This window comes from Lytechinus variegatus, chromosome 7 (genome assembly GCF_018143015.1).
Source record: "Lytechinus variegatus isolate NC3 chromosome 7, Lvar_3.0, whole genome shotgun sequence".
NCBI lineage: Eukaryota > Metazoa > Echinodermata > Echinoidea > Temnopleuroida > Toxopneustidae > Lytechinus > Lytechinus variegatus.
Window position 1 is genome coordinate 3,496,492 of NC_054746.1, and position 72,040 is coordinate 3,568,531.

The 72,040-nt window shown below is 36.3% G+C and overlaps 2 protein-coding genes across 2 annotated transcripts; both read left to right on the forward strand.

Moving 5' to 3' along the window:
• The first annotated feature begins 31,296 nt into the window (after window positions 1-31,296).
• Window positions 31,297-58,046, forward strand: LOC121418233 (CAAX prenyl protease 2-like). The gene is made up of 9 exons (XM_041611981.1): window positions 31,297-31,473; window positions 39,348-39,453; window positions 41,514-41,594; window positions 43,862-43,928; window positions 45,389-45,456; window positions 46,475-46,583; window positions 50,213-50,284; window positions 53,749-53,811; window positions 54,965-58,046. The coding sequence occupies exons 1-9, from the start codon at window positions 31,346-31,348 to the stop codon at window positions 55,195-55,197; spliced, it is 927 nt and encodes a 308-aa protein (XP_041467915.1). The 5' UTR covers window positions 31,297-31,345; the 3' UTR covers window positions 55,198-58,046.
• Window positions 58,047-66,979: 8,933 nt separating this feature from the next.
• LOC121418234 lies at window positions 66,980-69,908 on the forward strand. The gene is made up of 2 exons (XM_041611982.1): window positions 66,980-68,617; window positions 69,669-69,908. The coding sequence occupies exon 1, from the start codon at window positions 67,397-67,399 to the stop codon at window positions 68,612-68,614; it is 1,218 nt and encodes a 405-aa protein (XP_041467916.1). The 5' UTR covers window positions 66,980-67,396; the 3' UTR covers window positions 68,615-68,617; window positions 69,669-69,908.
• The last annotated feature ends 2,132 nt before the right edge of the window (window positions 69,909-72,040 follow it).

The window sequence follows — 72,040 nt, forward strand, 5'->3', positions numbered from 1 at the left end:
TCCATGGTTTCTCTCATTTATTATTATTTTTTTCTAATTTTTCCACGGTCGTGAAGGGATCCAGTGCCCCCAAAGCCCCCCTCCCATCCACTCTCGATGCCATCTCCATCGAACCAGTAATAACACAGTATGTTTTCATCACTTTTAAATTTATTCAGGTTTATGATATCAAAATAATGATCATTACCCCCCTTTGGAATTTCTAGAATTCATTTTTACGAACCTGATGTCCAACGAACAATCGCTGGCGAAAGTATAAGAGATGCTGTGTAAAGAGACTGGAATTACTGCTATAAAAGGATATGATTCAATAAAGGATCCATACATCTCTGACGATCCCACCTTCACACCGAAGAAACCGGCCGATGAAACACCATTGGAAATAGTGGAATAGTCGCGATCGGTTTGCAGCCACGTTCGTTTGGTGAAACAGCAGCCTTTAACCCCCTTGCAAGCAGTAGCGCGACGAACGCGCGAAAAGGTATGTCACACATTTTAATCACGCCCCCCTTCCCAGCTGGGAGCATGGGCCAATTTTTCTCCACTGTTACATTTCCCGGGCATGTGCTGCAATAAAGAAAAATATGACGGCTACAAAGTTGGCATAATTAAAGAGAAAATTGACATTGATTCCTCCGTCAAACTGGAATGACAGGGACTGGTGCTGCGGTGTCAGAGAGTTAGGGGCTAATAAACCTGATGACCTTGTTGTTGGAGTTAACTAGTATACCCCCCATGAGGACTCATACTGTGTCATTTCAATAATTGTACCAGAGTTCTGTCTATGAGGATTGATTAGTAACAACAGACATTATTAATATTAAAAAAAATCAAACGGAAAACTTGACAACTTTACATGCATGCGCCTCAGATTGTTACATATCCACACTAAATGGGGTTGTTTTGGTAAATATTTTGCATACTTTTTTTTATTAGACATATACAAATTGAAATGGTATTAAATAAAATATAAAAGCCCTTTATGGTATCGGGCTTAATTCTCCCTGATGAGTTCTGCACTTAACTGTGGAAGAATATTTTCCTTGAAATGCAAAACATGCAACAGCTGTTGTACTTAAATCGGTATTCCTGGCTGAAAATAACTATATCTAAAAAAATAATAATTAACTAATCTGTGCAAAATGCTGAAAAAATTCATCAAAATCTGACGACAAATAAGAAAGTTTAATTTTATCAATATTTAATTTAGCAAACGTTCATCATGAATATTCATTAGGTGGGACGATGATGTTGCACCCCTACTTTAATTTTTCCTTATTACATTATAATCATAATTATTTCATATTATCATACATGTGTGAATGATATGTCTCCCTTATATTAAAAATTGGCAGAAATGAATATTTAATGCAATATTTTTAATTCTTGGAGGAAAACATTTGAAAAAAAAGGGGCAAGTGTGGAGATGACATCATCATTTTGCACACTGAATATTCATGAGGACATGCAAAGAAGTGTTTTACCAGAATAATGCAAATCTTTACAATATCTTTACAATATTTTGAAGAAATTTTCATTGTTTTGTATCTCTAATTTCTCTTTATCTGTTTAAATCATATTATTTTCAGCCTGGAGTACCTGCTTAAGTCATCCTCATTATGCTGCGTTATTGTTAAGTATTCATATACTTTAAAAAGTTTAAGATGATAAACAAACTCTCTGACAACGGGGGAAAAGAGTTATTGGGTGATTTTGTACACAATTATTAAAACAATTGATATAATTTAAACCATTTTAAATAATTTATATCGTGATGTATAGAATTCGTGTAAATTGAGTCTTGTTTCGTTTGATATTGTTTTTTTATGTGAATGATTGTAAAGGGTAATGCAATTCGACTTAGACACCCTTGTTGAAATAAATCGTTTTAAATAAATAAATAAAAATCATAGTGCTTATCTTATAAAGCTCATGTATGTAACTGAAGATGTGCTCTGGATAACTTATCATTCGGCCTGTCAATGTTACCATTACTGCTCTCACCATATTGAATTAATATTTCAAGGAAATGTTTGCAAGTTGGCATTATTATTATCATGAAACACTACACAGTGTCATCATTGTCATGATCGTCACCCCCATCACCGCCGTCGTCGTCAGCAACATCGTCATAATGTTTACATCAAAACCATGATACCACATCTACCTACGACAGGAGGTCAGCTCACAAACATGACACGTCGTTTAGTAGCTTCATCTTCACGAGTCAAAATGGCTTCCTTTTAAACTAAGTGTTAATTACAGGCCATGGGGTAGCTCTCCGACTCACGTAATCGCCCCAGTACCCCACCGCTCTGCCAAACAGGTGGATCCACGTTTGAACCGAGTAAGAAAGGGAGATGAACTTTCCATGGAGTGTTTTTAGACAGGGGCATCCCATGAATTTTGATGGTATTAGCACGTCTTGTATTCCTCTGGTTCGATTTGGCCTTGTGATACGATGATGAACAAACACGCCCCTTTATACCTGGCGCTCCGGATTGAAATAAACGGCAAGAAATGCTTCAGGTTGCGGTCAGACAGCGGGCAGAACACAGCGAGAGGACGGCTTGACGCACGGACCAAGAATTAATGAGAAGGGATGCGGAGCGACGCTATTGTAATACATATTAAAAGTCAGGACTCTCCTATTATCTGTATGCATGTTTGTCGAGTTATTTTTTGTTCTTAAATAATGATGACTTTACTATTCGCAGGGAATCATCCTTTCGACTTTGATTCAGCAATTAAAGAAAAACTGGGTATATGTTGTTGTTTTAAGACTTAATGTTTGTGATGCTAGTGGAATTACATACACTATATTAATTTTCGATTTCCCTTCTTTTATACTCCTGTACTTTTGAACCAAATTTAATAATTATGATAATTCATGTGATTAAAGGCGAAGTTCATCCTGTCGAAAAGTTAGTTGCAAAAATGCCAGAATAAATAAAAAAAACGTATTGGTGAAGGTTTGAAGAATATTCATTAAAGGTTACGAAAGATATTTTAATTTGTGGCGTCATATGCCAGCAACTTATGCAATATAAATTTCATATTTTTTATGGTTCAGGATTAATATTTTTTTTTTCAGGAGCAGGTGTGAAATAATTTGTTTATTGATAGACTGAATACTAAAAACAATTCTTTTTTTTTTGGGGGGGTTGACAAAATTTCTTTGACTCTTGTTCTACATGATATATGGGGAAGCTGCTCGCATGTGAAGTCACAAATAAACCTTGAGCCAAAGAAATGTTCAATCCATGATATGACGAGGTTCGTCTTCTGAAGATATGAAGTTAGACAAGATGCGGATTTGATATACTGGAATGAAAGAGGGATGAATGGAATATATAACTTTCTGAAAATTCGAGGGAAGGGGTTCGTGGGAGAAAGATGTACACTGCAAAATCTCTGGTGTTGATTTAACACCAGCCCGGAATCTATATGTCCACACCAGAGAAGTGTTAAACAACACCAGTTTCGTTTTGGTCTAACACCAGATCTATAGGTGTTTATACAACACCAATTGTTATTAAAACAGCATCGGTTTGATTCCAAACTGGTGTTGTTTCAATACTTCTCTGGTGTGGACATAGATTCCGGGCTGGTTTTAGATCAACACCGGAGTTTTTGCAGGATACGATGTAGGCCTTTTATATTAGATCACGTTGAAATTTATGGTAAGTATAATGAAAAATGGTATTTGCGAGCTATGTGCTGTATTATCGAAGGCCTGTGACCCCTTTTGTTCCCATCCTGTCCTTTCTTTCAATATTGTGATGAATACATATTGATGATTAAAGGTCTAGGAGAGGAGTGGCTCTTCCTAGTCTGGCCATATGCAGTCGTTAATCTCAGTCGGCCTTCATCAGTCATAGACGTTTGAACATTAAATATCAGCAAGAGAAATCCATTACACCATCAAACTCGATCAAGAAGACCATTTTTGGTGGCTAAAGTCCTCTCATCGCTCATTTTGTTTAATGGTGTATGATGTTGTGTTAAAATAAGATCTGAATTAAGAGGTTTATTGCCATTTCGTCCACTGCCATTTTGTCCACTACCCACATGGTCTAATATCATTTCGTCTACCATCAGTTGGTCCACTATCCACATGGTCCAATTACCATTTCGTCCAATCACCATTTCGTCTAATAGCCATTTCGTCTAATAGCCATTTCGTCTATTATCATTTGGTCTAATAGCCATTTGGTCTAATGGTATTTTTTTGCCAATTGGTCCAATAGCCACTTTGTCCACTATCATTACGTCTATTCCCATTTGGTCTAATAGCCAAATGGTCTAAAGGCAAATGGTCTAATAACCACTTGGTCTACTTTCATTTCGTCCATGTTCCATTTGGTCTACTATCACTTGGTCTAAACTCATTTCGGCTAACAATCATTTGGTCTAATTGCCATTTGGTCTAATAACCAATATGTCCAATTGCCATTTTGGCTAATCACCATTTCGTCTAATATTCATTTCGTCTAATACGCATACTGGTCTACTATGCTGCACTAGCGCCCTCTACGACCCGAGTCGACTCTATTCGCGATTGTGGGCCTAATTAATTACCAATTCTCTTCAACTTCTTGATTTATTTTATCACTGTTGACTAGTGTTGTTCGTCATTGATTACTTTGCATTATGGAAGTGTTTTCCACCCAAAGGGGGAAGCAATGTGTGTCTTATCGAGGTTATACATACACGATACGGGCGAGGAAAAACGGAATAATAATAATAATAATAATAATAATCCGCTTTTATATAGCGCTTAATCCATCGGAACGACGTTTCTAAGCGCTTTACAGATATATTATTACCCCGGTCATCGGATTCAATCAGTCATTCCCGCACACAATGTGTGCACATCCTCCACTCCCTAGGAATGGTATACTGGCGATGTCATTTCAATACCCGGCCCCCCCCCCTTCCTGTAAACTCCTGGATCCGCGCCTACGTAGTAGTAATTATTTTAATTATGTATATTATTTCTATTATGATTATCCTTATTATTATCATTTCTGTTAATATTAGTAATATGTTCATCATAATCATTATTATTAGTAGTATTATTGTGAATTTTATTATTACTATTATTATTATTATTTATTAGTATCATTATGATGATTATCATTCTTATTATTATATCCATTAATTGCTACAGCATGAGTATATCACAAACATTATACTCATCGTTATTGTCAATACTACTAGGCCTACATTTATTTTAGGCGCAGGCGGGCTTCTAGCGACGGGAAACGAACAAAAAGGGAGAGGATAGTACAAGGAAAGAAGATAGGACAGATCGGGAAGAGCTCTTTTTTGGGGGTGGGGGGTATATTGATCAATAATATTTCTTTAAAAGGCTATATTGTCTTTCATCTGTTTATCGTATTTTGATATCGGAATACAATATTCTCCTTTCTTTTTTTTAAATAAAAATTGAGCGACAAATTAAAATAAAAGGACCCTTTTCCATTTTCCCCATCTTAGTTCCCCCTTTTATATGTGTGTGTGTGTGTGTGTGTTTTAGGGGGGGTGCCTGAATTGCTGTACCCACTGAATCGACCCTTGCGATAGTAGTTATCATCATAGTTTTTAGGGTTTTTTTTAAACTAATATCATCAATAATTTCAAGGTATTAAAGTCATTTCGCTCCCCTCCTCGGATAACGCAAATTATTTGTATTAGACGAAATGGCTATTGGACCGAATGGCTATTAGACTAAATGGCTATTGGACGATTTGGGAATTGGACGAAATGGTTAGTAGACGATTTGGTTGGTAGACGAACTGATTATTGGACCTAATGGTTGATGGACGAAATGACTATTAGACGAAATGGCAATTGGACGAGTTGATAAGTAGACGATGTGGATATTGGACCAACTGAAATTAGACGAAATGGCTATTGGACCAAATGAACGGTGGACGAACTGGTTAATGGACGATTTGGCATTAGACCAAATGGATTTAGACGAAATGGTTGGTAGACGAAATGGTTGTAGACGAATTGGCTATAGACTAACTGGCTATTAGACTAAATGGCTATTAGACGAAATGGTGATTGGACGAAATGGGTGGTAAACGAAATGTTGATGGACGAAATGGCATTAGACGAAATGAATGTAGACCATGTGGTGAGTGGACGGGATGGCAGTAGACGAATTGGCAATTTACCAATTAAGATCATCGCCTTATGTTAATGCTTATTGAAATAAGAAAGATTAAGAATAAATTAAAATTTCAGACGAATGATTTTATTCAAATCTGACCAGTAAAAAATACAGTCTATATTTTACCTTTTTTCAAAATATCCCCTTATGAATTAAGAGAAATTCGTTGTTGAGATTTAAAAAAAAACGTTCGAAAATGAAGTAATATTGTATATAAAAAAGGGGTTTCGGTTTAAATTCAAGTATTATGCTGATGCTGTTGATGACATTGAAACATTGTGAAATGCTAGTATAAACTATTTAATTGTAACAATAAGAGGAAATAGGGAGAATATTCAGTTTCAGAAATCGTAAAAGGTTCTAATTTAGAACCTTTTACGATTTCTGAAACTGAATATTTTAAAACTGACAAGTGGTGACCATTATCCAAGTTGACAATTCCCTGAAAATCGCATATCCATTGTTTCATTTTCATTCTGTTGCCGAAAATATATCATGCTAGACGTCAATGCCTTAATCATCGATCAAAATTTAAATGAGAAGCAAGTCTAGATTGGATGCCAATCGATACTCGTTTTAAAGTTGAAGTTTCTGTTTGCTATGAATTAAAAACTTTTTAGAATAAAGCTTTGCATAATTATGGAACTTCAAACTTATTTTGTCAAATTTGAAATCGCAACGACTTCTGTCAATAGCTAAATATAAATACATCTCGATAAGAGAAGCAATCATTTTTTTTAATCGTATTGAAAGTTCATAAAATCAAATCATGTTTTTTTTTTAATTTGTTTTCAATACAGACATGATAGAGGTCAAGAATTCTCAAATGTTTTTGAAAAGGTTAACATGACACGTGTATTGAAATTCATTAATCACGCTTCGAATGTAGGGCTACACAGTTGCAAATTGGAATATGAGTGATCGCGATTTCGAAATACATATACATATATATAACGAGAATGGCATGGTGATAAGATTTGTATCAAATTGTGATCGGGCTAATATAATGAGAATATTCGCATGACCTCGATACTTTCTTGCTCTTTCTCTGCGACTATTGGCCACTTTTATGACAAATCCATAAGTGAAGGATTGTCGCCATGGTAACAGGAACATACCTGTCGTACCAAGGATGGCGAGCAGACGATGTTCAGAATGTTAGGAATCCAATTCGCGCCGATTCGAAGGCAATAAAACCCGATCAGACATGGTATCACGGAATTAAAAAAATCTGGTGAACGCATTCCGACTTCATTGGCATGAGAGTCAGAAATCTAAGCTGTCCGAGTGACATCGTGCCGACAAATTATTGTCGTACTAATGTGGGAAGGCGATTATTTATGTTAGGTAATCTATGATGCATCTACCATCTTGGAAAGAACGCATGGGTATGCCTCTTAGGTGTCTTGTCCTACTTCAAAGGGATCGATCAAAAAGATGGACAGATTTGTTTGTAAACGTTCATTTAGCTAATCTGTGCTTTTGTGTCAAGACCGTGTTTTTTGTTTTATAATGATCATCTTTGTTTAACATGTTTAAAGCTTCCTGTTGCGAGTTTAGTAAATGATTGAAATCAAATGCTCAACTTCGTTTTGATTCAGAGAAATTTCTAATGTCCGGTGCAGATTTGAGGATGAAATTAAATGAAGTTTAAAAATATTTGGCCATCTTGGCAATCTCTGTCTTTCATAGAATTGGGTATAAAAAGAAGAGATTCCATTTGATAGGGACCCAACCATTCTTCCCCACCCCACCCCAACTCATCCCATCATCTCTTTTCCCAGGTCGCTCGTCCTCTATCATACACCACCCCTCATCAGGATCATGTTAATTGCATTATAAGCATTGGCTTCCAGTCGACCTCACCGCTCGCATGCCTGACATACCGACAACAAATATCGAAAGGGAAAAGAAGGAGAGCTGGAAGATGAACAAAATGACGCACCTTGATCCAGTAAGACGCTAGCTCAAAGATGCGAAAGGGGATTTGGAAAGGAGGGAAAATCCGGTGAAAAGCTTCAACGGTAATTTGCTTCGATGAGAGATGATGTGCGATGATTCTCAAACTGACTGTCTGTCGAGTCACGTCTTTGATAATATGGTATACGCACACAATTTCATTCATTTTACCTGATGTACTAGTTTTTGCCCACAAAGTCATTTGACATTCATTTGACAAGTATGAAATGACTTGATACCAAATCGCTACATTAACATGAAAACTGAGATTGTTACTTAAAGTGACAAAATCTAAGTACTAAGTTTGTTCCATTACTATTTTCAAATAGGCCTATATGGTCATAATGGTTATGTTCTTTTCTATGTTATCATATGAATAGATAATGTCGTTTCAAGTTAGACCCAATACGCATGGACTAAGGAATAGAGAAAAAAATTGTTTGAGATCGTAGTTTGAAGAAATTATCCTTAAGAGGAGACTGTGCCCTTAATTTTGTATCGGCTTGAAGAACGGTGTTTGGTCTCTGATGGGGTCGGAATGTCGGCCGTCAATCTTAATACATACCAATCCGTGATGTGTCGTCAATTGTCATCTTCCTTTTGACCTTTCGTCATCTCTAAGCACCATAATGATTAATATGCTCTAATTCCTAGCATACTTACATGCGACGGGACCCCAATCATATCACACACACACGCGCACACACAACTCACAGGCCTGGGGACCAATTTTTCAATTATTGTGTACCTAAAGCATTTTTGTCGCAGCTTAACATAACAAGAAATCCCTTATCCACGCGCAGACGATCAATCATGGTAAATAAGGCGTTTTATGGCGGGAGATAAATTTTGGGGGGTGATGGCTGGGCCTGTTGGAACGTCATATTCCCGGCGGCGCTCGGTCGATACGACTCCCGTCTACTGAAGATGGCTGCTTCTCTTCAAGGTGACACAATAAAATGGTGATGATGTATTTTAGTGATCCCAAGAAAATTGATCTTATAATGGGTTAAGTTCCTTCAAAAAGGGAGATGTGTTGTGTTAATGATATTATTCAGATGAAAAAGACGAAATGACTTTCACGGCGATTATAATATGTTTAAAATATGTGTCTTCTATGTCATGTGATGTCTTGTATGTCCTTTTTGAGCATGTTGGGAAGTCATTACCTGGCCTACATCTATTTATGTCAGTAAATGTACCTTTTTTTACTATTTTGATACTATGCTCAATATTTTACCCCTTTCCTTTAAGTTTCTCTTTCTCTTCTCCCTTCCCGCCTAGTTCCTTTACAACATGAAGATATGCCTCCCCCCTCAAAAAGAAAAATATAACATAAGATAAAATAGGTGTTGACGAAGTTCGACTGCAGTTAAGTTATGACTTCTCTAATTTGCATTTCTTACAATCTGATAATTGCATAATTAAAAAGAACTAAAGAGCACTAATTTCTAGTATTTGCAGTTACAGCACATTTATTTACGTATTTATCTATAGATAAGTACGTCTACTTACATGCATGTATAAATGCTTAAATATTTCTTGAACAACTTCATTTCCGGTTTGTGCAAACTTCATCGTTATCTCTCTTTTATCTTTTTTAATCATTTTTGCATTGCATTTAATGAAGCAATTAAGTACTCCAAACATGATGCATAATATGCCTAAGTTGGACCCGGGGCACGTTGCAGAAAGAGTTGCGATCAAACGCAGCTCAAAAAATTTTGTGCAACTTGAGTTTCAGCCAATGAGGTACCCGTATTTGGGACTTTCGCTTGATATTTTGACTTGCGTTTAAACGCAACTCTTTCTGCAACAGGCCCCAGTATACATGAATATTACCAGATTATCTGTGTGTGTACTTATAGGAGCAAATTAATATTAAGTATCAGTGACGTATGAACCACTACGCTTAGCTGGCTAATGTAAATATCGGTTGGAAAACTAGTGATGATCTTGGCAGATGGTTTGAAGGGAATAGTCAGGGGGATATATCGCTATGGGAGGGTACTTACAGATGGAGGAGGACTCAGCAATACGTGCAAACACAGCTCTTCGAAAAGACCCCCTAAATATGCCCCCCCCCCCGTAATTCCACTTGTTTTAGTCTTTTTTAATTTTATACCCACTAAAAAACTCCTACAAAAACTTAAAATCAAGGGATTTTAGGTGACATGGTAAAAACACGGACGAATTAACCCTACAGATATACCAGTATCATAATTTTTGTTAGTTTTTACATTTTATACCCACTAAAAAACTCCTACAAAAACATCAACTTAAAATCAAGGAATTTTAGATGACATGGAAAAACACGGACGAATGAACCCTACAGATATGCCAGTTTCATGATTTTTTAAGTTTTTGCATTATTTTTTTTCTTAAAAACGTACCCCCTTAACGTTACCTCGAGCGACAAAATAACACATTTACGCGTTTTCTGCTGGTTCCACTTAATGAGTTCACCAATATAGTTCCCCTTTTGTGTATATACTTGACATACGTACGCACGTATTCGCCTATTCGATTCTGTCTCACCCCCCCCCCTCCCCTGTAACCATGGTGACCCTGTCACTCCCATGATGATATAACAATGTTAAAAGGATTCTATCAGAATCAGTGAGGATCAGGGCTGTATATTGACTATTAATTTAACAAGAGAGTACCACTTATTACCATCGGTTCGACAAGGCACCACGGGATGATATCTTGTCAATAAGCCAGTTCACGGTTAGCTCATGATCAACTTTTCTCAAATGACCTCAGTGATTTTTCAATAGGATAAGCACTATCATTTTCAAATGTAGATGTTGCGTAAGCTTTACCGGTAGATCTGCACTGAATCACGGTTCCTTTTTTTCTGGAAAGTTAAATTTTTATTAAAGGGGAATGAAACCTTTGGAACAAATAGGCGTGTGTAGAAACAGAAAAATCAAAGAATAAGAATAAAAGTTTGAGAAAAATCGGACAAATAGTGAGAAAGTTATGAGCATTTGAATATTGCAATCATCAATGCTATGGAGATCCTCACATTGGCAATGCGACAAGGATGTGTGATGTCACTGATGAACAACTTTCCCTTTGGTGGACTATAAAATACCCTCAAAATGTCTCTTTTTGCTTTTTGTTATGATGATACAAACTCTTTATCCATGATGTATTCTTAAAAAATATGTATTACATGCCCTCATGTAGACAGAACACATGATTTATGGATAGATGTGATAAAAGAGGCAATTCTAGTGAAATATATACTAAAGTAATGGGGAGAGTTGTTCACAAGTGACATCACACATCTTTGTCGCATTGCCAATTCGCTATCTCCATAGCATTAGTGATCGCAATATTCAAATGCTCATAACTTTCTCATTATTTGTCCGATTTTTCTCAAACTTTCGTTGATCTGTTTCTTTGATTTTTCTGTTTTCACACAAGCGATCTTTTTCCAAGGTTTCATTCTCCTTTCAGTAAATTGACTTGTACTTTAAGAACACTGTATCTGAATAAGTAAATTGACATTAAAATGCACTAAATCAGTGTACACTAATATCTTTGACAACTAAGACAATGTGAAAGTAGCATGAATGGAATAATGCCTTCCGAATGTTGGTGATATAACAGGATAGACGGAATTTGTGATGCTTTTATTCAGATCAACTCTTTTGTAATTATATAGATTCAGTACACTTCATCTCCGTCCCCATACATGAAACTTTTAAACAATTCATTACCACATTGTGGTATGACAGACTTCGTTACTCGCATATTTCAGATGATATATGTCGACATATAGCTCATTTAACAGACATTTTAATTGGACATCATTTGTCAAAGTTCTGTCTGTCTCATTCATATAAGTCAAAGTGTGGATACGAAAATATAGTCTTATGGGGCGTTGCACGAAATTTGCGATCAATTGCAAGTCTATTTTCGTTCCCGAAATCAAATATATGCTGTGCAATCAATTGTAAATTTGCGATTGATGCTAATCTGCTCCATGAAACTAGGAATGTTATCTGATTTGCTGTAGTTAAAAGTGATCAATCATTTGTAAAATTGCCACAGAATATTTGCGATTGATCGCAAATAGTTTTTGCAACACATAGACCTCGTCTGTTTGATTAAAATAATGACAAATACCTAAAGGAGATTGTAAGCATATACCGGTTGCTTAAATGGGGTTCGAATTCATTTGGAGCACGTTGGACATTTCTCGCGATGCAATTCATTTCAATGTCTGACTTTGGTATAAGAATTAATGTTAAGCACACTTTTTGTCAATACTTGATTCGAATGAATGAAAATTTAACCCAAGCGCAAATAGAATAACATTGGTTATGTTTGAATTTCAGTTTCAGCTTTTAAGCATCAATTTTTTCTTTTAGTCTTTTTTTAACTGTTTCATTTAAAAAAGAAATCATTTTTAAATGATTTTTTTTCGAGAAGAGAAGCGATCTTATTGGAAAGAGTAATATGAGAAGAACAATTTAAAACCACTTTCATCAAAATCGATTCTGAAATAATCTTGTTGCACTTTCTATAGGGATCCTAAAATTTGCAAACACGCTTCAAAATTGCTGAATTTGTGGACAACTCTCTATTTGTTTTGTACACATTTTTTTTCAGATTTTCCCATTATCTTTCAAATTGCATATTGCCTTATTCTGAGCATGAATATGTCATGGGAAAATATAATTCACACCACATATGTCAAGGTCAGAAGAAAATGATGTGAAATATACAAAATAAAAGGGGAAATCTGAAAAATTGTGTACAAAAACAAATGGAGGGTTTTCCACAGAATCCGCCAGTTTTAAGCATGTTTGCCAACTTAAGGATCCCCATAGAATTTACAAGACTTGTTTAAACGTCCATATCGTGCTTATTTCACAACCGATTTTGATGAAACTTGTTTCAAATTGTTCCTCTTAATTTACTCTTCCTAGTAAGTTTGCTTCTCATCTTGGATTTAGTTTCATTTAAGAGATGATAAAACATCAAGGCAAAATAAAAAGAACAAACGTGATAATAGGGTAGAGAAGAGGGACTGGTTTTGATGACAATTGTGGTGGTGGCGGTGGTGGTAGTGGTGGTGGTGATGATGATGATGATGGTGATGGTGATGATGGTGGTCGTGATGATGATGGCCGAGATAAAGAAACTTAAACATAGTTCAAAGCAAAATAAATGTATGGTAGTATAATAACTTTTATAAATGTATATAGGCATTGATTTTTATCACTTTATTGATAATAACAACGGCGGGTATCACATTTCCGTTTCCATATGAACAAAAATCCAATCATTTTAAGTTGGCATAGCAACGAACAAGACTGTTTCTTTTGCCATTGAAGTCAAAGAGACTATATAGGCACTGATTGGAGTTGTGTCGCTTCATACACTCAATCAACAGTATGCAATAATAGTCTTTCCTGAATGGACAAAACTCGGATCAAATTCGCAAAACTATAAGCAATGAGAATAGCCAAACAACAAAAAATTCGATCGTACAAAGACTACATTATATTTGTATTTTAATTTCTTTTCAAGAAATATTTACTTCTCCTGCAACATATGATTTCCTTCAAATGACACCTTATTATACGGCATTTTGTACTTATTGTTCCTTTCCTTTTTTCTTTTCAATTCAAAATAATTTCGTTTATGCCCCCCCCCCGTCTGTCTGTCAAACAATCACAAATAAAGGATATTGTACTAGAAAAAAAGTGACAAGCAAAAAAAGTCTTCAAGTTCGTCAGGGGGGGGGGGGGCAATAAAGGTATTCAATGTCGTCAGGGGGCAAAAAAGGTCTTTCAAGGTCGTCAGGGGGGCAGGGATTCGTCCTTTGCATGGGTTGTGACTTGTCAGGGGGGGCAGACTGCCCCCCCCGTAGGTACGCTAGTGTTCAGTGGTATAATAGCGCCCACACATCAAGTGAGTAGGGGAATGAGTACGCGTGCCACTTTCCGATCTTATTTCTGGTAATTTTTTCTGTACCCTGGCAGAGTGGGGTCCAAATAGACAAGTTGTGAGCTGAACTGCTCGTGGATATAATTATTTCTGTATCTATTAATTGTGCGATGTATTATTAATCGTGGAAAGACTCGTTAATACCTTTTCTGTCTTGCTCCTGGGCTGGGTATGACTCATGAGCATTTGCTAACATTGGCTAAAGCCAGGCTGACACTTGCACGACTTTTGGCCACGATTTTGTCGTGGCAAGTCGTGCCATTTTGGGGCACGAACTGGGAGGCTCCCGCACTGTTTTACGACTTGTTCACGCATAGTTCACGACAAGTTCACGACGAGTTCACGAATAGTTCACGAATGCGTGCCCGTCAGTGTCCACATTGACACGAACTGGCACGACGAGTTCACGCATAGTTTGCGCATAGTTTACGCACTTCCCGCATTGGCACGACGAGTTTGCGCAATTTGGACGGTGTCGTGCTGAACTATTCGTGAACACAACGTGAGCTGTTCGTGAACCATTCGTGACAGTCGTGGCATGGCGCGCACTGCCACGCACTGGCACGCATCCTCCCGCATCGTCCCGACGAGTTCACGAACAGTTTGTGCATAGTTTTTTTTTTTGTTTGCTTGAAATTTATTTCTGCGTTCCACATGTTCAACATAATACAACATAATCAATTATTACATAGATTTTACATATATATACATTTTAGACACACGTATCATTTACAATCTCTTTCTGAATATAAAAAAGTATATGAAAAATATTATTTAACTAAATTTCAGAACGCAGGAGACCGTCGTCATGAGCGACCTGCTTGATGTTGACGACGGCCTCAAAGTTCAAGACTCGGTGGCTAAATTTTGTCGTGACCAAAATTTTGAACATTTCAAAATTCTCGTCAGGCTGGCATCAGGCTGGCATCACAGAGACGTGGGCCCCGTCTTACAAAGAGTTACGATTGATCCACGATTGATTCAATCAATCGTAACTCCATGGATGGATCAATCGTAATTCCATGGAAATCCAACAGTGTCTATTTTTTCTCCAGGAAATGTGCAAAATGTCTTTTGTAAACGAAGGAGACCACGCCAAATTGTCTAGAAATCGATTAATTTATGAATATACATTCATATCGAGAAAAAGAAATAAACAAACGTGCATTTTATGTATTGACTTTGCTGGCTTTCCATAGTTGCGATTGATCGGTCAATCGCAACTCTTTTTAAGACAGGCCCCTGGATCCCAAACCAGCATTTCGTTTCTCCCCGTCATAACACCTTCACACTATAGGAAGAACATTCTCAACTGAGATAATGGTCGACACGCTTGTACCCAACACCAAACCATACCTCACCTTGCTTACGAAGACAGTATATACAACAAAGAGAAACAAGGTGCTGTATATATGTATACATTAATTTAATTTTATCCGACATTTTTTCTTCATTTTCCGCTCTATATGACATCACGAAAACTAGCATTTATGCTTGCATCGCAAGTAAATTCGATTATTGCAATAGTGTTCTCTACGGATTACCCGATTCTCAAATAAGCAAACTGCAGAGAGTGCAAAACACAATCATGTGCACGTTTAATATGTCGTCTTCCCAAAATCTCTCCAGTTACCCAATTATTGAGAGAATTACACTGGTTACCTGTCTAACACACTGCAAGTACTCCCACACAAGACTAAAGCAACACTATAGGCGATAGGTACTTTCTTAATGGAACAAACTTCCCCTCGACATTAGGAATTCAACAACTTTGCAAAAATTTCAAATCAAAATTAAAAACCAATCTATTCCAGTAGTATACATCTGGGAAGCTCTTGAAACGCAATAGAATATATAGAGCTTTTGCGCTATATAAATGTATATTATTATCGTTATCATCATTATTATTGTATTATGATAATCATTATTATTATTATTATTATCATTATTATTATCATCATCATCATCATCATTATTATCATCATTATTATTATATCTTTTTTTTACAGTCCTGATCATAATGTGCACTTTGCTCAGTCCGTCTACTATGAAATATATAAAATACATAAACAAAATCGATATGACCTTAGACCACTTACTGGAGGGAAAGCTGCTTCCCTCATTGTTTCTTGTACATTTCATTGTTTCTCGAGCTATAAAACTCGAGAAATGGTCATTCATGGCAACCTATTACAAATTTCATTTTAAAAATGAACGAAAAATGTTCAATAGAAATACATACACACACCAATTATGTTTTTTCTTCAACATTTTATGTCTTTAATCTTTGATTTCGTTTTCTTCCAATACTTCCCGGTTAGAGGTAGGTATTTAAGGGGGGGGGTAGGCAGTTTTCAACATCCCTCCTCAATCCTCGTTCATTTGTTTGGTATCCCCCCCCCCGGTTCCTCCCACAAGACTGCGTTCATCATCTGTTCCAGTCATATCGTAACTAAAAACCTCCACCAAATTTGCGATGACAATACGACCGGGAATTAGCGAGATGCTTTCGATTCATTGCATTCCTCTGAATTGAGAGGTGGTAAGACAATATTTACCAACAAGAGGGGTTGATCGAAATAAAACAATGTTTGAACGATTGAGTTACATAGTTCACGGGAGACATTTTTATGTTTTAATGATCAAGTAATAAAGGTTACACAGAAAAAAATACAGAGTGCTGGATAATGATCGTTAATTGGATCAGAGCTTGATATTTATGTATATCATTGTAAAAATGAAACGTTCAAAGCTGTTTCACCCAATATATTGCAATTCCGCTTCATTTCGTAACTTAATATTCCTACAAGCTAACTTTTGATTCTGTCTATTTTAGTTGATTTCCTATCAATGGCTGTTCACAGCAAAAACTGTGGTGTTAAACCAGTGTACATAGAGGACCACACCAGTTATTTTACACCGGTGTTAAATTTGTGGTGTTAGTTTTACACCTATAGGTGTTATTACAACACCTATGGTTGTTAGATTTACACTCTTTGGTGTTATGTTCAATCTCTAGGGTTTTATTTTAACACCACAGGGTGTGGTCCTCTATTAACACCAATTGGTGTCAGTTTTAACAGCACAGTTTTTACAGTGTTGGATCATTTTAAAAAATCAAGTAACTTGTAAAAGTACACACTTCATAACAAGCAATTCTACATCTTCTGAAGAAGCCCTATGGACAGATGGGTAATTCACATCGGAAACGATCTCATAAGTATCATATATAGTTAGAAAGGGAGAGAATAGGAGAAAGTAAAAAGAATGAACGTAAAAATCTAGAGTGAAATAGGAAGAGCCAGTGTGTGCATATCAATAGCAAACCACGAATGATAGTGTTAAAAAGATGAATAAAATCATGCACCGGTAGATCATGGAGCTGTGTTTTATAGCTCCATGGATAGATAATATTATTAGCTGTCCTTTCTGGTTCCCACTTGGCGGCGCACTTTCAGTTTATTCTGCTCACTTCACTCTAATTTGCACTCATTATATCATTATCTTCAAACATTCCAAATATTGGTGGACTGTTTCTACAGCATACCTGACTCCCGGGATAGCTTGTTGGTTCATTTAAAGGGATGATCCGGGCTGAAAAAAAATCTATATCTATATAAATAGATTATAATTCACAGAGCAAAATGCTGAAAAGTTCATCAAAATCGGATAACAAATAACGAATTTCTTGAATCAAAACGATCAATATTTTTTTTAACAGTTATATGCACATGGTCATATGTATTCATTAGGTTGGCTGATGTTGTCACATCCGCACTTTCCATTTTCTTGTCATGAAATCATAAATGTTTCATTTTTTTCATAGTATGTGTAAATGATGTGTCTCCACTATGATAAAATAAGTTGCAGCAATAAATGGGCCTAACTAACTTATACCTTGGTCACTTTTGATCTACGGCGGCCGCAGGGCGAGTCGACAACAGCCGTTTTATTAATTTCAGTTAAAACCACCTATATGTAGTTGGTACAAAAAATGTTGCTCGTAGAGCAAATGTGACCATGGTATCACTAATGCACTTAATCAGTTGTCAATCCAATTGTTTTAGTTCTTGGTAGAATCTTTTTTTAATAAACTAGTTTCATATAATAAAATACAAAAGAACAATATAAGTCCCTTTTGCGGTGACATCCAATTCGCCTTACTTTCACTGGTATACCTCTTACAGAGGCGATCATGATAGTTCTTCCTGAAACTTCATTTCAAAAATTCCACTTTTCGTATGACAATTCGTCTTCGAGATCTAAACGAAATGCGTTGACAGAACGTAATTCATCCCTTTCACTACTTCGCACCTCCTATCACTTTCCCTGACCTCTGCAAATCCCCTCTCTGGCATTTCTAAAATTTTGGAAATGAATTTTTCCTTTTCCCCAAAGAAAGAAGTTTGATTTCAAAAATGACAAGTCAGTTCGTCATCTTCCCATACGACCGGACTTTCATGGAATCCTGACTTTTCATACGTTCGGTGTACTGGAGATCGAAAATTTATCGCATTGAACACACGGCTGAAATCGTTCTTGCATCAGTTAACCTTCATGCTCAACCGTTAAATAATGGGAATTTCACGTTATGATGAAAAGAACAATTATGATGATACCTTAAAATATTTTCACTGAATAGCACAGATGACAGGGCGTCTTAAAAGTAAAACAATTCTCAACATAAATCATTACCTTACCATTAACAATTTGTATATTACGATCTGCTAATTGCTTTCTACTTTCTGATCACTGCCATTTAATGGAACATCTATACTCCGTAGTTTTACTCTTGCCCAACAATAGGAATGATAAAAACAATTTGGCCCATAAAGCGGTAGAATGAAACGATCTTGTTTGTATTTATAATTAAAAAAAAATGTTAACACACTGAACTATGAATCGCTTGTATTTTCTTATCAATTTAATATATACCAACTGTAGTTGGTTCCTTGAATATGAAATCGACACGTAACACGAGTAGATCACCCCTTTTCATTACGCCTGGACTAAAGTACGTGACCTATGGATCTGCTTCCCGGATCTGCTTTCATTTCTCATCGATTAAAGGTCTTCTCCACCTATTTTCGAAACAAGATAACCCCCTCCAACAGAATCTCTTATCACTTCACTTTGTCTGAAATCAAACCCTTGCTTTGGTCGAGGATGACTTTGTAAAGGTAGTAGACTAACCCGGGACTGATTTTCATGTTTAAGTCTTCCGTCACACTCAACCGCGTAGCCAGGATTTTATTTTGGAGGGGCGGTAAATGTACGCGAAGCGTGCCAACACTTACAGAGCGCGCGAAGCGCGCTCCCTAGGGGGTGGGTGCAGAGAGGGGGAGTTTCCCCCTCCCGTCAATTCAGTTGACTATATTGTGATTTTGAACCTTGTTTTAAAAGTGATTGTGAACGCATAAAAAGGAATACAATGGAGGAAATTAAAATAATAATAACCCCGCGCGAAGCGTGGAAGCTAGAGCGTTTTGTCAATTTTTTGCCATGAAAAGGATCCCGAGAAAAGGGGGTTCTCAAAGACATATTGAATACTTCCCTTGGAAAGATCAGGTTTTATTACAAACAATTTAGCGACAGTGCATATCTTTAACTCGCATAACAGACGAGAAGAAGTGTATATGCCGGGCGGAAGATATTCCTCCCCGCGCAGAGCAATTCAATTCTGAAATTTCAAAGGGCGGACGTTTCATCAAATGCAGATATCTCCAATACCCCCATCGGCTCTAATTCAATTGATTTTCTAATATTATTGAACTTCATTACAAGGAAAATGGTGCTCAAAAAGTTGAAACTTCCGTGATTTATTGAAATTAGATAAAAAAGGATGCCTTTAATTATTTCTTTGACTTATCCTGAAGCGCTTCATTTTGGATTATAAAGAAACTTACGTGTCATTCAAAATTTCAAACTGAGGGCGCAAAAAAGGACAGGAGATGAACGTGCAGGGAAATGACATGAAGTTTAATAGAATTTGATAAAAAGATATTGTACTTTTTTATTATTACGACAAGAATTTTATACCTTCCTCTTTTTAAATTAGGAACCTGTTTGCCCCCAAATTATGGTTGTTTAGTAATGAGCTGAAAAGCGGAGAAGTTAACTTTATGGAGGTGACGGCAGACATTGATAAAAAGACTACCCCAGAGCAGACCCGACCAGAAGTTGCGCGATCAATCAAAAAAAAAGATTACTTCCTATACTTCCGCCTAACCTTACTCTAATTCCATGCCGTAATACATACATTTGAACTTTAAATGGCAAGAAACACACGTAGCTGAGGTGGAAAAACAGGGTTTAGAGAAAGGGTGAGGGAAACAATGGAGATCTTCAATATTGTCATTTAACCGCGCGCAGCGCGGAAGCAAAATTCATATATAGATTTAGAGCAAGAGTGAAGGAGTTTCACTTTTAAGAAAAAAAAATAAAGAATGAAAAGAAAAAAACACAAAGCTACCTTTTTTCCCTTTCCTCCCTTCCCTTTTCCTTTTCTTCTCTCTTTTTCCTTCTTTTTCTTCTTTTTGGGGACGTTTTTTTTTTTTTGGGGGGGGGCGACCGCCCCCTGGCTACGCGCCTGGTCACAGTAAGATCGCAGATTTCGGTGTACATGTATTTATGTTACTTGTACGACAGAGATTTGGCTATGATCTTTGACTTTTGTAATTGCTATTTTCTCTTCAGTTTAAATTAATGTAATTTCATTCATGGGTGTGTCTTGACAATGTATGGATAAAGAAATCGTGAAAACTTTAGATTTTACTTTTTGTTTACCTTTTAAGTGTTCTGATAATTATTTCGAAGAGCTTCATATCTATATTTAATTGAAAATATTTATTCATGAATTTAAGTGAATTAATTTATTTGAACATCATTGACATCTGCCATAAGTGCCAATATTTTGTTCAAAACGAAAATAACAATAAGTAGAACAAAACAATTATCCAATTTGAGGAATTTGCAAACAACAGTATTTCATCTAGTACTTTTAGTAAATATATCTTGGCATGAATAATAGAAAGGAGAGATAAGCATGGAGAAAGAGCGAGTGTGTGTAAGTGAGAGAGAGAAAGAAAGAGGAGGGAGGGGGGCGAAAGAGGATGAAGAGAGTAAAATGAAGAAATAAGACAAAAACAAAATATCGTCAGTCATCATTCAATATTACATAGAAACATTAATATCTCATACAAAATACAAAAGCATATTACATGTATAATATGACAATAATTCATATCGGTTATTTTCAATGATTCTTGTTATATTTTCTTGTTCAAAGGGAAAAATATATTTAAAAAATATTTAAAACAAAACTGTGTGTTATGGGGGGATGGATATATTGCATGTTTCGTTGACGATTTTACAGAGATTTTCGTCCCCGGAACTTGACTGTTCATGACCTATATCTTTGCCAGTGGGGTGATCTTGCCGAAGTTTCGTTGGCCCAATTCGTAGACGGATGTTATTTTTAACACATTATACCGTGGGTACAAGCTCTTGTAACGGATTTAGGATTTTCGATTTCGTTTTAGGTCAATTTTTTTGACCCCCTAAGGAGCGTAAGAAATAGTTTCAAGTCTATACGATTGATTCAGAAAGACGTAAAGTCCTATTCACATGCGTAAATCCAAGGGATGGGGGATATATCCCCCACATTTTTCGGAGGGGGAGGGCTTCTACAATAGTCCCCCACTTTTCAAGACATAAACGATATTTTGTTTTTAATCACCAAAATGGTTATTACTACAATTAATGCATGGGTTCATTAAATGCATTCAAAGTGTTTCAACTGGCCAATTTTTTTTTCTAAAGAAGATCGGTTCATATTACAAGAAGCCCTGACAAATCCCTAAAGGCCCCCTCACACCTAACCGAATTGCCGTAAATATGCCTTGCGATGGCTGGCGAAAGGCATCTTTTTTAAATCGTTTTCAATTGTAACTGATAGTAGATCATATTTCCCCTTCGTGTTTGGGTTCGTACATCTTCTGAACTAAACACCTGCGATTATTCAAATTAGCGCGGAACTGAAATTTGAACATTTTTTAAAAAAATCTATTTATTTATTTCAGTAGAATTGTTGATTGCAGTGTAAGAGGCCCCCTCACACCTAACCAAATTGCCGTAAATATGCCTTACGATGGCTGGCGAAAGGCATTTTTGTCTCACCTGCGAAGCAAAGTGAGACTATAGGCGCCGCTTTTCCGACGGCGGCGGCGACGGCGGCGGAGGCGGCGTCAACATCAAATCTTAACCTGAGGTTAAGTTTTTGAAATGACGTCATAACTTAGAAAGTATATGGACCTAGTTAATAAAACTTGGCCATAAGGTTAATCAAGTATTACTGAACATCCTAATAGAGTTTAATGTCACATGATCAAGGTCAAAGGTCATTTAGGGTCAATGAACTTAGACCATGTTGGAGGATTCAACATCGAAATCTTAACCTGAGGTTAAGTTTTTGAAATGTCATCATAACTTAGAAAATATATGTACCTAGTTCATGAAACTTGGACATAAGGTTAATCAAGTATCACTGAACATCCTGCATGAGATTCACGTCACATGATCAAGGTCAAAGGTCATTTAGGGTCAATGAACTTTGGCCGAATTGGGGATATCTGTTGAATTCCCATCATAACTTTGAAAGTTTATGGATCTGATTCATGAAACTTGGACATAATAGTAATCAAGCATCACTGAAAATTGTGTGCAAGTTTCAGGTCTCATGATTAAGGTCAAAGGTCATTTAGGGTCAATGAACTTTGGCCGAATCGGGGGTATCTGTTGAATTACCATCATAACTTTGAAAGTTTATTGGTCTAGTTCATTAAACTTGGACATTAGAGTAATCAAGTATCACTGAAAATCCTGTTTGAGTTTCAGGTCACATACCAAGGTCAAAGGTCAATGAACTTTGGCCGAATTGGGTGTATCTGTTGAATTACCATCATCACTTTGAAAGTTTATGGATCTGATTCATGAAACTTGTACATAAGAGTAATCAAGTATCACTGAACATCCTGTTCGAGTTTCAGGTCACATGATCAAGGTCAAAGGTCATGTAAGGTCAATGAACTTTGGCCATGTTGGGTTTTTTTGTTGAATAACCATCATATCTCTGTAAGTTTATTGGTCTAGTTCATAAAAAGTGGACATAAGAGTAACCATGTATGTATCACTGAACATCTTGTGCAAGTTAGAGTAGTATTCAAAGTCAGCACTGCTGCTATATTGAACCGCGTGATGCAGGTGAGACAGTCAGAGGCATTCCACTTGTTAAACAAATCGTTTTCAATGGCAACTGATAGTAAATCATATTTACCCTTCGTGTTTGGGTTCGTACATCTTCTGAACTTACAGCTGCGATTATTCAAAGTCGCGCGGTAATTTTGAACATGTTTAAAATTTCCAGACGAATTGGAAAATCGTTGGTCATCTGTTTGAATTCGCATCTCTTATTTAGTCTGCGGTAATCGTGTGTTTTTGTCGCGCATGGTCCCTCTTCGCGCTTTTGCCAAAGTGGACCGATCTCGAAAGAACCCGTAACGAAGCAACACGATGACACAACGAACAAGATTGCCCGATCTAGTCCCTCGTCTTCGTTTCTAATCGCACGCCATATCAAACCATTGCTCACTGTTCGTTCGTCTTATTTAGTTATATCAACCCTTCGCTCGCCTTCGGCCGCAATTTTCTCAAAAAGGTGAACCGAAAAATCGATATCGTTCGCGTGTCATATTTATCCTTCGCTTACCGTTCGTTCATAACGTTTGACAATAGTCACTGATCGCATGATTTGACGGAAATTTTATTTGAATTCGTTGAATTAGTGTGCATTTCGTTCATTTTCTCATTCGCCACCCTTCGTCCGCCTACATTCGGTCAGGTGTGAGGGGGCTTTAACTCTAAAACGTTGTTAAGGCTGCGGAAGTGCCATTTTGTGTGATGGGGAGATATATCTCGCCATGTCGACTTAGTAGTTTTATCTTGTCGATATGACGACATAAAGTATCTTACCAAGTCGTCTTATTATTTTATATCTGTCGATACTGCCATGTCGACATGACAAGGCTATAACGTCTTATCAGTCGAGTAGATTGTACTTTAAAGGTATCACAAGCCTAAATCATTTCCCATAGACTCATGTGTTAAACTGGCATTTAAAAAAATCATAAAAAAATAAGGATGAAATTCGAGGGTTGAATGTTTACTTTGGATACGATGTCTGACATTCCATATCTGACCAGAAAAGGGTACCTCGACCGACTCATTTTAAAAATAAATCGGCATTTTTATATGAAGGCTACACCTGACAGGATCAAAATCATCATTTGAGACAGTAAAATGGCCCTAATTCTTCCGCCAATAAAGTTCCGAAATGGTGGTATATCTTCCCAATTTGGAAAAAGGAAGTTGAGTAGGTATACCCTTCCTAGAATCAGTGTTAGATTGTCAATCATATTCATTCATTTTTGTCAATCAGCAATATCAACATGATCAAATTTAAATCATCTCCTTGCTGGCTATCAAATACTGCTAGAGGATAGCTTAAATTGGGAGTTTGGGGAGAGGGCACGGTCTCGCCCCTATCTCTTATGGTAAAGCATGATAAATGAATGACCTTAGTTTGTCATCCATCATTACCCGATGCTTCATCGCCCACCCTCTAAAGGTATTCTGATCATGACCTTCAGTATACCGTGGTCATACCGACCATCAGTGTCGTCTTCATTTCCATCTCCTCCTCTTCACTCAGTACCAATGTGGTGTGGATGAACAGGGGTATATAACCCACCCCCCCACCACCACCACTCATGTCCCTACCAACCCACCCTGCGGGCAGTCATCTCACGATCTCGAGCAGAATTTATCTGTCTTGAAAGTCTCGTTGTGCAACATACCATAAATACACCGTATAAAATCCAGCATTTTTATTTTCATTTGGCATGTCCTTTTTTTAAGGATATTACATAATTATATTAAAAAGAGATGCAGTGCCACTCTGGTAAAAAGAATCATCCCTTTGTTGGTATACTTTCTACCTTTCACTATCCTCATTCTTATTTCTCTTTCCGGTTATCATCTAACAACTCATGGGGGTTTCTGCGTCTCTTCATCTTCGTCACCGTCATCAATCCCCCTTCCCCCTGTCTTATTTCTAGCCGCCATGGTTCTTTTTAGTCTTGGTAAGAAATACTGTCGCATTCATCAGCCGACGCAGTGGATTAAGTGACCTATACAGATGTGTAAGCTGGTAGATTCGTTTCAACTTGTTTTCGTGGGCCTCAACATTCCTTGCATTTATCGAATGACTTAATGAGCGATCCAATTTAACACTCGTGTTTAGATGTTATCAAATTATATTGAGTTTCTCATCAAGCCCCTCGCTCTGGATACGCGGTGGGCTGTTGTGCTCCGTGGTGAGATGAGCTGCAGCAAACAATAGACATCACCTGATCACAATCTCCCATGAATGCCTATCATATCAAGAGATAGATGGATGGATGGAAAGAGGGAGGAGGATCGCTATAGATTAATAGATCGATTGGTTGATCAATAATATTCATAAAAATGAAAAGATAGATAGATAGATAGATGGATATAGACAGATATATGGATATAGACAGATAGATAGCTATAGCTAGTTAGTTAGATAGATAGATAGATAGAGTAGTTTGCCCGGGGGGGGGGGGCATTTCCATTGACTAGTGGATACCATGCGTGCCCCCAAAACACGTTAAAGGATCTCTTTGTCAAGATAAGGCACGTTACGTACGTAACGTAATTATAATTACGTTACGTACGTAACGTACCTTTTTCAGGGTGTCAAAAAATACTAAAATAAAATCATATAATCATATTGTGCTGCAGGAAAACTACATGTTTAAACCCAACGAAAGTAAAGGTAAAGCCGACTTCCGTGACATAACAATTAAGATATCGTTTTACTTGTTTAGGGTGTCAATTCAGGGAATACTTGTCAAGGGTACCATTTTGTTTCCAATACTTGTTAAGGGTATAGGTTACACACGCCAATACTTGTTAAAGGGGTTCATTTTCAGAACATGGAAAATACATATTTCGGGTGCTTTTCGAAACCCCATGGTCACGCGTGGTATCCACTCAAATGGAAGTGGCTCCGGGAGTGGCTCCCGGGAGTTAGTTCCTCCAAACCTTTGTCTGACCATAGTCTGACAATCAACGTTTCGGCACGTCTGTGGCAAGTAGACGGGTCCCCCATAAATGGGCTTCAAGTGAAAAGCGCAGCGCGTTAATGACAAAGTGCGTGATGCAGCGCGTTATTTGACTCATTAAAAGAATAATAAAATAAACGAAATAAATTAATAGATAAAATTTAAAAACAGATGAAACAGAAAAAATACGCTTGTTCTGATAAATTTTGTAGACCCTCTTTCTATCCCCCTACATTTATGGGCTTCTTTTGCCCATCTGTCGATTTATAGACCGACGATAATTATCAGTCATGATAATTCATTTTGCTAGTCTCTTTTCTTTCAATGTTGTATCGCCTCCCCTTAACTGCATTAACCAATTGCTATAGATTTTAATATGTCTTTTTATAGCCGGAGTAATTCCCCATGCAAGCTCAACACCACATGATATGTCTGAAATAAGAGATAGCTGAGATTCCGACGTAAGTGGCTGCCATTTTGCATGGCATAGAATATCCGTGATTATTAGTCTTAATGACTTTTGATGAGAGTTGACGCTGTCGAATAGTTCCATCTTACATGCAATGGCAGGGTGACACAAAGTTAAAGGCATTGCTTAACTTGAACAAAATTCGTTTATAGAGTTCATGAAAGTGTCTGCGTGAATTCGATTTGTTATTCTTTCTGCGTGTTTGTTTTATCTCCCCCCCCCCCCTCCCCCCCTCTCTCTCTCTCTCTCTACCTCCATGATAGCAACGACACAATCCAATCCAATAACCATTTTGATCCCGTCTTTGATATTATTCAGCGCCTTGTCCTTTTTGTTTACAAAGCGCTGCATTCAAACTTACACTACTATTGCATTCAATTCAATTCTTTATTCCATTTCCATTCAAAACATAATACAAAGTAATATAAAGTAATACAAATCAAATACAACTTTACAGACGAGCACTCTCACTTCGTTAAACAAAAACAGTATAATATTGAGCATAAATGGAAATGAGGGGGTCCACTAAAAAGCAAAGCTTGTTAAGTGTGGACCCCCCCCCCCACTCCTTCGAAAAGAATAAAATATAATCGACTTATTCATATATGCTTATATAATATACAGGAAAGAAAAAAGAGAAGGAACAAAAGGGTCGAAATCATATTGATGAAAACATAATTACTGAACAAATGCAAAGCTATTTACACAAAGAGGTCTTCGCTGTGAATTGGGATATGTTGCGCAATGGACAGAAGAAAAAGCAGAAACAGAGAGGGAATGACAAGACATAGAAGACAAGACAAAACAAGAGACGGGACAGTACAAGACAAGATAACATAATAAGTAAAAACAAAATTAAAAGGAGGAAAAGTCAGAATGGGGAAGGGCTGACCACAAACCAGCTTGATCTGGTGAAGTAACAAAAAATGATATCTGGACAATAAAGGATGAAAAAAAGATAATAAAAATGAAAAATGTAAGAATGATAATCATGTTTAGGCCACTAAAACAATAATTTAACACCTCAGAATGATCAGATTAGTCCATGAATTTCTCAGGGTGTTCTTACTGGAAAAAAGGACCTCTGCAGGAGACACTATTTCAAAGGCCATGCCCTTGTTTCCAGTGGCGTACCTAGGATTTTTCACAGGGGGGCAAATTCGTCCGTCAAAAAAAAAAGCCTTTAAGCTCGTCAGGGGGGGGGGGTACGTCCTTTGCATGGGTTGAGACTCGTCAGGCCCCCCCCCGTAGGTACGCTAGTGCTTGTTTCGAAGCTTGGGCAAGGTTAACGTCCCTCTTCTGTTAAATCCTGCTCAGTTCATTTCTACATTGAAAATGTTGAATGAATCGTAGGTCCTAAAAACTCTTATGATGTGAATATAAAATAAAGACATGTTTGAGTAGAGAAGAAAGTGAATAAAAAAGGTATTCAATACCATTTCTGCATCATTATGCACTTTCTAAAATTATTCAGCAAATGTGAATCACAACTGGAAAATTGTAATACAAAGATAAATGGGTCATTGTGCCCTGGATATGATTTCAGCTTATTGAAATATAAAGAGGGTTGCAGTATATATTATATCAAGACATTTTAAAGAGAAGAATGATCAATTCTATACTCTTTCTCGTAGATGGCGCGCTAGCTGATGGTCTATCCCTATCGCTCTCCATGAAGAGCTCAAATCAATTTGTTACAATAGTACATGATAAATTGTAGATTTTTCTTAACATTGTATATGCAGTATATAGCTATGTTAGCTATTAATTAATCTGTGGTGAAACTAGGTCTGGGTCTCGTCAATACGTTTACAAGATGTCGTACGCGCTCCTGCGAAAAAAAGAAAAATAAATGAATAAATAAAAAAAATATTTAAAAAAATCATTATTTTGATCATAGTTATGTTTCGGTATACAGCCAAATACAACAGTTTGTTGCTTTTAGTACTACAGGCTTCTCAATATGATACTTTATATGAATAAGGTTCTGGTATAATTCTGAATACATTTTTCATTTTATGGAAGAGAAGATAAGAATATTGTGCATTTATAACGTGACCACGTAATGTCTAACTGATTGGTTATACGAAATAGATTATTTAGACTGAACAATCTATCTCGAATAAAGAAATCAATTCCTTATTTTGAGCTGATTAAATAACATATTAGGACCAATTACATAAATGAAAGGCAAGTCAGTGTACTTGCCAATAAAACTGATAACTTTGATAAAAGTGGCTGAATTATGAGAGAATATTGATCGTTTAGTAAACTTATGTTTCATTTCCCGAATCCTCATGTAAGTCGCATATCCTCAAAAGGGAGTTATTCATCAGCGCACAAAGCTTGCCGGACAGGCGTAATATCACATGACTTTATTGATTGATATAATTCAATTACATCTTTGATGAGTTGGCTAAATCCATGAAGACTCAATAAGTCAGTATATTTTTAAGCCAGTGGAGATTTCTAAAAAAGACAAATATTCATATCACCTAAAAGTATAATTTCATCATCTCTCTTTAATGTATCTAGAATACTTGACATCTTCTCAATTGTTTTTCGGAGGCCTATAAAATGACGTCAGCAATAATTTGTTTTGATCTTGGTAAAAGCAAATTAATCCACAGTGATTCAGAATCACCTGTACTTTAAACATCAATGACATTAAATGCAATATCATTTCTGACATGAAAACATACACCACCCCCAGAGCCTGATAATCTATCATTGCGTATAACTTTGTATCCATCTATATTGATTTCTTCATCGTTCACCAAGTCATTTAGCCATGTTTCTGTGAAAGCAATGACTACAAGATTCATTTTCTTAAATAGAATTCGAAGGTCTGATTTTTTTTTTTTGGTAGAATAGATCTAACATTGAGATGTACAAAGTGAATACGTTTTACAGCAAATATGTTTTCAAAGTCTTGATAAAGTAAACTTGAATCTTTAAAGTTTTTTGTCGTAAATTTGGCTCTGGAATATTTTCGGGTACCCGAATTTCTTTCTCACAGTTTACAATTGTATTATCATATAGTCGTCAAATAAAGATTCACAGAAACTAAAATGGTAAAAACAGTTTGGACAAAACTATTCTTCATCGGTGTTCAAATATAAATTTGAATATATTTCCAGGCTTCTTTCTTGACAGTGAATATGATACTATCTTTTACAAGAGGAACAAAGAAGGCCGCGCTGATTTGATTTTACTGGTTTTTCGCAGTTTCCACGTGGAAACTTAAATTGTGGGCCTGGGTTTGATTCAATATCACCAGACAATAATAAGAGAAGGAAAACAATGATTTCGATCACTTCCCTATTCATTAATTTTATGGAAGGGATCCATTTGTTGTTTTTTTTTTAAATAATCAATGTACAATTTTGGGATATATTATTCTGAAGTTTATTTTTTCATTATAAATCTTTTTGCAGGTAAAGTCGTGCATAATCATGGAACACAGAACTCACCAGGTCAAGTGATCTATTATATACATCAAAATTTCTAATTTCCATCTTTGCCATCATAGAATCATATTCTTTCATCGATCAAATAGGTATATATGGAGATACATGTATTTAAGCATTAAGTAATTATTTCACTAACAGCAAATAGTCCTGCCACTCTTGTCGTAGTCCTCGATCTGGTTGTCTCACCATGCCTTCTGACATCTTACAGATACAATCATCAGCAAAGAATGTCATTTCAGGAACAATTTCACCAGATATATCACTTTTAAATAAGACACAGAAAAAGTATGGGGCCAAGGATTGTCCCTTCAGGGGAACACCTGATTTTATGCCAGTCCATTTTGAATATTCTCTATTTAACTACGCGTTGTGTTCGCAGTTTCAATAATTCATTATCCTTTTCAAATTTGAGCCCTTTATAGCGTTTAAGCTTAATATAAAATGCTTTATAGTCAGTGCTTCAACTCTTGTCCTGGAATCCAAGAAATTCCAGGAATGCTATTTTCCGGGATCGATCCGGGAAGTGAGAAAAAATAATGAAAGTTCGATTTCCGAGGTGAAATTTGTTTTGTATAATTGACTTCAAATTAAAAGTTCAAAACTTCGGATATTTTTAGCTCCATAACAGCCTATTGAGCAAGATATGAATTTAATCGAACAGACGATTCGGGCGCGAAGCGCGAGCGAAAGTTTGGGGGTTTTTTGCAAGTCTTATTTACTCGTCTAATTTCTCCTCTTATTTCGTCTTCTTTTTTATTTATTTGTTACTCCGTCTTTTTCTTTCCTTGTTTCTCCTTTTGTTTTGCTCCGCCGTTTCTTTTCGGGGGGGGGGGGGGGGGGTGGGGGGTGGTGCCGGGGTGGTGCATATTCCTCAGCCCCCCCCTCATAGCTACGCCACTGTGTGTGAGGATGGGTGTGTGTGTGTGTATAAGATAATTATAACTTATGAAAGACTGGAGAACATTCGGAAAATTCCAGGATATTTTGTAGTATTCTAGGAACTTTCAGAGTAATTCCGGTGGAAGCAGACTCGCCGGCCGGCCGTAAGTTGGAATTGACTAGCCGATTATTATCGTTTGGAATCATGGCTCCTCATCGGAGCATGCTGATCGGCTTTCCCTGTCTAACTCAAGTAAAAGCTGTTCTAAGCTGTCTTTTGTTGGCTGTTGCTTATGTGGGAAGTCTTTATGTGTGGAAGAGAGAATTACCGAGGTATGTTGAAATGAATGTAACAATACTTGATGATGTTATGTTGCTGAGCTGAGACTGAGTGTTATTACATGAGAGTTGATACATGATTGTTGTGACTGCCAGCGCCACAGACTTCGATACCTCGGCGGTACCGGTACCGTACGGTATGTGCGATATTTTGTGTACGCAAGTGAATGGACGGGATCATGTTTACGTGCCAGCGTGTGTTCCAAAGCCAAGGCACAACCACACAGGGGACTACTAGATTAGAATCCAATCATATGCCATGTGATATGTGTCATGTTTGTGATGCCTCATTCTAACACCACAGTTAGTATCCATGCTCTCATAATCGATTATGACATTGGATTGTATCTATGATGCCTGGTGGGCCCCAAGACAGTCTGCACACCTAACAATTTGAGTTAAGATTTAACATGAATTTCTTCTTAATTCAAAAAATCTTTCACTTGATTATGTTCCTTACATCATAATGAGTTAGTGTGCCAAATATCTCACAAAAATTTGAAAGAAGTATATGATTTTCTTGGAAAAAACCTCGGGCATTCATTTTCAGATTGAAAAAAAATGGTACCCCATGTCTGCGCACTCATTCACTTTGCACACGATTCGGGGATTTTGATGACAAACGCTGCATTTTGAGGTCAGGTACGGGCGAGGGGTACGATCTAGTCAAGTCGAGTGCAGTCACGATGTGTGAATTGTCTTGAGTTTAGCGAAGTGAGATCCTGTTTTCTGGGGTTTTGTGGCCATTTAATATTTATATTTTGTTGAGATTTTAGAGTAATTTCTGTTGGCTGGAATATGTGTATTTTGAGGAAAAATATGTTTTCTGTGATTTTTGTTGAAATGCCACTTTCCGTTTCAAAAGGCCATTTCCATGAATTCCGACTGTTTTCCTTTCGCGGAAAATCACTGTCCGTAATTTTCAACCAATGTAATTTGGGGACCTGTTAGTGTTACCTCAGGCGGTGGTGGAGGAGGAGAAAGAGGATAAAGAGTAGAAGAAGAGGAAAGGAAGACGAGGATGGAGAGGAAGGAGAAGACGAAGAAGCAAGAGGAGAGGAAAAAGGAGAAGAAAAAGGAGAAGATGGAGGAAGAAGAATAGAAGAAGAAGTTCTATAAGAAGAGAAGGAGAAGAAGAGGAGGAGGAGCTGAGGAGGAAGAAGAAAGAGAAGAAGAAAAAAATAAGATGATAAAAGAATAAGGGAAAGAAGGAGGGAGAGGAAGAAGGAGGAGAAGAGGAAGCAGAAAGAGGAGGAGGAGAGCAGGAAGAATAAGTAGTAGTAGGAGGAGGAAAGAGATGAAAAAGAAGAAAGGGAAGGACTACAAAGTTTTGTGAAGAAGACAATATTGCATCTACATGTATAGGCATAAAATTTACTTATTTCTGTACAAGAATCACCAACCTGCTTGTACTTCCAAGAAGCTAGATGATTGTATAATGATTTAAAGGAGAAGTCCACCCCAACAAAAAATTGATTTGAATCAAAGAGAAAAATTCAACAAGCATAACACTGAAAATTTCATCAAAAACGGATGTAAAATAAGAAAGTTATGACATTTTAAAGTTTCGCTTCATTTCACAAAACAGTTATATGCACATCTCGGTCGGTATGCAAAGGAGGGAACTGATGACATCACTCACTCACTATTTCTTTTGTATTTTATTATATGAAATATTTTTATTTTCTCATTGTCATGTGAAATGAAGTTTCATTCCTCCCTGAACACGTGGAATTCCATTATTTTAACATTTTGTGCTTCAGGCAAGAAGGTCCTAATCATCAAATTCATAAAAATTGAAATATTGTGTAATTCAAACAATAAAAAACAAAAGAAAAAGTGTGTGAGTGACATCATCGACTCTCTCATTTGGATGTAACTGGCTCATTCATAGAAATATTTTGTTAAAAATAAGCGAAACTTTGAAATGTCATAACTTTCTTAATTGATTTTAATTCACATCCGATTTTGATGAAATTTTCAGCATTGTGCTTGTCTGATTTTTCTCTATTGATTCAAATCAACATTTTTCTGAAGTGGACTTGACCTTTAAAGGCGACTTATGCCCCGTTTATATCTGTCTCTCTCTGGTGTCACACTAGACAATCGTCTGGAACGAGCATTGCACGAAATTCCTTATCATAACAGGCAAGGGCCATTTAGATTACCCCTTTCATAAACCCAATTACTATGAATTAGGCGGCTAATAGCAGCATAATTTGGTTGTAAAATTGGAGGAGGACAAGAGTTATCCGCATTACTCTGATGCTGCTATTATCCGCATAATAGCGGCATTGGGATAAGATTTTGAGTTTATGAACGCATTTCCAAATAATGCGGATAATTGCCATGGTGCGGTCACAAGGTCACCCTTTTCCAACACAACTGCATCGGAGGGGGCATGTCCAGTTGTCATGGCGATTATCCGCCTTTTCAGGACGGGCGCTCGTAAAAATAATGCGGCTTATTTTCGGAGTTTATGAACGCAATTTTTATTGAATTGTCCGCATCACTCTTAGGCGGCTAATTGGAGGATAGGTTTATGAAAAGGGTATTAGATTAGAACAAACGTCTGCGGTAATCGCGAGATGCAATGTTCCAGTTAGTGGAAAATGCACGCTCAATCAATGCTGAAACATTTTTATTTCTATTTTTTCGTTATCTTTTCCAACAACTCCTATGTATTTTACTGGTTCTAGTTTTATTTTCTTTTTTCTATGAATATTTATGTATAGATCTCCTTGTTTTAATATTTTCATCTTCTATTGATTCTTATGTAAATTTTGTTCATTCCTGCCGTTTTCTTCTTTATGATTTCTTATGTATTTCTATAGCATGTTTTAATTCTTCTTTCACTCTCTTTTCTATCAAATCTTATAAATATCTATTTTTCAATTCTTCACTTCTCCCTTTTTCAATCAATCATGTCGGCCTATTTCATTGTTTTGTGTTTTCTAGCATATTTCCTTCTATCAATTCTTTTGTATTTCTTTGTTTTAATTTTCTTGCATCTTTTTCTATCAATTCTTAGATTTTACTATGTTTAACTCTTCTTTCATCTATTCTATCAATTATGTATTTCTTTGTTTTAAATTTTCATTCATCTATCTATTTTGTATTTCTTTGTTTCATTTTTCTTTCATCATATTTTCTTCTATCAATTCTTATGTATTTTCTTGCTTTAATTTTCTTGCATCTTTTTCTATCAATTCTTAGATTTTACTATGTTTAACTCTTCTTTCATCTATTCTATCAATTATTAAATTATTATGTATTTTCTTGTTTTAATTATTTCATCATCTATCAATTCTCTTGTATCATATTTTGTTCTCTCCATTTTCTTTTTATTTTTTGTGTTTAAATTCTTTTTAATCTCTTTTCTTTGAAATCTTATCTATAGATGTATTTCTTTGTTTTATCCTTTTTTCTTCTGTCAGTTCTGTGTACTTTTATGTATAAACTCTTCTTTTATAATACCGGTATTTATAATGGTGGCTACTTTTAAAGTGCACAGATCCACCTTTCGTTTGCTCATGGCGTTTTAAAAAGGCACTGCTATTACCCTGGCTAAGCTAGGTAACTGATTCAGCCACACATACCGGGTAGCTTATTGAGGAATTATTTCCTGCCGGTACCCATTTACATGTACATCACCAGGGTCGAGTCCAACACACAGTGGATGAATTTCTTGCCGAAGGAAATTTGTAATTATGTCTTGAATCACTTTCGTTTTTTCTTCTATTCTTTTTTTTTCTTTTGTCAATGTCAGTCAATGGAAAAAGCGCGAGCTGCACAACGATCGAGGTCATGCACTCAGATAAAGGACTTCAGTTTTCTATGCTGGGTTCATGCCACGACCATTTAGATCTAAAGTCCAAAAGTGGATCATGCCGTGTAATCTTGCAATTGTGCTAGGCTGCCTAGTGTGTATTTTCCTTCACGTTTACCACAGATGCGTGCTTTGTGCCAAAACTCTTTCGATCAAACGACTCTTCGAATGACCTGGGGTAACCTCTGTAGGCATTCCAGATTTTTGGCAGATCTAAACGGGTATATCATTTGTATTTGATTTTAGAGACTGATAAAAACATGTTATAAAACAAGAACTCTTTCATTTCTGTAGCTTGACTCATCCGTCAGAGGGGAAGAAAAATGCTGTAAACAGGCACATATATGGGCTAGGTCTGTTCGCATAGCTTAGGTTGCAACTGGACTACTCTGGCCGGCCCTGGGCAACCAATTAGCAGATGTAACAGGGGTCTTAGTGATGGTACTAGTACGCAAATGTACATTTGTCATTATTAGAACCAGGGAGATGAGAGTTGATCCCATGGAGGTATGTAAGACCCCATTCTCATTACACTATCTAAAACTAGTTTAGTGGAAACCGGTTCAGGAAACCAGTTTGGAAGAACGCTTTGCTAGTGTTCCCATATGATCACCCGAAAGTGGTTTTGAAAATCACTTCACACAAAGCAGTCTCGTTGTCGTTGCTATGGGAACACTCACAGTGGGATGACATGTTTCGCGCGAGATTTGAAATTGCAGCGTAGGCATTCTACACGCAGTGTGTGTAGTAGCGCGCCCAAAATGTGCGAAAATTGCTTCCCGAAGAACAGTTCTGTCCTCACGCTAGGCTTAAACCAGTTCAACACGGCAAGCGATCTTGAAAACTACATCACGAGGTGGTTTTATGAACTGGTTCAGGAGATTGTTTCAACCATTCTGAGTACACGTTCAACTAGTTTCCACTAAACTAGTTTTAGGAAGGTAGTGAGAATGGTGTCCAATTCCAAGTATGCGACTGTATTTTGCTGACGTATTTTCATCTCATCATAAGCATTTATCGAACGTCTATTTTTAAACATGTACGATCATGGTTCCATTTATACTTTCCAGAAACCCTGAGTCTGGTCAAACGACGTTAACGCACCTTTTTTTAAGTTTACAATATGTGTTCTGAAACGTTGTTTAAATGCAAGTAAGCATGGACGCAACTGTATTTTTGGACTAATCACGTAGGAACACGCTGATTCTGGCCTGAAAATTGGAAGCATAAACACGCCACTAAGCCTAGTAGAGCATAATGATTGTTTTCTCCCTGGTGATGCTCATCAGTGGTTTCATTAAACCTCTCAGAAGTGTGGTTATCAGCTCGCTGAGGTCATCAAGGTGTGTTAGAGAATGTGGATGGTATGCATAGCAACAGTTGCCGAGGCAAAGCGTTTACAGTGAATTGTGCTATTTACATGTATAATAGATATGCGGTATGCCATGAGCAGTATTGAGAGTGATGTAGAGTGAATGTACATGACAGTGGCATTCAATGTTGGAATATCTACATGTATCTGATACCCCTGCCCTTTGTTCAATTATGCATAGAAGTACATGCACTTTATTTGTATAAAATTAAAACCGCCTTGAAAAAAATCCAACAATATTTTTTTTATAAATTAAAGGGTTAAACTTTAATACCCTTGAACTATGTTAGAGTTGTCCTATTTTCTGTTCAAATGCAGCCATATTTTTTCATTTATTGGTTCTGAGTTTCAGGGTAACTTCAATGAGCCTATGGATATTTGGTTTGAGATGAATTGATATCAAATATTGAAAACAATTCCAAATGTTCACCTCAATACATGTACATTGTACATGTACATGGAGCAAATTTGTCAATATTGGATACATGCAATTAAAAAATTCTGAGCCTACATTGTAAATCTCATGATGCTACATGTACATATACAAAAACATGTATTTCCTATCTCACCTCAAAAAAATTGCTCTTCTGAATTGTTTCAGACATGATAACATTACTTATTTTTAGAACACCTTTTTTCAGTGCACATACCGGTATAAATAATCTTGTTGAAAAAGTGACAAACTGTCCATTATTCAGTCAGTAATAATCAGTCTGTGAGATGTACAGTACATATAGAAGATTACATTTATTTCATTCTCTTGGCATTGTCTGCGTGAGAGTAATAAGCCAAGGTAAAGTGTAGGGCTTCATCAGTAGGCTTGGGATGTTACCCCTCACTGACACTGACTCTCACAGCTCTGATCAAAGAGCAAACTAAAGGAGATTGATATTTTTGCAGAATTCCCCTCTGGTTGTGGCTAATGAGGATTTCCAACCTACGGGCATCAGCATTGCATAATATCTGATTTAGATTTTTTTTTCATTCTTCTACATGTTCATTCAAATACGTTGTGTTCAGTTCATGAAGCTTAGCATTATTAGTGTCATATTATTGGATTGGTTTCATATTATTGGATTGGTTTCTTCTACCTTTTATTTTATCACATTCAATCAGAACTTTAACTGATATATACTTTTGTTTTAAAATCAAACCCACAATATAATAGGTTTATACTACAATGAGAAAAATATCTAGGCCCCCATATTTTGTGATAGATCTTATCCAATGTGTATTGCCGGTTAATTGCCCATTTGCCCAAGACTTTGGGTGGTATGATTACAATGAGGAAATGAATAAAAGTCATTCTAGGCAACTAGGCAAGGCAAGTCCATTTTAGTGTCGACCTCGAGGCATCTCAAGAAGACTCATGTCAAACCAGGAAGTAACCTCCAATTTCTATTGTCCTACCTATATGTATGCATACATTAGTTGCCTTGTTTTATTCTTAGGGTGTTTTTATGCGTCCATTGCGAGGACAGAATCAGCGATTTCAAACGATTCAAAACGCTGATTGTAAACATGGTTCTGGGAGTGCTGTTTATGCTTAACTTTTCAGAGCAAATCATGATCTCCAGCTGGCTTCGCATCGTAAAGTGAGGTCAAATTGGGCGCGCCTTTTTTCGAAAGTTTTTTTTCCGATTGTTGTTATTACGTGGAGATAACATGGAGTAATACGACTGCGTTTGCCCGCGGATTTTCATCTCACCGGAAGCATGTACCAAATGACGTCATTTAAACACGTTTACGATCGTGGTTCTGTTCATACTTCCCCAGAAACCCTGATTCTGGTCAAACGACGTTTACAAGCGCACCTTTTTGTCAGTTTACGATCGGCGTTTAAATGAAAGTAAGCATGGACGCAACCGTGTTTTGGACTAATTACATTTGGAAATGCTGATTCTGGCCTGAAAAGTGGAAGCATAAACACGGCCTTAGTCTGCAGTGTACAATAGTATATCATCTCAAACACTCCCACTTTCACATGACAAGAAAAAAAGGATAAAACCCCAAAATAGAATTACACGAACTGTTAAATTACAACAAAAAATGAAAATAGAGAGATGAAAATAGTCTATAGCTGTCTGTACATGTAGTTGCGGCTCTGCTAGTCTAGTCTTCTGGAATTCTTCGGGATGACACTTTGGCAACACATCTATTTGTAATTGTAGTAGATTACATTCTAAGATATTCACTAGATTCTGTACGAACAAAGGGAATGGACATCAAACCTATGTACTACAAGCAGTGACCAACACAAACATTTGACTGATTTAAATTATAACGAGGATATAGCATTGCATGATAGCATGATTTAACAAAAGGCACTGTATAAATTGAATGTATTTAAAGGCATGGTCACACCGTCTGAGCGTTGTTGGAGCGGTCGTGGAGTGGAGAGAAAGAAATCATCACCGCTCGCTTCCGTTCTCCATTTTCGATTTCGATTGTTTTGTTTTTTTGCTTTCGATTTTTTCCTCAATTTTGTGAGCGAAATTCGGCCCTCTTTCCCTACCGCTCCACGACCGCTCCAACAACGCTCGGGCGGTGTGACCATGCCTTAAAGTGGAAATGGTAGTGGCAATTAAAAGAAATTAAAATGAGCAGAGATAATGAGTTAATATTGCAAGCTGCTTAATCCCTTACCTTTTTTTTGGTTTATTTCAGAGACCATCCGAAGACAATCAAACAGAGGACACTTAGTGTGTTTGTAATATGTTTAGCTGCCCCAGTGTTTCTCCTTCTAATCAGCAGTGAAGTACCATACAATCAGGTAAGAAACATAACTAAACATTTACAGTCAGGTAAGAAACCTAACTAAACATTTACAATCAGGTAAGAAACGTAACTAAACATTTGAAATCAGGTAAGAAACATAACTAAACATTTGAAATCAAGTAAAAAACATAAAGGGACATTAGATATCAGGTAAGAAACATAACTAGATATTTAAAATTGGGTAAAAACATAACTAGACATTTGAAATAAGGTAAGAAATGTAACTAAACATGTGAAATCAGGTAAGAAACGTAACTAAACATTTGAAATCAGGTAAGAAACGTAACTAAACATTTGAAATCAAGTAAAAAACATAACTAGACATATAAAATCAGGTAAGAAATGTAACTAAACATTTGAAATCAGGTAAGAAACATAACTAAACATTTGAAATCAGGTAGAAACGTAACTAAACATTTAAAACCAGGTGAGAAAGATTTGAAATCAGACAAGAAACATACTAAACATTTGAAATCAGGTAAAAAAAAACATGACTAGACATATAAAGTCAGGTAAGAAACATAACTAGATATTTGAAATAAGGTAAGAAACATAACTAGATATATGAAATAAGGTAAGAAACATAACTAAACATTTGAAATCAGGTAAGAAATGTAACTAAACATTTGAAATCAGGTAAGAAATGTAACTAAACATTTGAAATCAGGTAAGAAACATAACTATAAAACATTTGAAATCAGGTAAGAAACATAACTATAAAACATTTGAAATCAGGTAAGAAACATAACTAGATATTTAAAATCAGGTAAAAACATAACTAGACATTTGAAATCAGGTAAGAAACATAACTATAAAACATTTAAAATCAGGTAAGAAACATAACTATAAAACATTTGAAATCAGGTAAAAACATAACTAGACATTTGAAATCAGGTAAGAAACATAACTATAAAACATTTAAAATCAGGTAAGAAACATAACTATAAAACATTTGAAATCAGGTAAGAAACATAACTAGATATTTAAAATCAGGTAAAAACATAACTAGACATTTGAAATCAGGTAAGAAACATAACTATAAAACATTTAAAATCAGGTAAGAAACATAACTATAAAATCAGGTAAGAAACATAACTAATCATTTGAAATCAGGTAAAACACGTAACTAAACATTTGAAATCAGGTAAGAAACATAACTATAAAACATTTGAAAAACATTTACAGTCAGGTAAGAAACGTAACTAAACATTTGAAATCAGGTAAGAAACATAACTTAACATTTGAAATCAGGTAAGAAACATAACTAGACATTTACATTCAGGTAAGAAACGTAATTAGACATTTGAAATCAGGTAAAGAAACTTAATTAGACATTTACATTCGGTAAAGAAATATAACTAGACATTTACATTCAGGTAAGAAACTTAACCAGGCATTTACAATCTGGTAAGAATATAACAATGTCTGCATTTACTGATATATTATATTGTTTAAAAATATAACATTGTACAGACAACCCAGTTTTCGCACAATCTAGAAATAATTGTTTTTTCTTTTTAGTGTATCTTTGTGTTTCAGGTGGTCATTGCCATAAAAATTGCATATAGAATCTGTGATTATTTTGTTACTATTTATGTTTAAGTAGCTAGCAACATGGAAGAAGCCCATAAAACTAATATTATCATTTGTTCATTATTATTCTTAAAGGTATTGTTTAACTTTGTTATCAGCCAATTTAAAAAAATTTCAAACCAAGATGAAACATGTTTACAAGTGCATGTATAAGAACTAATAAACCCTGAAAACAACCATTATTGAGAAAGAAAAGCTAAAAATACAAGGCTAACCCCAATTTTGTAAATAATAAATTTAGTACACATAAGTGTATGGGATGAAGTTAAGATGGTGTTTCCTGTCACTTTATATTTCAATTTTTGAAGCACTAAATAATTATTTTCATATGCAATTTTTTTGCTGGGCTTCATTTTTGTAACATATCACAGACACAGGTGACAAGTGTGACCTTCTAGCTCAGATTTTTTAAAAGTCGAACCAATGTTAACCAATCACTTTAATCTCTTTTTTGTTTTTTAGGGATTGTCACTATGCGAGCATTTGGGTATACGAAGTCAAGGTCTTCTAGCTGCCATCACTGTGCCATTAGTCTTAACTATGGTGAGATAATAGTATATTTTAAATGGAGGAATGAATTGAGAGAAAGACATGAACTATGTTCTTCTCACAGTTCATGAGCTATGAAATATTAGGAAGAATAAGATTATTATCACTCTGGAATATTAATGAATTTGGCTATTAACCCTAAATTGTCAGGGGCAGAATCCAACCCCCCTTCTTTTTTTTTTTCAAGCTAAGTCCGCCGCACGAAATTTAAAAACTGCGCCGCTTGCTGACGTTTTAATTTCAATATCTCGCACAACTTTTGAGACCAAATTTGCGATGCCAAGGTACGCAGTGACGAAATTGCGCAACATTATGTAAGTGCATGTCAGACCCAAAGCTGCTCAAAAACCTGAAATCATGTACAAATCCAATGCAAAGTGTGGATTTAGCCAAAATTCATAAGCGTATCATTTCTACATTTGCTGATTAAACTTTTAATTAAGTTTGTCTTGTTTATCATCAGAATTAAATCTGCAACGATTTCCATCAAAAAGACAATAAATAATAAACAAAAAGTCAAAAACAGAAATACATAAGAAATTTAAAAAAACAATAGAATACATTAGAAAAAATTGCGATACCAAATTAAAAAAAAGTACATTTGATCAGGATCCTACAAAGAGTCTGTGAATAAAAGAATAGCAGTTTTGGGGCTGTGTGATAGTTGATTAGAGCAAATGTTTTATTTCATGTATATATTAGCATAACTAATTCATTAAATAAAATATCTTATTTCAAAAAAACTAACCATACAGCCTTGTAGATTTTATTGCACATTACCATTTTGCAAATTTTCGCAGCACTCGTGCGATCGAAGGCCGAGATCTCGGGGGGGGGGGGGGGATCTGCCCTCCCCCAAGGCTGTGAGAGGGGTCCAAATAACCGGGCTCTTTTAGGGTTAATGGGAGTAGAGTAGGCACAAGGGATGCATGTTTTGTCTCGCTTGCACAGCAGAGTGAGGCTTTAGACGTTGCTTTTCCGACGGCGGCGGCGGCGTCAACATCAAATCTTAAACTAAGGTTAAGTATTTGAAATGACAACTTAGAAAGTATATGGACCTACTTCATGAAACTTGGACCTGAGGGTAATCAAGGATTAACTGAATATCCTTTGTTGGTTTCAGGTCACATGACCAAGGTGAATTAACTTAGACCATGTTGGGGGAATCAATATCGAAATCTTAATAACCTAAGACTAAGTTTTTGAGATGTCATCATAACTTAGGAAGTATATGGACCTAGTTCATGAAGCATAGACATAGGGTAATTAATACCTTGGTCACATTTGCTCTACGGCGGCCGTACGGCGAGTCGAAAACAGCCGTTTTAACATATTTGTACCAACTATACATAATAGATGGTGTGAATTAAAACTGACCAAGGTATTAGTAAATGATTTTTTTGCACACATCTTAGATCACAAGATCATGGTCAAAGGTCATTTTGGGTCAATGAACATAGTATTTTATCATATGAAATTTTTTTTTAATTCAATAGTTGTTTTCAAAGTCAGCACTGCTGATGTATCGAATCGCGTAATGCAGGCGAGACTGCCAGAGGCATTCCACTTGTTTTGACTATTGGTCAATTTCACAAGCACTGAATGCAACTTTCCTGTTCAGAACGGTAGTCCTTCTCAATTGCAAATTCATGATTTAAGAAAAAAATGAACCTGCCACCATAACCCTGTCTTTTTTTAGTAGTTACATGTGAATGGATATCTAAAGACCGAGACTGGAACTAAAAGTGAACTTGACAAATGGGAAATTATTGACATATCTCTTCAGTATCACATTGTGTCCATTATTTCATTTTGCTATGATATACTTATTTCCTGAATATTCAAGGTGAGTGGAGCGTAGGAGGGTTTAGTTGAGGATGGGAGATGTTCTGATTCATGCAAAGGGGGTAGGGGTGATTGCAATTGTAAGCAAGTTGAATTTTGCACCCCCCCCCATTCTTCAGGGGGACAAAATCAGGTTCTAACTTTTTGACAGCTGACTGATTTTATATAAAAGTTTGTTTCTATGATAAATATATATATAAGCATCTTGGTTTTCCATGTATCAGCAATAATCAGACAGAAATGCGAAACAAATTCACGTGTAATGCAATTTTGCAATGCCAACAAGTTCTTTTATTCACTTTCCAAATTTTCATTAGTCATCTACCTTTTTCTGAGAAGATTTCCTGAATATATATATATGGTGGAAGAATATAATTAAGAATTTTCAATAATATCTGCCTTTTTTGTCTCCTTAGGTTCTGTTTCTAGGACCATTGTATATGCTTTATTTGGATGGATCTCATTCTCATGATGTACCAATAGGTAAGGAAAAATAAAAGAATTCTGTATGTATGTAAATGTATTTCATTTTGATCAATTGCTTTGTTTGATAATATTGGTAATAAATTTAAAGCCCTTCCAAATCTCTAGTAGAGTGACAAAGTATGATCTAGCATTCCTTTTCTGCAAAAATGTAGTTGCTGTAGAATCTTTTTCATCCAATGACTCCTTGTTAACATTTTGATAATTTTTATTGTCTCACCTTCATAGCAGAGTGAGACTAGATACCACTTTTCCTATTGCAGCTGTTTGCAACTATTGAAACTTCAACCTTTTAATGTTAACCAAGGTTCAGTTTTTGGAATGTCATGATAACTTTGAATTTATATGGACCTATTACATTAAATCATGTATCACTTACATGTATTACAGGTTACAGTTCACATAAACAAGTTCAAAGGTCATAAAGGGGCAATTGAACTTTGACTATGGCTGACGTTTCAACATTGAAATCTTTACCAAGGTTAAGGTTCCGCTTGATAAAATGTAAAAGTTATCAAACAAAATACACTTTTATTTCATACCCCTATATTATAATTGTTTTAGGGTTTACACATTCATATGAATAATCTGATGACTTGGTAGAGTGACAAACAGTTTTGGTCCAATTGACCAAAAATTATGATAAATGGGCCCAAATTCACTGGTTTATGCAGATTTCCTGTATAAATTACGCTTAATTTAGCGCGTATCGGGCGCTTGTATAAAATATGTCCAATATTAATGCGCGCATTTGTCACAGTGTGCCACAATGACACCTTTTACCATGGTTAGATACGCTATTTTATTTATAAGTCCACTTTTTGAAGAGTGGACTCTTGAATAAAAACAGTGGACTCATGAATACAATAGGGTGGATAACCACTGAAACAGGCATCAATTTGGCGCAAGGTAACAAAAGCGCGCATCAGCATTGGACATTTTTTTATATACACGTACGCAGTAAACAAGCGTAATTTATAAAGAAATCTGCATAAACCATGGACTCGACCGTGGGTTTTCAAAACCACCTTTGTGAATTTGGACCATGAAGTCTGTATTAAACATGATTGATTGTTGTAAGTCAGGGTACTTAGATCAGCAGAATAATATTAAACATTGTCTTCAATAAAAAAAAAATCTTTTGAAGCCCATGAAGATAAGAGTGCTTCGATATTAAAAGAGGATTTAGGTAGAAATAGAAGTAGAAATCATGCTTTTAGCTAATTATTTTTTACTACTACAAAGGTTGATTGATTTGTTGATTAAATTTCAAACCAAATGGATTTCTCAGCCATCATTCATTGCATAATATCAAAATTGAAAACACTTTTTGACAGGTCAACTGTCTTCATTCTTTTGAAGAAATTCTGTTCTATGTAATTGATGGTTCATGTTTTCTAGATACCTTGATGGTGTCTAATTATTTGTCAATCTCTTTTCTATTTTATTTCTATATGTAGTAGTTGAAAGGGGTGTTCTTGGGAGCACATACACAGTGCAGATGGTGTGGCTTAGAAATTATTTGATAGTAAGTATTAAATATTTCAAAAAATCTTAAGATCCATATTTTATTGTTTGAAATAGACCCCAGAAATGAAATACTCCAAAAGTTTGCCCAATTGATCGTGGGCCCGGCAGTCGCTGTGCAGCGCCAGATCGTTGAGGCTCTATCCCTTTAATTATTGAACGCCAATCAGGGTAGCAGCAACTTCCATCTTCTAACGTCTTTTGGTCTGACGGCCGGGTTTGAACCCCCGACCTCCTGGTTGTAAGATGGACGCTCTACCAACTGAGCCAACACACTGATATCCCTTGTTTAAGATCTTACCCTGAGAGTGTACATGAGGAGAAAACCAATAGTTTTACTAGTACAAAACAGTAGTTTTCCATGGCCTTTGGGGGCATGTCAGACACAAATTCATCATTAGACCCCATGCAAGTTTCTTGTCCCTTCTACTAACTTGCGGACTAGGTTTTAACCAACAATATTTAATGATCTATTTAGAAATGCTTTCCAGTTTTAAGCTCTTTATCTGAAGTATGGAACGTTTTGGCCCGATGGATAAGTCTTCTGACTTTGAAACAGAGGGTGGTGGGTTCGAATCCCAGACATGGCGTAATTTCCTTCAGCAAGAAATTCATCCACTTTGTAATGCACTCGACCCAGGTGAAGTGAATGGGTACCCGGCAGGATTAATTCCTTGAATGCATGAGCGGTGAAAGGCAGCTCGAGCTAAAGCCGGGGTAATAACGATAATAACAACACGCCTCGGAATAGAATATTTCTAGAAAGATGGCACTATATAAATGCCTATTATCATGTATTATTTAGAATAAACATGAGGAGTAGAGCCAAATAGATAAGTGTACTTGCCAGCAACTTTTCTTCACTACAAGAGTAAACAGAATTGTATGAGATCATGCACACTAATTATCTGAGTGTTTAAAATCAAATGACTTGAAATTTTTTACAAAACTTGCACTTTGGTAGTACGTACAGGCCACTACTTACTGACTAAACCTTTCAATTTCAATCTCATTTTTAGGCTCCATTCACAGAAGAGTTTGTTTTTCGAGCATGTATGCTGCCTCTACTTGTGCCTTGTTTTGGCTGTCCAACAGCTGTCATTGTGTGCCCACTCTTCTTTGGAGTAGGTATGTTTAACATATTGGCCCGTATTCTGATAGCGGGTTTCACTTAAACTCGGTTTAAAGTTGTGGTTTAAAGAAAAATGCCAGTAGTTGCAGTAAACACCGATTTCATGAGACAGTCTGTAAAACCAGGCTTAATTGTCAGTATATCATCGAGGATCTAGATCTGGTACAGTTACATAAACTGAACTTTGTGAAATCTTGAAATCTGCGCTGAAAAATGTTCACACTGAAGATCAACAACACAGATAGGCACACGTGGGACAGTGTATTATTATTGCTGGAATAAAGACCCGACGGAAGTGACCGAATCCGCGCTTATTTTGCTTATTTCTCAGCAATTACACAATTTCTTCCAGAATCCTTTGGCACATATTTTTTATTCATACAAACAGACACTTGTGGTCATTATATTAGATTCTGTAAAAAGTCATTTTGAGATCGTTACCAAAACTGGAATTTATCTTTAAGTATGGGAAGCCAAAAGTATCAAAATTTTTATGAAGTTGTGTGTTTTTTATGTTTACTGTGCTCTTTCCTGATTCATTGATGGTGAAGACAATCATTTATCTATACTTCCTAGACAATTATGAATGATTTGAGAGTCAAATGAGCTGAAGTATGATATCTCTACTGTTAGTGATTTATGTAACAATTGGCTATCCATACTTAAACTACAACTTTAAACCTGAGTTTAAGTTAAACCTGCTATCAGAATACAGGCCATTGACTTGATAAATCCTATAATTCCATTGACGTTGTACAGGAACCAGCCAGATCCAGGAGGCAATAGGTTAACTCAAATTCAGGGGACTATATTTTGGACTCCGGAACTAAAAGTTGTGATATGTATAGCCAAATGTGATACAGGTCCCTAGATTATTAAAGGTCAAGTCCACTTCAGAAAAATGTTGATTTGAATCAATAGAGAAAAATCAGACAAGCACAATGCTGAAAATTTCATCAAAATTGACAGTGAAATAAGAATGTAATGAATCTATGAATATTATGATTTATCCAGTAATCTTGAAATAACAGTCAAAAATTGAATCATCTACTGGAATTTGTTGAATTCCGAAGTACTGCGTACTGCGAACTGCGAAGTACAAATAGTGGAAGGAGGCAGTTTGGATTTCCGAGTATATAGGAAACCGACTCATACCAACCAGTACTTACACTTCAACTCTCACCACCCCCTGGTGCATAAACTCTCGGTGATAAGGACGCTGTTCCATCGAGCGGACAGTGTTGTGAGTAAACCGGAGGACAACTCGGCTGAAAAGAAAATCATTACGAACTCTCTTGGAAAGTGCGGATATCCCAGCTGGGTGTTCCAGAAAGCCACACGTCCGAAGCAACCTCGACCTGTAAGACCTTCGGAAGAACAGTCGAATACTCCGGATAACCAGTCTGAAGCTGCGACAGCCCAACCTCGCCGGAATAGGACCCTTGTTACTATTCCCTACGTTGCGGGTCTATCAGAAAGGATCAGTCGCACCTTTGGTAGGTTCGGAATCTCCACCTCACATAAGCCGCATAGAACACTAAGACAATTGCTTGTGCACGTGAAATACCAACCGGTCAAGGATAAGAAGCGAAACGTGGTGTATGGTATTAGATGTGAACAAAGGGAATGTCAGGATTCCTACATCGGTGAAACTCAACAATCACTGAGAGCACGGATGTACCAACACCGTAAATCTACTGGTCTCGCAGCCATTCCTGAATCGGCGGTTTTCACCCACTTGAACGCGACGGGACACACTTTCAACAACAAGGACGTGGTGATCCTGGACAAAGAAAGCAGGTGGTTCGAGAGAGGAGTAAAAGAAGCTATTTGGGAAAGAGTGGAAAAGCCAACATTGAATCGGAGAGGTGGTTTGCAGTTCCAGCTGTCACACGCCTGGGACCGAATCCTACGGGAAGTTCAAAGCCGTCTCTCACGGGATTAACTTCCGCCCCTGGGGAACCAAGTGACGCTACGGTCGGCTGACTCTGGCGCGGAGTCACTTGGAAAGACGTGATTGGCGTTCATTCGCCTGATGAAGCCAACAGCGGTTGGTGAAACGTCGCGACGACAGAGAATTGTAAGTTAATACTTTCAATTTTCAACAAATTCCAGTAGATGATTAAATTTTTGACTGTTAAGAATGTAATGACATTTCAAAGTTTCGCTTATTTTCAACAAAATATTTATATGAACGAGCCAGCTACATCCAAATGAGAGAGTCAATGACATCACTTGCTCACTATTTCTTTTGTTTTTATTGTTTGAATTATACAATATTTCAATTTTTACGAATTTGATGATTAGGACCTCCTTGCTTGAAGCACAAAATGTTAAAATAATGGAATTCCACGTGTTCAGGGAGGAATGAAACTTCATTTCACATGACAATGACGAGAAAATCATAATATTTCAAATAATAAAATACAAAAGAGATAGTGAGTGATGTCATCAGTTTCCTCATTTGCATACCAACCGAGATGTGCATATAGCTGTTTTGTGAAAGGAAGCAAAACTTTAAAATGTCATAACTTTCTTATTTTACATCCGATTTTGATGAAATTTTCAGTGTTATGCTTGTTGAATTTTTCTCTTTTTATTCAAATCAAGTTTTTGTTGGGGTGGACTTCTCCCTTAACATACATAAGTATTATCCTCACCTTTATCACTCAAACCATTATCAAGCTGTCTAGAAATTATAAATATAGTTTTCTTCACCAGTAAAATCTGGGAAAACCAGCTCAGTAAGCGCAATAAGCTTATTTAAAACATTCTTAGATCCCATAATTTTAGCCCAGTGTTAGACGATGGCTTGAATTAAACCTTTTTTTTTCTTACAATCTTTGGCTCGCCACAATGTAGCCTGGATTTAGACCTTGGTTTGATTTAAAGGAATTGTTGACACTCCCAGCTCTCCTTAATTTCAGCCCAGTCTGAGACTATGGTATTTATGTTTCTCAATAATGCAGCCCAGTCTATGCCCAGGGTTTGAAATAAACTGGAGTCTAGAAAAGGAATGAGGCTTTGCTTGACATTATCTTGTTTGTTAAATAATAGTATGTTGTTCATTTCTTCAAGTAAAAAAAAACATGGTAAGGCAGTGTGAGGCAATGTGACAAAAAATGATATCCCAAAGCAAGTGCTCTTACATACAAAGATCAATTTTACCAAATCATTGTCATAATTGGTACTCACATGAGAGACAGTCAACAATGTCAAAGACCATTCATTATGTATTTTAGATTATAGTTCAAGATTTCATGTATTCAGTTTTGTTTTTGTAGATTTAGTAATTAAGAAGTGTTTAATTGAAATGAGTTGTCCTTTGATGATTCGAATCGTTTGTACTAGATCAGCAAAAATAATGTTTAAAAAATGTAAATAGTCAATGCATGATCATCTGTACACCACGATTGATCATGTCACTGTTGTTGTTGGTTTGTATGTTTTGTTTTTTTTAATAAGAACTTACAAATGCCAGATATCTTTATTTTACATCTAACTTTGAGATGAAATTTCATGATATACATCATTTTGATTTTGAGGTGGATTTGACTTTCAAGTGAGACCCTAAAATCAGTGATTTCCAGATTTTGTTCATTTTGCAACTTTTGTCATCCTACAGCTCATATACATCACATCATTGAAAGATTAAGATTTGGATCAGAGCCTTTATCAGCAATCATTTTTACAGCTTGTAAGTAGAAGTGTTATATAGTAAAATGGTCATGTACATGTGGCATGTTATATCCCTCACTGCAAATTTGGTGCTCTTTAATTGTTTGAGAGCCTTTATGTGAGTTATTATAATATTACCAGGATTACATAGGTTAGCGATTAATCGCTAATTTTTAAAGGGCCATTCTGATTGGTCCCTAGTCAGTCTACTGAACAAAATGCGCATGCAACGATGATCTTGATAGGCCATTTTATTTAGCGTTTAATCGCTAATCTTTGCGTTACAGGACACAGGAGAATGATATTGATCAGATTTTAGGTCATGGTGTCTAATACCCTTTTTAGACAGGCTAAAATTTCCTTAACCCCGTACTATTGGTGGGGCTAAATGGTAATTTAGCCCCACCTATAGTACGGGGTTAAGCTTAGCCCACTTTCGTTTTACACAGCGTTTTTGCAAAGTGGGCTAACCCCACCTATAGTACGGGATTATTTGGCCCTGCAAAAAAGCAGGGTTATCCCACCAATTGCGGTGCTAAGAGCAATAGTACGGGGTTAAGATCGCATGTGTAAAACGAAAGTGGGCTAAGCTTAACCCCGTACTATTTGGCCCCACCTATAGTACGGGGTTAAGGAAATTGTAGCGTGTGTAAAAAGTGTACAAGTGAAGTACTTGTACTACGAATGATCTACAAAAACCACTAGTCCGGGGTTAGCGAGTTTCGTGTGTGAAAAGGAAAAAAAAATAGTACGGGGTTAAGGATAGTACGGGGTTAGCGATAGTCCGGGGTTAAGAAAATCCTGTGTAAAAAGGGCAAAAGAGTTTTTTTTTTTTTTGCATCCCATTGCCCTCATTCCCCAAACAAAGCAACCAATTGGTCACATCGAATAGAGGGTTGTCTCTGTCTGGCTAGTCTTGTTATGCGATGATGCAGACACAGAACTATTTTTGCTGATGAGCAGCTGATCGCAGCGCTTTTAATGACTGGTGGGTAGTCATTAGCGCAATAAAACACAATACGAACTGAGTCATAGACTTCCCAATATCTAAATTTTCAAACTTGACATCTTGCTTGTCTGATTCTGGATGTTAAAAACACTAATAATAATGGCCGTCATCTGATTATCAAGAGTTTCAGGTTGTGGTCGATTTCAGTCAGCAAAGTCAGTTGAAGACATCTGATAGTGAAAATTATTAAAGGGTGAGTCCATCCCAACAAAAAGTTGATTTGAATAAAAAGAGAAAAATACAACAAAAATAATACTGAAATTTCATCAAAATCATATGTAAAATGAGAAAGTTTTTAAGTTTCGCTTAATTTCACAAAACATGCACACTCTGGCTGGTATGCAAATGAGGAGACTAATGACGTCATCCACTCACTATTGCTTTTGTATTTTGTTGTATGAAATATTCTAATATTCTTCTCATTGTCAAGTGAAACAACAATTAATTCCTCCCTGAACATGTGGATTTACATGTAGCATTGTTTAATGCTATATGGTTCAGTAAAGTTGGTCCTTAATGTCAAATCTGTGAAAATTAGAATATTGTATAATTCAAACAATAAAAGGAAATAGTGAGTGATGGACACCATCAACTGACTCATTTGCTTGTCACTGAGTTGTGCATAATACTGTTTTGTGAAAAATAAGCAAAACTTTAAAATGCCATAATTTTCTTATTTTACATCCAATTTTGATGAAATTTTCAGCACAATGCTAGTTTGATTTTTTTCTATTTATTAAAATCAACATTTTCCTGGGGTGGATTTGACCTTTAACCCTGCATGTAGCTACGGTGCAAACCACCACAGTATGATCAGACCTCCTAGCTATCCCGCATTTTGGGTTGCCTTCCCGCCATTCTGAGTTTAACCCTGAATATCCTGCTAAAGTCATATTTCAAATGATGGCATAGAGCCGGTAACACAAAGCTTAGCAATGATCATTGTACAAATTTTTACAATTGATTGCATTGACCACAATGTACAATCAATCATAAAAATCAAGCGTACGATCAATCATTATGCTTTGTGTTACCGGCCCCCTGGTGGTAGAGTCTCACTGACTGGCAATCAGAAGATGAGAGTTTCATGTCCTGCTGGTTCAAAGATTTTTTTCCGACTATCTTTCAGATCGAATATTCAATCTTATTTACCAAGTGCAAGCCAGAAATGTGTGTATCAAACCTCCCCAGCTAGCCTTTATCATTCAACTTCAATAATATTTTTCTCCAAGTTTTCTGCTTTAATCAAAATCAATGTATTATTAGGGTGAACTTCCCTCTTCTAAATTTGGCATTTGTGAGACTGCACCACAATGTAACAAATAAATTGGATTTTGTAATTTTTAGTTCCTGCTTATCAATTGTGTTTTGGTTAGAATTATCAAATTTCTTCTCTTTTTTGTGGTCAGTTTTTAGCAAGAATATACTTTTTTTTATTGGATTGTAACCATTTTTTATTTTATTATAGAGATTCTATTCTTTTTTTTTTGAAGGGGGTGTTGTAATTTCAAGTAGTTCTTTATTTGATCACCCATAAATTCAAATTGGATAAGTTCTGAACAGGATGTGCGCTTAATTAGGATCCAAAGTTGGGAATTATTTGATGACTCCTTTGAATTTATTTAAATTCAATTGTTTTTATTGAGTTTCACCTCTGCACAATAGTACGAGGGCCAAACAAATCTGCAGATCAGTGGAGGGTCAGGGCTTTAATAGCCTTTGGCAACTTTAATCCCTTATTTATGTTATAAAGATCTACAGAGGGAAGGGAACATTGTTCTCTAAAGAAGTTATGGTCATCCAATGGGTTAATGAATTTTCCTCTCGAGAAATCTTCAGCTTGGCCCTTTGGTATTAAAATGAGGTGTCTGGTTATATCTACTACATTTCTACTCTATATGGATGGTTCAAAGTAGGGTAAAGCTGAAAAATTCGCAAAAGGGCCTTGAAAAGCGTGCTTTTGCATTAACCCTAAACCTAAAAAGAGCCGGGTTATATGGACCCATCTCACAGCCGAGAAGGGGGGGGCAGAATCGCCCCCCCCCCCCCCGAGATCTCGGCCTCCGATCGTGCCATTTAGGGTTAAGCAGTGAAAGTACAATGTAATTTTTTCAAGTCTCCATTTCAACTGCCTTAGCTTGCTGTCCTGTGGTTCTAAAAAGATCTAAGAATATAAAATGACAACTCTTGAATAAGAGTCAGTGCATTACATGACCAATATCCCCTCATGTATTTATTTCAGGTGTAAAAATCAGTTCTAGAAAACTAACGAGACCGGTAGATATCACATGCAGGAAAATGAGATACATAAACCATCCTACATTATGATATGTAGAACTAGGACTTCTACGTCATATACTTGTATGTAGACTCAATCAATGCTCTTAAAGCTTTTGTTGTATGATATCTGATTTGTCTTCTTATGTCTGTATTGAGATTTATTTAATTTTTTGCCTTTCTTTTCTCTTGTTTAGTTTTCCAGTCGTGTTATACAACTGTATTTGGTGCCTACTCAGCATTCCTATTTGTAAGAACTGGTGAGTAAAGTGTATGTCTGTTTGGGTCTTTACAGATAGTGTTATGTCGAGTCTGGGGGCCATTCTATGAAGAGTTGCAGCTATTGTAACTTGCCATTAATTTAATATTTATCCGCTTATTTAAAGGACAAGTCCACCCCAACAAAATATTGATTTGAATAAAAAGAGAAAAATCAAGTGCAACACTGAAAATTTCATCAAAATTGGATGTAAAATAAAAAAGCTATGAAAGCTGTTGAAATTTATGATTTTTTTGAAGTTCTAGTGTGGAATCGCGAATATGTGTTTGTATGTTTTTAAAGGATGTCAAATAAATGAATTGAAAAAATTTTAACAGTCAAAAAGCAAAAACTAAACTTTTTGGTGATAGGTCCTTTTCAAGCCTTGCCCCATGTCTTTGGAACACTCTTCCAGCTTCCCTTTGTTGTATCCCAAATATCACTTCATTTCAATCTAATTCAAAGACGTTCCCCTATGAAGAAAACATATTCAACATAGCCTCATTTACAGTGTCCTTCAAATCATTTATTTCCACAATGTAAAAACATTACAAATATGTACAAAATAGGAAACAAACATAATTGAAAAAGGAAAGGTAACCGAGTTGATCAAAAGTAATACAAAGAAATGTACATTACTGTGGGGAGCCAAATAAGACAAAATAAGTCTTAAAATCAGGCACCCAACATAATATAAACAGATAACTGCTATCAAAATAGACATTTCTTAGCAATATATAGCATGTGAATATGGCTCTCATTCATAACTTTCAAAATAATAGTTAAGAAAATCAACGCAATCATAAAAAGATTAAGTAGCGTTATGTATGGGAAAAGAATTTAGAATGATAACTTGAGTAATGACATAAACAATACAAAAAAAGAGAAAAGATAAGTTTGATTTTAAGCTCTACTGTTATTTGTTAAATTTGTATCAATCAGTTACTTTTTGAAATTATGTTTAAAGGAATGGAGTGATACTGAGTTTTTTATTTCTTTTGGTAAGGAACTCCACAGTTTAGGGCCAGTGAATAAAAGATTTTTTTTTTTTGGGGGGGGGTTTAGTTATATGATTTCTAATTTCACTTTTGTTTGTATATTTTGTATTATTAAAAATAAAATTGATTATCTCTTATGTTTTTGTTTTGCCATAGGTCACCTGGCTGGGCCATTCATATGTCATTCCTTCTGCAACTACATGGGTTTTCCAGAGATAGGACAGGTTTTTCAACATAGTCCTAGACACCGTGCAATAATCACAGTTACCTTCATCGTTGGACTCCTAACATTCCTCCTCCTTCTATACCCCTTAACCACGCCGTCATTGTATATGAATACCATGTGTGATAGCCACACTGAAGACCATCATCACAACGTAGATCTTTGATGCCGTCCGTCCTGGTAAATCAGTGCTCACCGTCCACAAGCAGATTGTGGTCGTGAATTTACACATTACTTTTTCGCTCACCCCTTTTTTTTAATTGGAAAGTTTACTTGAAGAAGGTATGTGGATGTTATGATAGGCCATGTAAGGACAATAGAGAGGGGTCAATCATGTTCTTTCCTCCAGTCAAAGACTTGACATTCTTGAGGTGTTTTGATAAGGACACTCACAAACACCAACTATGTGTACATTCATGTATGAATTTTGACAAGAATTGAATCATTACAGATGTGTGTGTGTGTTTTTTTGTAAGCTATGAATTCATGACTTTACTGACAACTAGAATATCAAATGTCAATACTGGAGTGCCAAAAATGAAGTTTAAGAGGGGGGGGTTAAAAAATTTTACCAAAGTATTGTTGGTGTATCTCATTAATTAGTGGCAAATCATGTATTTTGCACTGACTACGTGTGTTAATAGCATCAATATTAATGATGCATGTTCAAGCTATTGCAATGATACAGAATGTGCTATTGCATTGATACAGAAACTCAATTTATTTGTATTAATATCCCAGCTGTTTTTTTTAAGTCATGCATACTATCACAAACAGCAGAATCAAACACCACCATATTGGCTAGGATAGTTTCATAAAGTATACCATTCACATTACCAGAAAAATGTGGTATAAATCCAAGATTATTCAGTCTGGTACCTAGCTTGTGTAGCTGGCATTGAGGATGTGATATAGCATTGATCGTGAGGGATTACCAGAGATTATATGTACTAGGTAAAATTGTATTGTAATTCTTATTTCATGTAGTATAAACACACAAACTCATTAGCGTGGGGCAACTTGTGCAGTGAGTTGCCATCAATGACAACTCAATCGTACCTAGATTAATTTGAATGTTATTTTATTTGCAATTTGTTCTATTCTTTTCATACTGCAACAAACTGTTTATATATTTTCTGTTCTAAAAAGCATTGTGGTTGTATAATATCATTTTAATTTCAATTTTTCTGTAACATTCCAATGTGGTCAGTGAATGTATTTTGGATAATATCCATCATAATGATAATCTAATAATAATACTGATACTGCAGAACTATGGCCAGTCATGATACTGTAGAACTATGGCCAGTCATGATACTGTAGAACTATGGCCAGTCATGATACTGTAGAACTATGGCCAGTCATGATACTGTAGAACTATGGCCAGTCATGATACTGTAGAACTATGGCCAGTCATGATAATGTAGAACTACGGCCAGTCATGATACTGTAGAACTATGGCCAGTCATGATACTGTAGAACTATGGCCAGTCATGATACTGTAGAACTATGGCCAGTCATGATACTGTAGAACTATGGCCAGTCATGATACTGTAGAACTATGGCCAATCATGATACTGTAGAACTATGGCCAGTCATGATACTGTAGAACTATGGCCAGTCATGATACTGTAGAATCTGTATATGTTGAATAGCTTGGGACTACAAAATTTGTTTGATTTAAGGTGAAAATTGCAGATATTCTGGTCTTAAATAATGCTTTGACTTATGGCTGATTGAATTATGTAGACTCCACTAATGATCCGTGGTCACTGATCACAAGTAGTCACATTGTGTTGAGGCAAAATAAATGCATGGCCATGTGCAAACGCAGTCAGTCATTGATTAGGAACAACTTCATCTTATGATATTTGATGTAATTAAGATTTCTTAGCTTTTGTATTCCACAACGTGCTCTCTAGTTAAGGGAAAATCATTTTCGTCTCGCCAGAACAAAGTTCGGCCGAGACCCAGTCATCACTTTTCCCGTTACCGGTAGTCTGTCAGTCTGTTACAAAAATGTTAACATTTTTGTTCAATTTGCTCTAATTTCTTTATTTCTGCATCACCTATGTAGACATGTAGGATATACGATCCTGCATCAACTATGTTCACATTTGGTACCATGATTCTTAGCTAGTACCACATGTGACCCTGTAATAATGATGGGGTCAAAGGTCATCTAGGAGTCAAAAGGTCAGATGATATGAGGCATATACCATGTCCCTCAGAGAAGACCTTCAACCTTCTGTCCTCTGGTTTCTTCCTTACAAAGCATCCATGCTTTCTTAGCAATCGCCATCACCACCTTATAAACTGATATACAGACATTCCCTCTTTACACTGAAGTGATTTACTGTGTGTGAGCTACGTTGCCTATTGGTATGAGCAGGTCAAAACTATGTTGATAGAAGTTACCGGTAGATCTGATAGTTAATTACAACAGCATTAAAAAAATGACACAATTCATGAATTAAAACATTTTCAGCCCACAGCCCAACAACCATGCAAGAATTAATAGGACAAAAAAAGTTGCACTCTGCATCCACTCTCAATGACCAACAACTCCCAGATCTGAATATGAATACAGATTACAAATGCTGATGGTTTATGGGTGTTAACAAACCCATTTGCATGTTCAAGCCAAAACATCATCACCGGCCACCAAGCATATGTATACATGTGGTGCAAGCCACACAAGCCAGAGAAAATGTATCAGAAACTTGCAAGATTGTAGGAATTAGGGCAATAATATTATGAGAACGTCCCATTGCTATCACCTTAATTTCCAAAATGTCAGGGAAGACACCGGGGGGGGGGGGGGTAGTTATTGAGGGATTTTTTTTCTTCACATTTTTCATTGACTGATCAGGAAAATCTGAAGTGTATTTATGTGTGCCAAGATTTACCATGTTAAAAACAAATCAGGTCTACCACCACCAGTATCATCATTAATCTCAGTCATTAAACTTTTTTTCAGGAAAAAGCTTTCCTCCTCATAATATTTTAAATATACAGTCCGACCTCTCTTATCCGGCCTCCCCTTATCCGGATCTCTCTATTATCCGGACGCACACTTGCCGAGATTTTTTTTTTTTAAATCTAGTACAGGTACGTGAGGAAATGAGATTTCAATCTAAACTCAATCCTATACATAAACCCACTCTGATTACATATATTTCCAAACATAGTCAAACTACACCAAACATATTTTTCATGAAAATATCTCACCCAAATCACCAAAAGAACTTTAGGAATGATAATTTCCAGTAAATCAGGGTGCAGCGCAAACATTTCATCACGTTTCTCTTTTTGCTTCGCCGGAAAGTCTTGCTAGCTAACTTTAGGCCTCAATACGGACAGCGCCATCTATCATGTTTGAGCCTACAGTCAGTGGAACAATGGCTGACATTGCGAAGCTGCGATACCCGCCGCGATGATCTAATTTTAAAACTTGGTTTCATCGAGTCATTCACTTTCTTTCGAAGTATTCTCGATGTATACCTCAGTCATTTTAGCAGGTAAATTATCCAAGAGTTTTGGCCATCGATCGATTTCATTTCAATAAAAAACACTGCCTATAATTTGCACTGACTCTGCAGTGAATATTGTCTTTACCGTACGCCCACTACAATAGTGCAGTGTAGCTACCGCCGGTGGCCTGGGAGGCAGCCGGCAGCGCAGCTGCGTGTATTTAATATTGGGTCTCCCAGATCCGGATAAATCCCTTATCCGGATTGGTGCTGGTCCCAACGTGTCCGGATAAGAGAGGTCGGACTGTAAAAAAGGAAAGCATGAGATGAAATAGATTCAATGTAATATGTGCTGTTTTCTGTTTGTGTTAACTCCCGTAGGAACTCGGCAGGACAGCATTTTGCTGGTAAACGCCAAGCTGGTATATAACCAATTACGTTTGAAACATTTTACGTCTAGGTTAATCGGTCATAGTGGCTGACGTTACAGACGGCAGATATCACTCTCGGGCCTTTTTATTAAAGTGGAGACAATGGCAGAGTTGGGATTCGAACTCACAACCTTGCGATTATGAGTCTAATGCTCAAACCACTGGACCACACGACCCTGTTTGAATTGTTCATTATTATTAATGTTAATGTTTGCATCAAAAACTCATCAACTTTGTGGTACTACTTCTCATGAACATTTACTTTTTTGTAATGTCAGTTGTTGATAATGAACATATGTGCTTATGCAGAGGTTGTTATACTGACTGAATTTATTTTCAAAGAAAATTGCTACTTGTACCAACTTATTGCTATTAAAGATAAGCTAGTGCATACAATTCAATTGCTTTCCACTTCATGATTGACTTTAATATAGCAGCTGTAAATTTTTGTTTAATTTCAATCTGATACATTAAAACTTCACCAAACATGCGTCTCACCATCCATTACGATTTTATGAGGATGTGTATTTCCTATCGTTGAGTTAAAAAGAAAAAAAAGAGAAAGATTGATTTGAGGGAAGTTGAATTTCTAGCCTAGAAAATATTTCTGCATTGTCTTTCTGCTTAAAGTGTGAATACATGTATTTCCATTGTCAAAGGGCAATAAGTGCCACATATTACAATGTGGTATTCAGATAGTGAGGAATTATATATTTTCTTGTATTGTGTATTGTAATATTTGGTGACAGAAAAGTTTTTGCACCTTTATCAAGGGTTTTATTGAAATTATATAAACTACAGATATTGTGTTGTTGTTTTTTTAAATTAGAATATTACCATATAGTTTCAGTTGCGTGTGTTAATCAGTTAATGTACATGTAGTTGACGATTAGGACAATCACAAAATGTGCCTAAACTTTTTATCTCCTTTCTTATGTTGTGAAAATTTATAAACAAAATGTGTTAGATCTATGCACTTGTGGGTTTTGCAAATATTGTGTTTAGAGTGTTGAATTTAGAGTCCTATTTTGTCAGCACTTCAAGTATATATTGTTTGGTATGTATATGTTTGTTGTGAGATGGAAACCCAAGTTAAGCAAACCATACGTACAAGAATAGAGTCTTGTATATGGTGAACTAACCTGGGGGGGGCCACTTACATTGACAAGTGGATACCATGCATGACCAAAAAAAACATGTAAAAAGGATGTATTTTTCAAGATAGGGCACGTTACGGTTATGTACGTAACGTAATAAGGGTGTCAAAAACACTAAAATAATGAAAAAAGGTATCTATTTTCGATAGGAAAGCTACGTGTTTAGGGTCCAATTTGCGAGGGTATAAATTAGACTAAACTGTTTTATAAAGGATCTATTTTTTGCCCCAAGAGTCAACAATATGTGTTTGCAGTACGATTGGTGCGAGGTGTGGGAAGGTGGGCGGTCGGTACGTAACCGAATGATGTAAAGGTAAAGCCGACGACCGACATCGTCCGTGGCATAACAATTTAGATATCGCTATACTTGTGTAGGGGTTCAATTCAGGGAATACTTGCCAAGAGTATCGTTTTGTTTGAAATACTTGTTAAGGGTTGCATTTTCAGAATATCGAAAATATGTGTTTAGGGTGCTTTTCGAGACCCCATGGTCGTACATGGTAGCCACTCGTCAATGGATAATGCTAATTTTAATGCAACGGGACCCTGTAGTTGAATTGATCATCTTTACTACATGCACTTGTATTTTATTTTGATATGTATGCAAAATCTTTATTCATTTTCTGCATGTATGATTGATGTACCCTTTTTGAACAATAGTATTTCACGTTTTTCAACATTTTTAAAGATCATGACTCTTCAAAATGTCCATTCTCAATCTACCTGTTTAAGGATGCGTATGCATACTTTGATATTTTAGCTGTACCAAATATTATCTTGAACCTTGAAGAAATAATCCCTTTTGCAGCTCATCCTGGATGCTTAACTGGGATCGGGTATCATTCATGTACTTGTAGTCTTTTTTTTATATTGGAATGAAATTAATTTCCTCCTGTAAAGTTTGTAACTTTGGATCATTTGTGGTTTGAAAGATGCATCATTATTTGAAGTGGTTTTCTATATGCTCACATGATCTATATTGATGGGTCAGTCACACCAGGAAAGCCAATCCCAAACTAACATATGGTATGCCATTGGAAATAATAGTCTGGTTCATTGATGTGACTGAGGCGTTAGTGATCAGGGAATCCCTCTTTCTTTCACTTAGCACACTATCTAATACCTTGGTCACATTTGCTCTACGGCGGCCGTACAGCGAGTCGAAAACAGCCATTATAATGCAAACCACCTATAATGTAGTTGGTACAAAACTGTTAAAACGGCTGTTTTTGACTCGCCGTATGGCCACCGTAGAGCAAATGTGACCAAGGTATTATTGGTTCGGACAGATTCTCAGGGAAGGATATATTGGGTGATTTCAAGGTCAGTGCTGACCTTTTGGTGTTGGTGTTAGGTCAATTTTTACATGATAATAGCACCGAACGTAGAATGAAGATGGTCCCGAAAGGTCACTCACTTGTTGTTGAGATGGGCAATAATGTGATCTGGATCAGTTTTACAAACCCTGGAGCTAGGGGAAGCAATCCAAATGTTAATACCAACACCAAGGCCAACACTGCACTTGAAATCACTCATTGGTTTCATCAATCTTTGTTCAAGCTCCCTACAGTCTTTTCTACACTGCAAAAACTGTGGTGTTGATTTAACACCAGCCTGGAATCTTTATATGTCCACACCAGAGAAGTGTTAAACAACACCGTTTCATTTTGGTCTAACACCAGATAGGGGTTTATACAACACCAATTGGTATTAAAACAGCATCGGTTTGATTCCAAACTGGTGTTGTTTCAGTACTTCTCTGGTGTGGACATGTATAGATTCCGGGCTGGTGTTAAATCAACACCGGAGTTTTTGCAGTATAGTGATGCTATACAGTGTAACATCTCACTTTAAAAGGTCACAAAGACATCGGTTGGTGTTAAGGGACATTTTTATTAATGGAAAACTAAGCAAGAGGCATTTAGAAGAGTTCTGAAAGTTTAAGCATCTCTCAGTTATACGAGAATGGAAAAGAAAAATCGTTGAATTGATAAAAGTCCAGGATGTGAGATTCTCAAATTCATCATTGAATTAAGCGAAAAGAAAATATTTAACAATGTAAAGAGTTCCATTCCTACCAATGTACCTATGTGTGAATTTGATTGATTTTATGCCACAAATGTCAAAATCAAAATCACGTTCGCATTTATAGCTGATGGAATCGTTTAATCCATTGAATAATTGCATTAATGTACACTGAGTGTGCTGAAAGATGAGAGAGATTTTAATCTTTCCTTCCATGTCAGTTTTCATGATTTTGCAATCTGCATTATTATGAGATATATTCATTGATATGATTTCCTGTAGATTGTTTGTTATGGGATCGGGTAGATCTTTTACGTTGAAAAGATGTGATTTTTTGCGATTTAGACGATTTATTTACTACATTCAGTTTGAATTAATGAAAGTGAAAACAATGGTTTGTATTTGTTAACTATGAATTTGTGCAATTTTGTATCAGTTTGCTTTTGTTTATTATAATTGATGAAATATTTTCTGAATCTATAAAGATATTATTTCATATCATGAAAGTGTGTTTTATCATGGACCTTGCAGTGAGGTCATATTTTAGATACTTTGATATTAGTTGTCTATAACTATGTCGCAACATTCAAGCCCGGTTTTATTTGATTTGTTTTATTTGACGGAATCTGAAATATTTCATTTTTGATAGATGAATATAATGAAACTTTCAATCAAATCAAAATAAGTTAAAGTGAGATTGATGTTCCAAACCCTTTCGAACCTGTACCTCCTTTATGGGGCAGAAAATTGAAATATTTTTTCATTTCATGTAAGAATTTGTTTTAAGTTGGAATTTGACCTGATCATCCATACCCTACATCTATGAATTCAATTTGAATGTGTCCCAAGTTTAAAAGGCCAGCATTGGCTGTCAATATCAAAAGACATAAATCTGCTGAAGAACAATTTCAAAAAAGTGAAGGAAAAAATAACCTCTCGTATCACTAGATTTCAATGCATGGCAGGGTCGATAGACCAATTTGGTTTGATGCTGGGTGTTTTTATAAACTTAACTTTTTATTTTTTTTTTCTATCTAGAACACTGCAATTATGCCTACCAACATTTAATTTATGCATTGATATAGCATAGGACCTGGCTCATTGCATAATCAATTGAAAGTGCTTTGTTAAACTTAGGAAGCCAAGCTCCCCCCCCCCCAAAAAAAAAAATATATATATAATGATAATAATAATAATTAGGGAAAAAAATAAATGAAATGGATAAATAAATTTAAAACTTAATAAGATTTTTTTTTCAAATAAAATAGAAATCAAAATGGATACAAGAGCAGTGCGCTGAAAAAGTCAAATTCATCGGACTCTAGTATTGATCGGTCTCGAATGAGACTGTTCATTCACCAGATCTGTCTTGGACTAGTATTGCCTAACTATAGTCAGAGAGATGTCAACCCTGGGGGCCGTTTCTTAAAGCTGTTCGTTTAAGAGCAACTTTAAGAACGACTGGTGAATTTTCTTACGGGTTGGACCATCACCAATGAACATTTTGTTGTATACCATTCACCACAAGAAAGGATCACCAGTCATTCTTAAAGTCGCTCTTAACTTACAATACGAACAGCCTATTATGAAACACCCACCTACTTCTTGTATGTAATAATATGGCCCTACAATCCACCTTATCATTTGAGAGAGCCAAGAAGTCAAAAAGCAAACTCACACGATCAAATCAGACTTATGCAATTATGTTTTGGGTTGTTTGTATGTTTCTGTGATAGTAATTAAGATATTTATATTTATCTATATATTTCTCTAGATATATGTATGAAATGCCTCTCATTAAAGTAACAATGAAGTGCTACGTTTTGTTGGGTTCGCCTATTTCTGTTTTCCAACTGAGTGAGCTGGGGTGTATTTCATGAGGAGAGTTGATAATGATTTTTTTTTTACTTATCTAAGGTTTTGAAAATCCTCATATCTGATTGGTTGAGAGGAAAAATCACTAAAAATGACGTCCTGAAAGTTTCTCCTTGCGTTCAGCAACGTATAAACTCGTGCTTGCGAAGGAAAGAAACGAAAATAATATGGGGGAACACTTGATGTATGGTGACGTATTATGACGTATCTTATTGTAAACAAAGAAGAATGTTGACGCACATACAATTCAATGATGCTATGGATATTTATTTCTTATATACTTGTTTATAAATAGTTTTTTGCTCTTTGATTCGATTGGAAGAGATATCTGAAAAAAGATCCGAAAGAACACCCGATAGAATGCTTCTCACTGTAAAAAATAAAGTGCACATTGGATTATTGAGATATGTAGCATAGGTGGTAATGGGGGGGGGGGTGATCCGTGATTGGTGTTGAGTCTCGGCGAGGGAGCGAAGCTTTGACATGCGAACTTGAAAATCGCATTTTATAGCATACTAAAATCACCAAGGCCATAATATTGTAGTCCACTTTCACTATTAAAGGACAAGTGGTGCACCCCAACAAAAAGTGGATTTGGATAAAAAGAGAAAAATCCAACAAACACAACACGGAAAACTTCATCAAAATCCGATGTTAACTAAGAAAGTTATGACATTTTAAAGTTTCGTTCAATTATTCACATGCTGGTCAGTATGCAAATGAGGAAACTGATGACATCACTCACCATTTCTTTTGTATTTTATTATATGAAATATTATAATTTTCTCCTCATTGTCCTGTGAAACAAAGTTTTATTTCGTCCTCAACATGTGGAATTACCATTGTTTAACATTTTAGGTTTCAGTCAAGTTGGTCTTTATTGTCAAATCAGTAGAAATTGAAATATTGTATAATTCAAACAATAAAAACAAAAGAAATAGTGATTGGGTGACATCATCGATTTAAAACTTTAAAATGTGATAACTTTCTTATCCTACATCCGATTTTGATGAAATTTTCAGCATTATGCTTGTCTGATTTTTCTCTATTGATTCAAATCAACATTTTTTGAGGTGGACTTGACCTTTAAGTTATCAAACATTGTAACACATAAGTTTACAAGTAGGTCTATTGTATCTTAAGAACCTACTTGAATACGGAATAACATGAGTAACGCCTAAAAAAACCAATAAGAACAGATTTATTTATCAAAAAAAGGTAAAATGTGAAAAAAGTTTTGTGTAAGGTCAAAATGTCATTTCTATGAGCTACATGATTTTGTTTTATCTCGTGTCAGCTAGATTCTGACATAATTGTTAACATGGCAAAAACAAAATAGTATCATCAAAGTTCAAAATTTTCAAATAGTTTACATAGAATCAAAATAAAATTGTGAAATTTAGGGCATACGTGTCATCTTCTTGGAAGTAGCGTAAACTTAAATTTTAATGGATTTTAAATTTTAACGTAATGCACGACTTATTGCTTTGTTACCCTTCAATCTGCATGTTTATTCAAAGTTTCAAACGATGCAAGTGTGTATGAGCAAAGCGAAAATAATTGTTATTTATAAAAGATGAAGCTATATTCCAAACCAGGGGCCGCGGGGTGGGGGGCTCCCCACTTTTTTAAAAACCGTGTACAAAGACGTAAAAATGACCATATCATTGTGATTTTGTGCATGGTCAGCCCCCAACTTTTGGCTCAGCCCCCCCCCCCCCCCACTTTGAAAACTGTTCTGCGGCCCCTGCAAACTGTGTAACTTCTGCTAAATTAATAACATATTTATGCGTTTGTTCATAAAACAATTTTGCTTTTATGCACCATCGAAACGAGAGAGGGCCTAAACATACATGACATACGCATTTATCCATGGCTGATGAAAGTACCCTAAATCGGCAAGTACACTTATCACATATCGTACACCATGCAGATGAGTGCGTTAACTGTTTTCAAAACAGACTTGTCAACTTTAGGGGAAAAAATAGCATTTTCTGATTTGGGGAATTAATTTTGTTCTTAGTTGTGTTTCTGTGTTGTAATTTTTATTTTATTTTATGTATTTTGATAAATTTATCGACTTTTTTCTTCTGGAAATGCACTGGGGTTTTTTTTTGTCATGTCCTCAAAATATTTGGGGGATGATTTTACAGGCCATCCCCCATCCCCCGGGATTGACACCCATTATTATGTAGCATGACGATTTATAGGTTAGCGTCATGTAATTTCTGTACCGGAACAAAATACAGCTCATCAATTACTACCACTGATGAGGTAAGGTAGCTAGTAGAAACGTGGAAATTATTAATTTCCCCGTCTCAATCAAACATGAGGAAATAGTGAGAAAGCGAGTATCTTCCAGGTATAACGCAAACGTGACCGTGTAAACGATTATCTCCAGACCTCGCTCTTTTTTCATTCTTATATTCATGGGTTACATATATTATTGTCGTTTATCATGAGGTGATAAGGCATGTCTTAATATTTTTAAAAGAAAAAAAATACTGTGTAATTATAACAAATACATGTATCATGCAGTTCTTCATTGCCAAATCTTTGCATTTCCCATCCCCATTATCTTTTAACCAGCTCAATATCATAAACAACAGTTTGTTGGACATTCGTCCTGGAATACAAATTATATATATATATGATGTAAACGCATCATAATGGGCAATCACTTTATGTAAACTGTAAAACGAGTCCATGCGTAGAGGGTGGTATATCACAAACCTCAGGCAGGTGTAAATACGATACAGAGTTATTTGAATGAACTATGTTGAAATACAATGAGGGTGGGGCATGAGTTTGCATGTAAACCCAAACAAAGAGTGAACTTTGTCTCAATAGGACTCTCACCACCCACCAGCGTGGTTTGTTCGGGTTGCCAACGACCAATCAGGGACTTCCGTCAAGTGCACAACAATAGAACTCCGCTGGGTTAATTAGGCGACCTCCACTCGGCGCTGTATTTGAATCTACCATAGCGACACACTCGTACACGCATAGTAGATTAATAATAGTCTACTGCCGTTTGGGGAGCATGGGTAATGTTTAGTCATGCGAGGACCGACTGAAGATTAACTATTTGGATACAGGATAGTTATTATTAAGCTGTCAATTACGAGAGGAGGAATTAGTCATTTTCCACGTTATCTGTCAATTTCAGCGAGATCTAGCTCACTCGTGACGCAACTTGCATTCAGTCTCAGACGGTAGCAGTTATAAACAGTGTTTTTGGAATCGTGCTCGTCGACGTACATGTGTACATGTAGTTGCGACATATGGAAAGTAAACAAGACTTTCAACGGTAATTTACGGTGAAAGAAGATTGAACTGCATAAATTGATTCATTAACTTTACTTGATTATTTTGCTGATCTTCCAAGGAAATATAAGTTCAACATGCATCAGTATACTGAAGTGGAGAAGCTTCGCGCTGGCTATTTCGGCATTGAATATAAATACAGAGAGAGGGGTATCAACGGAAAGGATAGACTTGGCAAACTTGTCCCGGTGAGCAAGAGAGGAAAAGCTAAGTGGGTCTTGGAGCAGTACTATCGGAAGATGGTTTTACGACTCCCAAAACACGACAACTTAGTCAAGATCAAGGCAGCTTTCTTGAACAAAGTCACCGAAGACGGCGAATTAGACGAGGAGGATATGTTTTTATGCACAGTTTGGAAGTTATACGGTGAGAAGAGTCTAAACCTGAATGCCTATCTTCTCTCTCGTCATGGCAGACTTGATGATGATGCCTATAAATCACTGATGATGCAGTTGGCTCAAGCAATGGAACATCTTCATTCTAATGGTACCGCCCATAATGCGTTGACACCTTACAGCGTTATGATTGTCGAGGGAGTCAAAGGACAAGCCGTGGTCAAAGTAGGAGATTATGGACTGACCCAGGTATGTGGTGCAGCTTGCAGTCAGGACTACAAACCAGATGGACAACTGCCTAAGAGTTTGGACTTTTACCTGCCACCAGAAGCCGCCAAAGAGGGTTGGGGACATCCTGGTCAAGCCAACACCACGGCGGATATTTTCATGCTTGGACTCCTGTTCAGCGCGATGACCGAGCATACAGTTCTTGAAGGAGCTGATCAAAATGAAGAGACCATTATTGCTACTTTTGTCAAGTTCCCAGGGTACGGTGCTGTGCCGATCGGAAAGTTTCTGAACACCAACCCCAGCATCAATCTCGATCATCATCTTCATAGCAAACTCAGTCCGGAGCTCCGCAGTCTGGTCCGACGGATGACTCTCATTGACGCCGACTCTCGACCTCCTGCCAACGGTGTTATCCATATGCTGACTGCTTGCGAAGCCATTCGAGGAAACGAGAAGACAGGGGAAAATATTGAGTCGCAAGCAACGACCAGGTCGTCATCGACGTTGCCAAGGAATACAACGTTGACGAGAAAGACGAGTATGAGAAAGAGAGCAGCCACCAATCCAGCCATGTTCAACCCTTGTGTATCACCACCACAAATGCCTAGGATGAGCTCTGCATCCGTCATCAAGCCACCGGCACCAACCAAAACCAACTTCATCAGGAGAGCATCAATGAGGGCCAACAACTACTTGAGGAGAAGTCGTTCAGTCAAGATTTCAAATTGATAGGTGTGTATTTTTGAGCGAGCAATAGTCTTCGAGAAAATCGGGTTAGGTGGGGACGTTGAACCCCAATTGGACTCGAAGTCCAACCATATATAATTTATATGTTCATAAGCACTTTCAAATAAAGTAATCCGCATAAAAGAGAGAGGACGATAATTGTGATCTATGCTCCCTTAAATGTGGGGGTGCAGAATGCCTCCGATAGAATATAGATAACTTTTGGTGGATTTTCAGAAAAATGCTCTTTTTTTTAGTTGTAAAAGTTTGCCCCTCGCCTCGATTTCTGTTATTATTATTACTATTCTGACGACGTTTACACGTACGTTTCTGCCTGATGGTAGTCAACGTAAATCGAACTTTACTGCTGTACTTGAAGATTAAAAAAATGACTACGTGTTGTGTAACTTGGCATCTTGATGAGATATTTATGTTTATGTTTCCTTTAAAAAGAAATTAAAATAATGTATCCCTTTGAGTTCATAGGTATAAGGGAGACTGGTTGAAGTATAATAGTCATGCACCTTTATCACCAATACTTTTTCTCCAGCCATAGCGGGTTTACCATGAATATTTTTAAAGGGTGATTTATTTTCAAACATAGGCTACATTTGACATTTTCTCTCATTTTACATTTTGAAAGGGACGGCTTCCAAATTTAGTGTTCATGTTTGTCTGATAATAATCATTCAGCCTAATAAGAGCTTCATGTAGATTCTATTCAATTCGTTGAAAGAAATTCTAGCGCCCGTTTTTTTTTTCATTGACCCACATGGAAACGAATTCGGTTTGGGTAGGCACTGTTTTCATGGTTTTATTGTAATTTCGTACTGAGGAGCTTCAAGTATGCCTTGCAGCGTATGAACTGTACTGACATAGCAGCGCATCTGGCTCATTTCATTATCCAATGAAAGTGACTTTGTCCTAAAGTGTTTGAAAGCTAGCTTTCATGCAGTTCTGGCCGTCTTAAAATATATGTAAAATGAGTGCTCTGAGATGGGATTAATTATCAGTGTACTTGTATCGATGACATCGTTTTTTTTTTATCGTCCTTCAGGATCATTGGACGGCTTGGAGCTGCAGGTACATAGACAATACTTGCTTTGTGTGCGTGGGATTCTCTAAGATGTCTGGTAAAACTCTGAAATCTGCCGATAATTTCCGATGAAATTTTGAGTTTTCGTGGCAATTTAAGGAAAAGCTCTGACTCATCATGAGAGAAAAGGATCTTTGGCTTACAACCAAGTCGCATGTGTTTAAAGAAATAAATTCGCGAGTTTTGAGATCAGAATTTCTGTTATGGATAGAATAGTGTCTAGTCAGTAGCCCCCGAGCATGCTGCAGTAAAGTCTTATACGGATTAAGTGTTTTTTACTTGAATATGTATCGATTTGAATATATTCAAAGATTGTTGAATATTTTCATACTTCATCATTTTTAGGTACTATGTATCACATGCATTTGCATAACATTCCCCCCCCCAAAAAAAAAAAAGAAGAAGAATTGTTTCCACATGTTTTCTAAAATGTCTTTATGAATATACCGTTATATTCTTCATTTAACGTTAATGTTTGTTATAATGTTCAGTCTGAAATATTGTATTAAAAAAAACTGTCAAGTTTTATGTTTTTGAAATCTTGTGATAACATTTCTAAAAACGCCTCCAAGCTATAGCTTTTAAAACATGCCGATTGTCATTTTAAAATGTTTTAAACCATGTACATGTATAAACCACACAGTTTGATGTTTAACAGTCTTTGTAGCCTTCAGCTATACTGTACACATATAAAGCACATACTGTAGTGTATACGTATTTTAAAGAGGGCTAAATTTTCGAAACGGTGTGCTATTTGTGATTTAGATAGCAGGCGAAACAATTATCATTATGTTTTTACCAAGTTAAATCGTGTCATTATATATGGCGTGAGAAAATAATTTACATATAAATATCTTTATTCCAAGCTTCTTAATTCGCACCTTGTCGCAAGTCTACACATAGGATAATTGAAAAGCAGTTTATTTTTAAAGTTTTGAAGGTAGTATTTTTTTTTGCTTGGTAGAAAATGCTATAGTACATAACGGCGTTGCCGTTTGTTTATCAACCCTTTTAAATCACATTTTAAATAATTGCTATGTCTTGCCTTCTTATGACTGATATGTGTTTATTTATCGTTTCTTTATTTAAACCAGGACAATTTAACATTTTGCATTCCATTCCTTAGTAAGTAATTTAATCAATATCGCTTAGTTACATTTTATATTGATCATGCGTATATAACTTTTCTATTTTGTATATTTCGCTCTCCCTAATGAAAGGCGGTCAGTATATTGCAAATGATATCGCACGTCACGTCCTGGCGTGTTAAATCATCACATAGGTATTGGAAATGGAGCGATAAATGATAAAGAAGGGAAGAAAAAAAAGAAGAAAATACCTGTAGTGGCAAACATACTGTAATTCGTCACCAACTGTTTATAGCCTACGTGTAAATGAAAACATTTTTGACTGTAGCCCAATGCATTTGGAACGCAGGAAGCAAAGATATACATGTATTTGATTTCTTTCGAGCGGAAATGTCTATTAGCTAAGAATTAGACGGATAATTCTAGAAAATCCAGTTGTGTAGCAGTTGTGAAATTGCGGATAGTGAAATGTTAATTTGTGGTATTAGTTTCCTTGATTACTTCGAGCTCCTTTCTTTAATGAGATAGGACGTGAGGACTTGTAATTTGGCTCGTATCTCGTGGCTGCACGTTTAAAGCCAGATCAAACAATATTATGTATATAATGATAATAATAATAATAATGATAAAAGAGCATTTATATTTCGCTGCTACTATAATAAAATATTCTGCTGCGTATAACAAATTGAATGATACAATGTAGAGTATTACTGAGAAGATAAGTCTTAAAATGCATTTTTACACTGGGTGATTCCCTTATAGAGTGAGGGAGTATTATGTTCCATAATTTTGGAGCCGCGTATGTAAATGCTCTATCACCGAGGGTACATGTAGGTTCTGATTTTCCAAGAGGATATTTCAAGAGTGTGTTAGCTTTGGAATTACACAGATAGCAGTTATTATTCGTTTGCATGATGGTTTTGACATTATTTTGGAGGGGATTCCAACGCAAGTGGGGAGTTCGAAAAAGACAAATCAAATTGTAATTTATGGTCTTCACACGGGAATTTCGAATAATCATTGTAATGATGATTGCAATTCGTCTTTAGAATAATCGACCTTTCACACGCTCTCTCGAAAATTGTGATTTCAGCGAAATTTAATTGTAATTCACCTCCGGAGTAATTTGTAATCGCCATTTGACGCGATTAGCCTCATTTTTTCACTGGAATCGTCATGCAAATTACGATTTTTTTTACCGTGTGAAAGGGCGGCAAGACGAGTGGATAGGAGAAAATGGAGCCT

Coding starts and splice junctions, on each gene's coding strand:
- LOC121418233 (XM_041611981.1), top strand. CDS start 31,346: ATGGCTCCTCATCGGAGCATGCTGATCGGCTTTCCCTGTCTAACTCAA. Junction 31,474..39,347: donor TGGAAGAGAGAATTACCGAG/GTATGTTGAAAT, acceptor GGTTTATTTCAG/AGACCATCCGAAGACAATCA. Junction 46,584..50,212: donor CCCACTCTTCTTTGGAGTAG/GTATGTTTAACA, acceptor GTCATCCTACAG/CTCATATACATCACATCATT.
- LOC121418234 (XM_041611982.1), top strand. CDS start 67,397: ATGCATCAGTATACTGAAGTGGAGAAGCTTCGCGCTGGCTATTTCGGC.